The 61,150-nt window shown below is 41.2% G+C and overlaps 1 protein-coding gene and 7 pseudogenes across 1 annotated transcript; all 8 read left to right on the forward strand.

The window, feature by feature from the left end:
- Positions 1 to 9,991: 9,991 nt before the first annotated feature.
- On the forward strand, positions 9,992 to 14,935 carry LOC117450927 (zona pellucida sperm-binding protein 3-like; annotated as a pseudogene).
- Positions 14,936 to 15,951: 1,016 nt separating this feature from the next.
- LOC117451714 (zona pellucida sperm-binding protein 3-like) lies at positions 15,952 to 19,108 on the forward strand (annotated as a pseudogene).
- Positions 19,109 to 21,881: 2,773 nt separating this feature from the next.
- Positions 21,882 to 25,306, forward strand: LOC117450926 (zona pellucida sperm-binding protein 3-like; annotated as a pseudogene).
- Positions 25,307 to 26,290: 984 nt separating this feature from the next.
- Positions 26,291 to 28,978, forward strand: LOC117451715 (zona pellucida sperm-binding protein 3-like; annotated as a pseudogene).
- A 14,457-nt stretch (positions 28,979 to 43,435) lies between these two features.
- On the forward strand, positions 43,436 to 48,380 carry LOC117450505 (zona pellucida sperm-binding protein 3-like; annotated as a pseudogene).
- Positions 48,381 to 49,401: 1,021 nt separating this feature from the next.
- Positions 49,402 to 50,409, forward strand: LOC139434223 (zona pellucida sperm-binding protein 3-like; annotated as a pseudogene).
- A 4,957-nt stretch (positions 50,410 to 55,366) lies between these two features.
- Positions 55,367 to 58,741, forward strand: LOC117451716 (zona pellucida sperm-binding protein 3-like; annotated as a pseudogene).
- A 964-nt stretch (positions 58,742 to 59,705) lies between these two features.
- On the forward strand, positions 59,706 to 60,787 carry LOC117451717 (zona pellucida sperm-binding protein 3-like). The gene is made up of 4 exons (XM_034090109.2): positions 59,706 to 59,741; positions 60,023 to 60,292; positions 60,414 to 60,522; positions 60,604 to 60,787. The coding sequence occupies exons 1-4, from the start codon at positions 59,706 to 59,708 to the stop codon at positions 60,708 to 60,710; spliced, it is 522 nt and encodes a 173-aa protein (XP_033946000.2). The 3' UTR covers positions 60,711 to 60,787.
- The last annotated feature ends 363 nt before the right edge of the window (positions 60,788 to 61,150 follow it).

The following is a 61,150-nucleotide window of genomic DNA, read 5'->3' on the forward strand; positions in this document are numbered from 1 at the left end:
GGAGTAGGAGAAAGCAAATGCTTATTCATTCCCACCCCTTACTTGATCAATGATTGTCCTTTAAATCATTATGCAAGTTATTCCTACCTACATTTAAATTTATACATACATATACAATCATTTCTCATCTTCAATCACCTCTCTTCATTCTCATAGTTTTCCAAAAAAGTGTTTCTGTACATCCTTTTAAACTGAATTATGCTTGTGCTTTGTTTTAACTCCTGCTCCAAACCATTCCACAAAATCAACCCACAGAGATTGTTATACTCATACTTCTCAGAGTTGTTCTGACCTTGAGTTGTTTAAAATGTAGATTTCCTCTCAAAGTATACCCACCCTCTCTGTCTATGAACAATGTTTTTAATTTCCTATAGTATATTATGTCTTGCTCTGTAAATGATTTGTGCTCTTTTAAAATTAACCAGATCAGTGAACTTCAATATGTGTGACTTCAAAAATAATACATTAGTGTGTTCAAGATATCCAACATTATTGATAACTCTTATAGCCCTTTTTTGTAATGTGCATAATGGCTGTAGGTTGGTTTTGTACGTGTTTCCCCAAATATCCACACAGTAAATCAGATATGGCTATATTAGTGTGTTATATAGAGTATACAATGAGTTGTAGTCCAGAATGTGTCTGGCTTTTCCCAATATTGCGATAGTCTTAGCCAGTTTTGCTTTTACATGAGTGATATGAGGTTTCCAGCTGATTTTGTGGTCTAAAACCACACCAAGGAACTTCATTTCAGATACTCTTTCTATGTTTATCTAGTATTAATTGCACCTGTGGATTTGTTTTATGTTTTCCAAATAACATAATCTTTGTTTTCCTTATATTTAATGATAAATTTGATCGATTTTTAATTATTGGCGATTTTAATATTCATGTGTGCTGTGATTCCCGACCGCTGGTCAAAGATTTTATGAATCTCATTGACTCTTTTAATCTTACACAGTCGGTTAATGGCCCGACACATGAGAAGGGACACACACTGGACCTGGTGTTGTCTCATGGTTTAGATGTTTGTATCAGGGACATTTGTGACACTGGTATTTCGGACCATTTGCCTGTGTTATTTACTATGATGCTGCCTTGCTCTCAAGTTGACTCGTGCGTTCCGGAGCGACGCCTACGTGCGCTGAATCCTCTGACAGCGTCACAGTTTTCCGTTGCCTTTAATGATGCTGTGCTTTCCACTTTAAATGACTCTTGTGATGCCAGTGCTGAGGAGATTCTCAGCCTTTTTAATTCTACTTGCACGGATATTCTGGACCTGATCGCTCCATTCACGGCCAGACACCCTAAACCTGTGACTGAACCGTGGTTAACTGACTCTACCCGCGCCCTACGACGCGCATGTAGACGAGCAGAGAGGAGATGGAAGAAGGATAAACTTCACGTCTCCTTGGGGATTCTGAGAGACAGTTTAAGCGAATATCAGAGGGCTGTTAAATGTGCAAAAACTCATTTTATTTCAAATCTTGTGTCCAAAAACAGAAATAGGCCCCAGTTCCTTTTTACCACTCTTAATTCTCTTTTAAACCCCTGTAACTCTCCCTGTGTTGTGCCATCACCTACTCTATGTGAAAAGTTTCTTTCATTCTTTAATGATAAAGTCTTGGCCATCAGATCTTCACCTCCTCCTCTCACCTTAGACCCAGCAGTGTATCCTGTGTGCTCAGCTATCTTCGAGCAGTTTGACCTGGTTTCACTGTCCGAGTTATCTGAGGTGGTTAGAAAATTGAAACCTTCACAATACCCCTTTGACAGTATTCCTCCCAGACTACTGAAAGACGTTTTTAATACTATTGGGTCATATATTTTAACTTTGATAAATATCTCTCTCACCTCAGGCTGCGTTCCAACCTTTTTTAAACATGCTGTAGTGCAGCCTCTTATCAAAAACAAACCTTGATCATTCTGTTCTCTCCAACTTTAGACCTATTTCTAAGCTTCCCTTCCTGTCTAAAGTCCTAGAGAAATTGGTTTTAGCACAACTGCAGTCACACCTTGTTTTAAACTGCATATCAGAGAAGTTCCAGTCTGGTTTTAAATCACGCCACAGCACGGAAACTGCTCTTCTTTTAACTGCTGATTCTGGGAATTCTGCTGTGCTTGTGCTTTTAGATTTGTCTGCTGCTTTTGACACCATTGACCACCACATTTTATTATCACGCCTTGAACTGTGTGTCGGTATTAAAGGTAACGTCCTAAAATGGTTTAAATCCTATCTGTCAGAAAGGACCTTTTCTGTGCATCTTGGCCAGTATTCTTCAGCTGCAGCCCCACTAGCATATGGGGTCCCACAAGGCTCTGTCCTGGGCCCCATTTTGTTCAGTCTGTATTTACTACCTCTGGGGTCAATTTTTAAAAAGCACAACATTTCTTACCATTGCTTTGCAGATGATCTGCAGGTATACCTGCCTATAACAGCAAATAAGGAATCTAGGATTGCCTTGCTTAGCTGTCTGAAAGACATAAAATCATGGATGGAAATCAACGTCTTGACTCTTAATGAAAAGAAGACAGAGATTATAATATTTGGACAGTCTGAACTCCTGGATGGCTTTAATAGTGTGCTCGGCCCCTTAGCCTCCTACAGCCGTCCCTCTGTCAGAAATCTTGGAGTCATCTTTGACAACTGTTTTAAATTTGACAAACAGATAAGCTCAGTTGTCAAGACAAGCTTCTTCCAGCTGCGGCTTCTGGGGAAGGTAAAAGCCTATCTTCCTAGTAAGGAATTTGAACAGCTAATCCACTTATTTATCACGTCTCGTTTAGACTACTGTAACTCCCTCTATATTGGTGTTGACAAGTGCTTGATCCGTCGCCTGCAGCTGGTCCAAAATGCGGCTGCCCGCCTTCTTACTGGGAAGAGACGTTATGACCACATCACACCCGTTCTGGCAGACCTTCATTGGCTTCCTGTCAGTTACAGGATCCAGTTCAAGTACTTACTTGTTGTTTTTAAATCATTGCATGGACTGGCACCACATTACCTGTCTGAGTTGTTGCACCGCCATGCTCCTGCTAGAGCATTGCGCTCAGCTCAGCAGAATATGTTGGTGGTTCCTCGGAGCAGGAAAAAAACCAGAGGTGACAGGGCCTTCAGTGTTGCAGCTCCCAGACTGTGGAACAGCCTCCCAGCACATATCCGGACTGTTGAGTCTATTGAACTTTTTAAATCCCAGCTAAAAACTCACCTCTTTGCAATGGCTTTTAATACTAGTTGAGCATTACATTTTTATATTTGTATGTGTTTTTTTATTTATTTATTTATTTTTAATTTTTATATGTTTCTATTTATTGTGCTTTTTATTATGTTTTTAATTATTGTTTTTATTATCGTACTCCCATTGGGCTATTCACTATTGTAGTTACTGCCTGCCCTGTACAGCACTTTGGTCAGCCGAAGGTTGTTTTAAATGTGCTATATAAATAAATAAAGATTGAGATTGAGATAATTTGTTTGTGTCAAATCAATGTTTTACTTTAATCATTTCTGCTGTTATCACTTCCATTAGCTCTTTATAATTGTCACAAATATTATATTAGTGTAATCTGCAAATAAAATACATTTTAATATATTTTATACTCTGCAAATGTCGTTGATGTATATTATGAACAGCTTTCTTTGAACATTTCTTCAATAATGTTTTTTACTATAATCATATCAATATTATTCCAATCGGTCGAGTATTTGCTTTTACATTTTCGCACAGTATCTATGATTTTTTTTTCTTCGACTGGTGTGAGGAAGAAAGAGCTATTGTTTTCATTCCAGAGGTCCGTATCTTCCCCTTTAGTTGTTTCTACAGTTTTAATTCTTTCTGCCAGATCGGGCCCCACATTTACAAAGGATTCATTAAAACCATTAACCACATCTTCTGTATTATTAATAACATTATTTTTGTCCACAGAAAACTCAGGGTAACCTGAACTTTTTGCTCCATTTCTAATGACACTATTTAATAATTTCCTTAAACCTTTCATATTATTCTCTAATATGTTATTATACTATTCTTTTTTACATATCCTCAGAATATGGGTTAATTTATTCTTATATATTTTATATGTATCTTCTGCTTCTGAAGTTCTATACTTAATGAATTGTCTATATAGTGTATTTTTCTTTTTGCAGGCATTTTTTAGGCCATTAGTGATCCATGCACTGTGAGTTTGTTTGTCTCTCTCTCTGCATTGTTTCACAGGACGGTTTTTGTCATAAAGTGATTTAAAAATGTTTAGAAATTCATCATAGGCCTTGTCAATATCTGTCTCTCTCATATACTACCCTCCAATTCTGATGTAGGAAGTCGTTCTTAAATGCAATTATGTTATCTTCAGTTCTCAATCTTTTGTATTTGAAATGGCTGGCGACTTTAGGATTCTTAGAACTGCAGTGATAGATAATAAAAACAGGTAAATGATCACTGATGTCACTATATAATAGTCCGCCTACTGTATCCATCCATCCATCCATCTTCTCCCGCTTATCCGTGGTCGGGTCGCGGGGGTAGCAGTTCCAGCAGAGAGCCCCAAACTTTCTTTTCCCTGGCGACATCAACCAGCTCTGACTGGGGGATCCCAAGGCGCTCCCAGGCCAGCGAAGAGATATAATCCCTCCACCTGGTCCTAGGTCTACCCCTTGGTCTCTTCCCAGCTGGACGTGCCTGGAACACCTCCCTAGGGAGGCGCCCAGGTGGCATCCTAACTAGGTGCCCGAACCACCTCAACTGGCTTCTTTCGACGCGAAGGAGGAGCGGCTCAACTCCGAGTCCCTCCCTGATGACCGAACTTCTCACCTTATCTCTAAGGGAGACACCAGCCACCCGGCGGAGGAAACCCATCTCGGCCGCTTGTATCCGCGATCTCGTTCTTTCGGTCATGACCCATCCTTCATGACCATAGGTGAGGGTAGGAACGAAAACGGCCCGGTAGACAGAGAGCTTTGCCTTCCGGCTCAGCTCCCTTTTCGTCACAACGGTGCGGTAAAGCGACTGCAATACCGCTCCCGCTGCTCCGATTCTCCGGCCCATCTCACGCTCCATTGATCCCTCACTCGAGAACAAGACCCCGAGATACTTGAACTCCTTCACTTGGGGTAAGGACTCATTCCCTACTTGGAGTGGACAGTCCATCGGTTTCCTGCTGAGAACCATGGCCTCAGATTTGGAGGTGCTGATCCTCATCCCAGCCGCTTCACACTCGGTTGCGAACCGATCCAGTGAGTGCTGAAGGTCGCAGACCGATGAAGCCATCAGAACCACATCATCTGCAAAAAGCAGTGGTGCAATCCTTAGTCCACCGAACTGCAGACCCCCCCCCCCCACGACTACGCCTCGAAATCCGATCCATGTATATTACAAACAGGATTGGTGACAAAGCGCAGCCCTGGCGGAGGCCAACCCTCACCGGAAATGGGTCCGACTTACTGCCGAGGACCCGGACACAGCTCTCGCTTTGGGAGTACAGAGATTGGATAGTAGAGACCCCCTCACCCCATACTCCCGCAGCACCTCCCACAGTAACTCCCTGGGAACCCGGTCATACGCCTTCTCCAAGTCTACAAAACACATGTAGACCGGATAAGCGTACTCCCAGGCCCCCTCCAGGATCCTTGCGAGAGTAAAAAGCTGATCCGTCGTTCCACGACCAGGACGGAATCCGCATTGTTCCTCCTCAATCTGAGGTTCGACAATCGGCCTGACCCTCCTTTCGAGTACCTTGGAGTAAACTTTCCCGGGGAGGCTGAGTAGTGTGATGCCTCTGTAATTGGCACACACCCTCTGATCCCCCTTTTTGAAAAGGGGGACCACCACCCCGGTCTGCCACTCCTTCGGTACCGTTTCCGACTTCCACGCAACGTTGATGAGACGTGTCAACCATGACAGTCCCTCAACACCCAGAGCCTTCAGCATTTCCGGGCGGATCTCATCCACCCCCGGGGCTTTGCCACTGTGGAGTTGTTTGACGACCTCAGTGACCTCCCCCCGGGAGATTGGCATTGATCCCCCGTCATACTCCAGCTCTGCCTCTAACATAGAGGGCGGAGTTGTCGGGTTCAGGAGTTCCTCAAAGTGTTCCTTCCAACGTCCCAACACTCCATCAGTTGAGGTCAACAACGTCCCATCCTTACTGTACACAGCTTGGATGGTTCCCTGCTTCCCCCTCCTGAGGTGTCGGACAGTTTTCCAGAACAACTTTGGTGCCGCCCGAAAGTCCTTCTCCATGTCTTCTCCGAACTTCTCCCACACCCGCTGCTTTGCCTCGGCCACGGATGAGGCTGCTGCCCTTCGGGCCTGTCGGTACCTTGCAACTGCTTCGGGAGTCCCCCGGGATAACAAATCCCTGAAGGCCTCCTTCTTCAGTCGGACGGCTTCCCTGACCACCGGTGTCCACCAGGAGGTTCGAGGGTTACCGCCCCTTGAGGCACCTAAGACCTTGAGACCACAGCTCCCCACCGCGGCTTCGGCAATAGAGGCTTTGAACACCGACCACTCTGGTTCAATGTCCCCAACCTCCACAGGAATGCCCGAAAAGCTCCGCCGGAGGTGTGAGTTGAAGGCCTCCTGAACTTGGGCCTCCTCCAGACGTTCCCAGTTCACCCGAACTACACGTTTGGGCTTACCAGGTCTATCCAGAGGCTTCCCCCGCCACTCGACCCAACTCACCACCAGATGGTGATCAGTTGACAACTCCGCCCCTCTCTTTACCCGAGTGTCCAAAACATACGGCCTCAGGTCCGATGATACGATAACGAAATCGATCATGGACCTTCTGCCTAGGGTGCTCTGGTACCACGTACACTTATGAGCATCCTTATGTTCGAACATGGTGTTTGTTATGGCCAATCCATGACTAGCACAGAAGTCCAGTAACAAACCACCACTCCGGTTCAGATCAGGGGGGCCGTTCCTCCCAATCACGCCCCTCCAAGTGTCTCCATCATTGCCCACATGTGCGTTGAAGTCTCCCAGCAAGACTAAGGAGTCCCCTTCAGGAGCCCCATACAGGACTCTTTCCAGGGTCTCCAAGAAGGCCGAATACTCTGAACTGCTGTTGGGTGCATAAGCACACACAACAGTCAGAGTTTTCCCCCCCATAACCCGCAGGCGTAGGGAGGCGACCCTCTCGTCCACTGGAGTAAACTCCAACAACGAAGCACCTAACCGGGGACTTGTGAGTATCCCCACACCCGCCCGGCGCCTCACACCTTGAGCAACTCCGGAGAAGAATAGAGTCCAACCCCTATCCAGAAGTAAGGTTCCAGAGCCGACGCTGTGCGTAGAGGTGAGCCCAACCAGATCCAACTGGTACCGCTCCACCTCCCGCACAAGCTCCGGCTCCTTCCCCCCCAGAGAGGTGACGTTCCACGTCCCCAAAGCCAGCTTCTGCCGCCCGGGTCTGGTCCGTCGAGACCCTCCGCTTTCACTGCCACTGATACTACTGTATTGTTTTCCATAATATCACTGGATATGTCTGGTGTCTGCAAGATGAGTGTGAAAGTGCAGGTCAGGAGGAGAGTCATCAGCAGCAAAGGGGTGGATATATATTATAAGTTAGTGTCCTGTAAACATGTACGCTGATTCAGAAGCTCTGCAATCATAAATAATAATACATTGTAGTGCCGAGAGATAGGGAGTCGGAGGGAGTCTGTAATACAGTGGTCACCACAACATATATATTTTTACAGTTTAGGTTGTGTTTTGAGTGCACCAAGAAAAGCGCTCTTCACATACAAGACAATACAATGTCTCCAAATATAAAAGAGCAAAGGAATAGGAAAGAGTGAAAGAGGTTATGTCAATAACTAGTAAGCCAGTTCAATCCTGAGCTAGCCGAACATGTCTGGCATGTCCTCCCCTGTCTCCCCCTTTCAACTCTAACATCTACAATAAATCACCAAAAAATACCTGAAAAGAATGAACAGTAAAACAAAAATGAATCAATCGAGCTAAAATAACAGAACATTATCAAAGTATTTAGGCAACAGTACAGGGTGAACTTCTGAAATGGATCATTAAGACTAGCTTTCAACTCTATGGATTTATATTTTTTAAGTCAATTTAAATCTTATTTTATTTTAAGTATTTGTATGCATTTTCAATACTTTCTTTTAGTTTTAACTGCATGGATGGATTTTTGTATGACATGTCTTATGTTTTAAACAAAAGATCAAATTAGATCAAAAGTTATATATTTGTCCCTGCGGGATTTACAGTTTGTACAGATCAACAAAACATGGATGACAGATTAAAAACATAATTAAATGACACCATAGACAACCATAATAATGTGATGTGTACAAATTAAGGATCCAGGGGGATGTCAAAATTAGTGATGTTACGTATTGTGCCGAGGCTTCGGAGCGTGTGTCGAGTAATCCCCGAAGCTTTTTGTGAAGCATGTATCGAGGCTTGTATCGTTTTGGGCCAGTGACGTCATCGATGACAAACGAAGCCTCGCTGCCTGTCGATACCACGTGACTGCTTCACGAAGCGATTCAGATCGGTTGAACCGTTGAACCCATGGATGGTTGAACCACAGTGCTGATATTACCCATGCCATGGATGTATTTATAAGAACCATATTACCCCTCCTGTACCCGGGACCCGTGACACGATGGAATTAAGAGAGCTCAGACCCTCACTTATATAGAGGTCAGAACATGTCATAAGTATAAATAGATACAAGCATAAATAAATGTAGGAATAAAAACATGAATAAATATGTTGCAGTGTTTTCAGTGAGATTCAGCGTGTGTGCTGTGGCTCAGCTGGAAAGCAGTTGACTCAACGACTGAACAATACGTCTTTTTTGTTGTTTATAAAAGCTACAGCTAAATGAGATAAGGGATTTGCAGGGACGGGTGGCGCAGTGGTCTGTGCATCTGATCATCAGATCAAGGGGAGTGCTGGGGAACTCCAGTTCGAAATCCGCTCCTGCCGCCACTGCGTCAGGCCGTTGTGTCCTTGGGCAAGACACTTCACCCGGATTTGCTCCTGTGGGTATTGTCCACAGTACATGTATAATATCAATGTGTACTTGTAAAAGCGCCTCGATGACTTCGAGGCGTGAAGATGGACGGTGTGGCGCAGTGCGCTGTGCAATGATCATCAGATCAAGGGGTGAAACCCGCCGCTGCTGCGTCTGTAAAGCCGGTGTGTCCTTGGGCAAGACACTTCACCTGAACTTGCTCCTGTGGGTATTGTCCACAGTGACCATTGCATGTATAACAAATATGTGTAATGTGTGTCTGTAAAGCGCTTTGAGCACTGGAAAAGCGCTATAATAAATGTAAGGAATTATTATTATTAATGTAGTTAATAAATGTATTCTTTGATATGGTTTAGCCTTTCTCAGGCTACAACATGGTTACGTTTAAGAATATTATTAAGGAATACAAATCCCTCTTTGCAATGTTTACCAGCCTCCTTAGGCTTTTCAATCACAATCATTCAACTGGAATAAAAACAATATTGTTAACATGAAAATATGATTTTATGTTCGTTGTTTAGAGTTATTCTAAGGCTTTACTCATTGGGAACTCGGTATGAGATAGAGCACACTGTTGAGATGTCTAATCTGCCTGTTTTACACACTTTGACCAACAGGGGGGTTTGCGTTCAAATGAAGCCCATGATGAAGCCTCATGAGATGAACCCTTTTGCGAACCAATTGGCTGGAAAGCTTCAAAGCTTCATAAGGCTTCATCTCGCCATCACTAGTCAAAATGCTTCCTGCATGGTTTTCATGAACTGCAACACTAACATTTTATTTAAAATCCAAAGTAACAAGCAATGAAGCAAATATATGCACATTTTAAACATGTGAAAACGCCCTTCACCTCTCTCCCAATCAGCCTCATGTATTGAGTTCAGAGTGTGCAGCCAATTAAGCTGATGCGTGTCTGATTGGACGCAGGTGTGCTGCTCTGATGAGGATAATGATCGGCTAGAGTTTAAAAAAGCTCCACCGCTCACCCTGAACCATAGGCCTACTGTGAGACAGTCAGGAAGACAGAGAGCAGCGGACCAGTTTCACTTATGGAGGCCTTTAATTTTCAGGTTATCCTCCTTGTAGGACTCTGTGTTAGCTCCTCTTTTGCTTTCCCGTCCACACAAGATGCTTCGTTTCAGAGCCTTGCGAACACAGGCAGGTCAGAAATCGGGCAGCAGAAGTCTCCGGCTGAGGAACCGCAGCAGGTGAATACCATCAGAGTGACCTGTCATCCAGACTCATTGGAGATTGTTATCAAAGCCGATATGTTTGCGGTTGGAGCTCCTGTTGATGGTGACGAGATACGCCTTGGAGTAGAGACCAACAACCAGTACTGCAGAGCTACAGCGTCTTCAGCAGATGAGTACAGTATCAGTGTTGGACTTGTGGAGTGCGGCACCAGACGCTGGGTAACTTTAAATATATTTCATATATGATTCATTATAGCTTCTAGTTTTAAACACGTCTAATCTCCACAGGTAACTGAGGACTCTCTGATCTACACAAACCTCCTCATATACTCTCCTGAGGCTTCTCCATATGGTGTTGTTCGAATGGAGGAGGCTGTAATTCCAATTGAATGTCATTACGAAAGGTCTTTGTCTCTTTTTGTTTTTAAAGCTCACATTGTAAAAATCTTTGAATGATGTCTGTCTTTTTTTTAATGCATGATTTCTGTTTCTTAGGAAGTACAGTTTGTCCAGTTCTTCACTCATGCCTACCTGGATCCCCTTCATGTCGACCCAGGCTGCAGTGGAAATGTTGCAGTTTAACTTGAGAATCATGACAAGTGGGTTTTGATAATTATCTCATGTTATGAGTTGTCATGGCTCTATTTGCACTTAGTACTTTTTTCTGTCCGTGTGCAGGTGACTGGCAGTACAAAAGAGGCTCTAATGTGTTTCAACTCGGTGAGCCCATCAGCATCGAGGCCTCGGTCAGAATTGGGCATCACGTGGCGCTCCGAGTGTTTGTGAGCAGCTGCGTGGCTACACTGAGCCCTGACATGCACTCCAGCCCCAGGCATGCCTTCATTGAAAATGGGTAAGGCTGCAAATTGCTAAATGGCAAAAAGTAAAGTCTTTTTCTGACCCTAGAGGGAGCTGTTTAATGTGTAAGGCTCTTCAAGTGGTTTAATTCAGACACGAGCAATGCTGACTCGAGTGACAGGTTAATAAAAGATCAGTCCTTTAGTGTCGTCTTCAAGTTAGCCATTAGCTAAGGCTAGCTGCAGTTTTCTTTTAATCTTTGGTATTCTAGTTCTTCCTTTCTGTGCTGCAAAGGCACAGGTCAGATTTGTGCAGTTCTGACTCTAAAGAACTACTTCCAGAACTTGCCAATAGAGAGGCGAAGTCCCGCCATCTACTTGCGACCCATGGGACCTTATTTCGGAAAAATTGTGTATTGAAGTCAATGGAGAGAGAAAGATTATCTTTCAACCCCGTTTGAATTGTGCAATGAATTACACATATGACGTTTGTTAATCTTTAAAAATTATTTCCATGTCAAAAGTCAGTTTGTAGTAAAACTGTTGAAATATAAGACTATGAAAATACGCAACTAGAAAGACTACGGGACCCGGTCCCTCATGCTGGCTCTTAGGAATCAACTAACTCCCCTTGTGTGTATGTACAGCTCTCAACATGCCCAGACTTTGAGTGATTTCAGCTCTTTTAATACTTTTCACCTCATTCTGAAAGGAAGAAATGAAATGTGCCAAGGTGACGGCCGTCTTGGTCTGTGACGCGAGAGGTAGTTCATTGAGCGTTTCACACAAAAAAAAGTTACTTCACATTTTTACAACACACTTTTATTTTTTGACTTGCAAAATTATCTTTTAAATTGACAAACGTCATGTGTGTAATTCGTGGCACAATTCAAACGGGATCGAAAGATCATCTTTCTCTCTCCATTGACTTCAATACATACTTTTTAGAAATGAGGTCCCATGGAGGTCCCCCGGAAAGGGAGAGACTTCGCCTCTCGATATGACTAGAAATGTTAGCGGTGGAGTTGCATTGTGGGTAATGTAGACTCTGGTTATAGTAGTCAATGAGTGCTAATTTAGTGTTGCTCTTTTTGTTTTTCCTCATCATAGGTGCTTTGTTGACTCTCAGCTTCCAGGCTCAAGGTCTCAATTCTTAGCCAGGACACAGGATGACAAGCTCCACATGTCCATTGATGCCTTCAGATTTTATAATGAGGACAGAGGGGAGGTGAGGCTCTATTAAATTGCTCTGGTTGAATCGAACCCTGGTGCGTTTAGCCGCTTGGTGCGGTTCATTTGGGTCGGTGTGAATGCAGTCCGATACCTCTGAAGTGAACTAAACAACCGGACTCTGGTCCGCTAAAATAGGTGGTCTCGGAGCGCTTGCTTGCGAACTCTGGAGCGGTTCATTGCTGGTGTGAACGCAGTCCGCACCAAAACATAGGAAGCGCAGTATTTACGTGTCACAAGAACGCGGATATCTTCAAAAATCTTTAGCGAAAGAGTCTTTCAAAACATCCCCGGTTGTTTAGTTAAAGAGTAAAGCAGAATGAAGTGTTGAACAGTGATGTGTAAAGTAAAAATTCTCCGTCAGCTACATAAAAGTAAGAACACCTGTCGTCGGTGAAACTCCCCTCCTCTGCAGAACGTCTCATGGATAAACAGGAAAAGAACACCGACAGGCTGATCAGGAGCCCTACGCGAAGCGAAGGGATCTAGATCGGCATGAAGGTGTTCTTTTCCTCATAATGACCGCGCTGCTACACATTATCCCGCTTATTACATGGCCACATTCTCAACAAAGTAACGACATGACTCCCAATATTAATTGAAATGCTTTTGTGGATTTAGAAAATTATTTTATTGATTTAAAAAATAGTTGTATTTACATTTACATGCATCGGCTAAGAAAAATAGTCCGTTGTTACTGTTTGAACTAACGTAGCAATGGCAGGAACTGCTTCGATAGCGTTTTTGAGGAGCTTCATGATTACAGATTTGAAAAAATCGTTGCTTGCTTTAAAAGTAGCACAATTCATTATGTCAAACCTTGGGAAGTATCTAGATCTCCCTGCCCTAATGCCAAAGTAACTGGCAACTGAATATGTCTTGCCGTCCGACCTATGTCTGGACCGCTGCGTAAAAAGGAGGGTTTCTGCCAGTTACTTCTCCGCTGTTTTCTTGTCGCTCTTGTTTTGTCAATTAGTTTCAGCCAAACTGTATACAGTTAAATCGAACGGACTTCTTTGTGCAGATGTGAGCGTCCTTAACAACGGTCAATAAATCCTTGACAGCGGTCTGTCTGTTCTGGATTAAAAACGTGTCACGTGTTTTGAATTGACCAATCAGAATCGAGTATTCAACAAAGCCATGTAGTAATGTTTTTTAACGGACGTTGTCTGATTATATAATCATATGCGCGGGCCGCTAGTGTCTGTTGATCTCCAGACTAACAGCAGCATGAGAATAACCTGCCGAAAGTGCCGTTGCTCCATGGCGGAGGCTCCGCTAGAAATTGCCGGGATTGCGTTTGTACCCCCTTAATGTCTGACCAATGGTTGAGCAGCATTTCCGAGCACATGACTTGTGTTTAAAGTTTATAGTCCGTTCGAGTTTTGCCCGTGTGAACGCAAACCGAACCTTCTGAAAAATGAAACGATGTAACAAACTGTCGTCTGGTGCGCACCAGAGAGCGGACTATTAGGTATGAACGCACACTTAAACATGATTGTGTGCATGTTTCCCAACACCTCCTTTTCTCATAGCTCTACATCACATGTCACCTGTATGCTGTTCCAATAAATGGCACGGATGCAACAACCAAGGCGTGCACTTTTGTGAATGGAAGGTAAGTGAGATCCAGTCTAAAATATGTGAAATTACACACAAAAAATAAAGTATTGGTGCTGAATGTTTTTTATTTATCAGATGGCAGTCCGCTGATGGTAATGACTACTTATGTGGGCAATGCAAAAGACCAATTGGAGTTGAGCAAACTCCCAGCAGCCCGAGCAAGTTTAGGCCTCGAGGGTTTGTGAAGCCAGAAGAGCGTGAACCCCTCTGGAGGAGTGGACTGAAGACCAGTACAGGTGGGGAGCTTGTAGAAACTTGTATGATGAATATTGGCTGCAGAATAGATGTCGTCATAATGATCAATTGTGACATGTTTTGGCATAGGTTTTAGACGTGATGATGGCTGGGTAACTGAATTAACATACATTGTGCTGGTTTGTGTTAGTGTGGGAACATCAGGCCAGAGTGGGACCGATGATGGTCTTGCCAGCCAAGCAGAAAAGCCGACCCATACCTGCAGAGGAGCCTTCTTCCATTATTGATCAAATCAGCAGATCTACAATGTTTGGCAGCCAGTGGAGGAGTGGAATAAACAGAGTTGGTAAGTCAATGCCGGTATTTAATTATTCTTTGTTCATTTGAAGCCTTTAACAATCTCTAAATTGAGATTAAAATGGCCCATAATGAAATCTTAATGTTGAATTGTTTTTCTGTCAAAGATCAGAGGAAAGGACTGCTTCCTGATTCATCATCGACCCAAAACCAGGTGGACGTTGTGACTTTAGCTTCTGAGCAGAATAAAGACGAAGAAGACAAAAGTGGAACAGAAAAAGGTAAAATGTGAAAAGTCTTAACTCTTTTTTTTTTTTAAATGGCACTCTGCAATGCACCTTTTACATTAACACTTCTACGACTACAGATGAAGATGCTGAGGAAGTTCCTGAACTTCTAAAAAAAAACCTCTCCTGAGGCCGACCTGCAGTCGAAGGCAGCGGGGCTGAACAGTACCAACACAGCGGAGCTCGATGAAGTCCTCCCAACTGCTGCGGTTAATGTGGCTGTGCCCCCACTGTCCAACACCACTGCAACAGAATCTGACCTTTCTGAAACAATGGACTCGAAGAGATAATAAATGATTCAAACTTTCATTTGTTTGCTTTTTAATGTTGCAATACACAAGGAAAACTGATGACCTGCTCACAGCTAAAAACAATTAAATGCAAACTATTGTTTCCTAATGAGCAAAAGTATTCCATATAACGGTAAACATTTAGGAGTGGACTCAAAATTGTAATTTGTCTTCCATGTCTTTTCTTGGGCTTGTCTGCTGCTAGAAACGGTGCTACACCATGGCATTTATTTTCTGGGGTGTCATTTGCTTTAGTTGTAACAGCTGTATAAAGGTGATGTATTGGAGGTCAGCCAGTTTATATTTGAACTTCAGTTGCTGCAACAAAGCCTTTGTACATGAGTAGCCTCTTTAAAAGGGTATTTACCATGGGCTCCTGGCAATATAATGACCTGAACGTTAAGATATAAACATGGTCTCATAACTTTGTGTCCATTGGGTTTTCTGACTGGAGACTGCATTCTAATAGAGTACCCAGACCTCTACTAGGGTAGTCAATATGTTTTAGAGGTACAATTAGATGGTTTACAAAGCCTTGAGTTGTTACTTTAGCTTAGCAAATCTATTCACTCCCGTTTTTGAGGACTGATTAAAAAAAAAAAAGTGACGATATGAATTTTTAGTTAAGTATTGTTACAGATGCCATTATTTCAAGGCATCTGGGGGGGGGGGAACTGAAGCAATACTTATTGGCTCAATGCTATTCATGACATCACACATTTGTTTTTAGACTAAAAGGCCGTGTGGAAGATGTAACTTCCTGGGATGTATTTTGGTCCCTGCAACAAAGTGCCTGTTGGGACCCAAAGCCAGAAACCAGTGAAGCTGTAAATGTGTCAGTTTTTGTTTCACTTCACAGTGGACTGGAACTGAATCGTACTCATACAGTAACCACATTAAAACCTACATGCAAAAATAAACTGATTGAATAAAATAAAATGGGGCTGCATTTTAAATTGCTCTCCATTAACTGTAGTATATACTATTTCAACATTTATTGAAGCATCAGTGTAACCACTAGATGTAAACCCACATGTCAGGTGTGGGCCAATCACATGCAGGTATTTCGGTGCGACTGCAGCTTTAATTCTCATCAGTTAATGAGTAATTGCTTCCAGCTGTCCTCTCCATGTGATTAGTCTGCACTGGGAAGTATTTAACATTGAGAGTTTGAACCTTCTGCATCTTATTTAAATTCAGTATGGCTTAGATTTCCTAAATTATCACTTGTTCTACTTGTAGTGGTGTGTTTGCTTACTTTGCTTTCCTGTTCTGTTCTGATAAAAGAGCACAATGGTGACGGCAGCTCGGCCAGCCTCTGTGCCATTCGAACTTTGAGAGATGGACCAATAGAAAACTGCTGCATTAGGGTTTGACACAGAAAGTCAAATCAGTGAACCACAATTCAATGAGGGATCCACTATCAGCGTACAATGCACAGAAGTGTCCATACTCATTGCGGTAAAGGCTGACTTCTTTAAAAATGGACGCCTTTTGTCTCCATGGGATTTTTTTTGGGAGAAGTCAAGCATTCACAGAGCAGTCAGTGTCGACCTGTTGCGGCTGGTGACTGAATATTTATTTGAAGCTGGACTACAAGACTGTGGCTCCAAAGTGACTGTAAGTTGTTGAAGATTAATAGGAGATGCTGTATATATAACTGTGGTTGCTTAAGTGGTAGTTTTGATTTGTTGTGTTTTCAGAAGTGTCCCTGATTTCAGTTATTTTGTATTCTCTATAGACATCTAAGGACTCTGTGATCTACTCAAACAAGCTGATAATCTTACTAGTCGCCGGGCAACATGGCATTAAAAGAACGACCCGTGCTGTTGTTCCTGTTTCCTGTCACTATAAGAGGTGAGATGTTTTTATTGTGTTGTGCAGAGAATCTTTTTTGTGACTTCTTCTTCTCGGCTGACTTTGTTACCTTTCCGGGGCAGGACAAAGTTTGATGGCAGTCACTCTCAGCAGCCGCCCCTCTCTCTTCCTGCTGTGTATTCAACAGGTGCTTTCTCTCTAAAGCTGATGACCGGTATGTGAGACCTATTCAGTGTTTCATTGAAGGTCTTTTTTAAGTGTGCATGTAGTATGGTGGATGAAGTAGTCACACACTTTACCTCAAGGACCAGTGTGTAGGATATAGTGGCATCTAGCAGTGAAGTTACAGATTTGAACGGAAAACCCCTCACCTCTCAATTTCCAGGCATGTTGGAGAACTGGAGTTTTTTTTAAATATATAATTTATGTACCTTTTTAAAGGAATATCACCCACTAAAGACAATGTGTACATTCATTCTCAAATAATACATAAGCAGTGTAGTATTTCGCAGGGCAATTTTTTCTTTATTTTTTTAGTACACTACTGGAAAAATGGGTCTTTGATTTTCCTGCTCACGTTTTTTAAGACATTGTCAATGGATGTTTTGCTTTTCTTAAATGCGACCACCATTTTAATTAGAAAAAAACCACCGTTCATTGTTTAATACAAAACATTTATATGTGAAGTATTCCTTATTTATAAGGTAGAGCATTTTTTCAACCAATAAAGAAACCATCAATCACAGTTTCAAAACTCATTACAGAATCACCTAATTCAAAGTTACATGGTTAAATATAATTGATTATACATTTAAATCTACCTAACTTTATGAGTTAAGTCAGGCAATTTTTGGGGGGAAACAATATATAACTGAGTACAAGCAGAAATGTGTTCACTTCAATTACGGTGAGACGCTTTTTCGTCATGTGCTTCAATGATGCCAAAGAGGACGGATCAAATGCACTTTTCAATCCCAGAACAAGATCTTCTTCTCTTCAGCTGCAGCTCGATGCCTTCCTGTTCCCCCAGGACACAAGGAACTCAGTGAGCCACTTCTATAACCTGAAGGACTTTGTCATGTTTGGAAATGCTTCGAAGTTGTATAATGACATTTCTTTGGTCTATCTTATATTAGGTTTTTATCACTTGCCAGCTGAAAGCGACCTCTGAAACGCAGAAGAGCAGCCCCGTCAACAAGGCCTGCAATTATATAAATTCAAGGTGCTTTTATTACTTATTTTGTGAATTGTTGCTCCTTACTGTAATATTGCAAAAGGTTTCAGTGTATCATTTACAAAGGCTCATCAGGTTAACAATTATTTATAAGCTAAAACTGGTTCAATTGTTTGCTCTTAATATTTCTTGCTGCTTAAGTAATCAAGTTACTTAATTAAGGAAACATATATTGTAATGAGGTCCAACGTTTACTGTAAATATAAGGATAAATACTTTTTCTAAAATGAATTTTCCATGCTGTCTCTGTACAGCCAGATCAATGTAACAGTGATGCTTACCTCAGCAACAGTATACATGTGTGAGGAATGTGCTAACTGTAAGCTTTAAGAATATTTTAGAATGTTGACGCTGCCCATGGAGTATATGTAAATAAATGGCTATTATTTCAACATTGGATTGGGGTGTAAATGCCCTCAACTCAAAGCTAAAGGAAAACAATTATTAATTCTGTATACTAATCATCAGATGGATAAATGTCGATGGCAGTGATGAGGTGTGTCGATGTTGCGACGATACATGCTCCAGCAACTCTCCCACCGATCAAACAAACATCGGAAGTCTGATCCCTGAAGGTAAACTGTAAATTCTACAGTTGGATAACCGTATTGTTGAAATACAGTATTTATCCACATTCATGATAATATTTATATATTCAACAAAAATGTCTTCATATTAATAATTAAAAAATCATATGTGTCCGAAATGGAGTAGGAGAAAGCAAATGCTTATTAATTCCCACCCCTTACTTGATCAATGATTGTCCTTTAAATCATTATGCAAGTTATTCCTACCTACATTTACATTTATACATAAATATACAATCATTTCTCATCTTCAATCACCTCTCTTCATTCTCATAGTTTTCCAAAAAAGTGTTTCTGTACATCCTTTTAAACTGAATTATGCTTGTGCTTTGTTTTAACTCCTGCTCCAAAACATTCCATAAAATCACCCCAGAGATTGTTATACTCATACTTCTCAGAGTTGTTCTGACCTTGAGTTGTTTAAAATGTAGATTTCCTCTCAAAGTATACCCACCCTCTCTATCTATGAACAATGTTTTTAATTTCCTATAGTAGATTATGTCTTGCTCTGTAAATGATTTGTGCTCTTTTAAAATTAACCAGATCAGTGAACTTCAATATGTGTGACTTCAAAAATAATACATTAGTGTGTTCAAGATATCCAACATTATTGATAACACTTATAGCCCTTTTTTTAATGTGCATAATGGCTGTAGGTTGGTTTTGTACGTGTTTCCCCAAATATCCACACAGTAAATCAGATATGTCTATATTAGTGTGTTCTATAGAGTATACAATGAGTTGTAGTCCAGAATGTGTCTGGCTTTTCCCAATATTGCGATAGTCTTAGCAAGTTTTGCTTTTACATGAGTGATATGAGGTTTCCAGCTGATTTTGTGGTCTAAAAACACACCAAGGAACTTAATTTCAGATACTCTTTCTATGTTTATCTAGTATTAATTGCCCCTTTGGATTTGTTTTATGTTTTCCAAATAACATAATCTTTGTTTTCCTTATATTTAATGATAATTTGTTTGTGTCAAATCAATGTTTTACTTTAATCATTTCTGCTGTTATCACTTCCATTAGCTCTTTATAATTGTCACAAATATTATATTAGTGTAATCTGCAAATAAAATACATTTGAATATATTTTATACTCTGAAAATGTCGTTGATGTATATTATGAACAGCTTTGGACCCAACACAGACCCCTGAGGTACTCCACAAGTTATGTTCATGTATTCTGATTTATGTTCACCAATTTCAACAAATTGTTGTCTGTTGCTTAAATAATCTCTCACCCAGTCTATTCCCACCCCTCTGACGCCATACCGTTCCAGTTTTTTCAGTAAAATGTTGTGATCTATGGTGTCAAATGCTTTTTGTAAGTCTATAAATATTCCCACTGCTTGTTCTTTATTGTCCATGCAGTTTGCTATGTCCTCACTTAATTCCATTAGTGCCATAGATGTTGATCTATCTTTCCTGAATCCATATTGACTGTCGTCCAAAAGCTGATTTGTTTCCATGAAAGTGTCAAGTCTTTTTGTAAAAAGCTTTTCAAGGATCTTGGAAAACAGAGAGAGCAATGAAACTGTAATTTGTGTAATGCTGTTTATCCCCAGTTTTATATAATGGTGTAACTTTTGCTATTTTCATTTTATTTGGGAATTTACCAGATTGAAAAGACAAGTTAAAGAGATGTGTCAATGGTTCTGCAATTTCTTCAATAATGTTTTTTACTATAATCATATCAATATTATTCCAATCGGTCGAGTATTTGCTTTTACATTTTTGCACAGTATCTATGATTTATTTTTCTTCGACTGGTGTGAGGAAGAAAGAGCTATTTTCATTCCAGAGGTCCGGATCTTCCCCTTTAGTTGTTTCTATGGTTGTAATTCTTTCTGCCACATCTGGCCCCACATTTACAAAGAATTCATTAAAACCATTAACTACATCTTCTGTATTATTAATAACATTACTTTTGTCCACAGAAAACTCAGGGTAACCTATCCTCCAATTCTGATTCAGGAAGTCGTTCTTAAATGCAATTATGTTATCTTCAGTTCTCAATCTTTTGTATTTGAAATGGCTGGCGACTTTAGGATTCTTAGAACTGCAGTGAGAGACAATAAAAACAGGTAAATTATCACTGATGTCACTATATAATAGTCTGCCTACTGTATTGTTTTCCATAATATCACTGGATATGTCTGGAGTCTGCAAGATGAGTGTGAAAGTGCAGGTCAGGAGGAGAGTCATCAGCAGCAAAGGGGTGGATATATATATAAGTTAGTGTCCTGTAAACATGTACGCCGATTCAGAAGCTCTGCAATCATAAATAATAATACATTGTAGTGCCGAGAGATAGGGAGTCGGAGGGAGTCTGTAATACAGTGGTCACCACAACATATATATTTTTACAGCTTAGGTTGTGTTTTGAGCGCACCAAAAAAAGCGCTCTTCACATACAAGACAATACAATGTCTCCAAATATAAAAGAGCAAAGGAATAGGAAAGAGTGAAAGAGGTTATGTCAATAACTAGTAAGCCAGTTCGAATCCTGAGCTGGCCGAACATGTCTGGCATGTCCTCCCCTGTCTCCCCCTTTCAACTCTAACATCTACAATAAATCACCAAAAAATACCTGAAAAGAATGAACAGAAAAACAAAAATGAATCAATCAAGCTAAAATAACAGAACATTATCAAAGTATTTAGGCAACAGTACAGGGTGAACTTCTGAAATGGATCATTAAGACTAGCTTTCAACTCTATGGATTTATATTTTTTAAGTCAATTTAAATTAGTTGAGATCTTATTTTATTTTAAGTATTTGTATGCATTTTCAATACTTTCTTTTAGTTTTAACTGCATGGATGGATTTTTGTATGACATGTCTTATGTTTTAAACAAAAGATCAAATTAGATCGAATGTTATTTATGTAGCCCAAAATCAAAAGTTATACATTTGTCCCTGCGGGATTTACAGTTTGAACAGATCAACAAAACGTGGATGACAGATTAAAAACATAATTAAATGACACCATAGACAACCATAATAATGTGATGTGTACAAATTAAGGATCTAGGAGGATGTCAAAATGCTTCCTGCATGGTTTTCATGAACTGCAACACTAACATTTTATTTAAAATCCAAAGTAACAAGCAATGAAGCAAATATATGCACATTTTAAACATGTGAAAACGCCCTTCACCTCTCTCCCAATCAGCCTCATGTATTGAGTTCAGAGTGTGCAGCCAATTAAGCTGATGCGTGTCTGATTGGACGCAGGTGTGCTGCTCTGATGAGGATAATGATCGGCTAGAGTTTAAAAAAGCTCCACCGCTCACCCTGAACCATAGGCCTACTGTGAGACAGTCAGGAAGACAGAGAGCAGCGCACCAGTTTCACTTATGGAGGCCTTTCATTTTCAGGTTATCCTCCTTGTAGGACTCTGTGTTAGCTCCTCTTTTGCTCTCCCGTCCACACGTTACACACAAGATGCTTCGTTTCAGAGCCTTGCGAACACAGGCAGGTCAGAAATCGGGCAGCAGAAGTCTCCGGCTGAGGAACCGCAGCAGGTGAATACCATCAGAGTGACCTGTCATCCAGACTCATTGGAGATTGTTATCAAAGCCGATATGTTTGCGGTTGGAGCTCCTGTTGATGGTGACGAGATACGCCTTGGAGTAGAGACCAACAACCAGTACTGCAGAGCTACAGCGGCTTCAGCAGATGAGTACAGTATCAGTGTTGGACTTGTGGAGTGCGGCACCAGACGCTGGGTAACTTTAAATATATTTCATTTAAAATATGATTCATTATAGCTTCTAGTTTTAAACACGTCTACTCTCCACAGGTAACCGAGGACTCTCTGATCTACACAAACCTCCTCATATACTCTCCTGAGGCCTCTCCATATGGTGTTGTTTGAATGGAGGAGGCCGTAATTCCAATTGAATGTCATTACGAAAGGTCTTTGTCTCTTTTTGTTTTTAAAGCTCACATTGTAAAAATCTTTGAATGATGTCTGTCTTTTTTTAAATGCATGTTTTCTGTTTCTTAGGAAGTACAGTTTGTCCAGTTCTTCACTCATGCCTACCTGGATCCCCTTCATGTCGACCCAGGCTGCAGTGGAAATGTTGCAGTTTAACTTGAGAATCATGACAAGTGGGTTTTGATAATTATCATGTTATGAGTTGTCATGTCTCTATTTGCACTTAGTACTTTTTTCTGTCCGTGTGCAGGTGACTGGCAGTACAAAAGAGGCTCTAATGTGTTTCATCTCGGTGAGCCCATCAGCATCGAGGCCTCTGTCAGAATTGGGCATCACGTGGCGCTCCGAGTGTTTGTGAGCAGCTGCGTGGCTACACTGAGCCCTGACATGCACTCCAGCCCCAGGCATGCCTTCATTGAAAATGGGTAAGGCTGCAAATTGCTAAATGGCAAAAAGTAAAGTATTTTTCTGACCCTAGAGGGAGCTGTTTAATGTGTAAGGCTCTTCAAGTGGTTTAATTCAGACACGAGCAATGCTGACTCGAGTGACAGGTTAATAAAAGATCAGTCCTTTAGTGTCGTCTTCAAGTTAGCCATTAGCTAAGGCTAGCTGCAGTTTGCTTTTAATCTTTGGTATTCTAGTTCTTCCTTTCTGTGCCACAATTGGCAAAGGCACAGGTCAGATTTGTGCAGTTCTGACTCTAAAGAACTACTTCCAGAACTTGCCAATAGAGAGGCGAAGTCCCGGCCATCTACTTTCGACCCATGGGACCTTATTTCGGGAAAAATTGCGTATTGAAGTCAATGGAGAGAGAAAGATTATCTTTCAACCCCGTTTGAATTGTGCAATGAATTACACATATGACGTTTGTTAATCTTAAAAAATAATTTCCATGTCAAAAAAGTCAGTTTGTAGTAAAACTGTTGAAATATAAGACTATGAAATATACGCAACTAGAAAGACTAGGAGTCCCGGTCACGCATGCTGGCTCTTAGGAATCAACTAACTCCCCTTGTGTGTAGCTCTCAACATGCCCAGACTTTGATTGATTTCCAGCTCTTTTAATACTTTTCGCCTCATTCTGAAAGGAAGAAATCAAATGTGCCAACGTGACGGCCGTCTTGGTCTGTGACGCGAGAGGTAGTTCATTGAGCGGTTTCACAACAAAAAAAATGTTACTTCACATTTTTACGACACACTTTTATTTTTTGACTTGCAAAATTATCTTTTAAATTGACAAACGTCTATGTGTAATCCATTGACTTCAATACATACTTTTTTAGAAATAAGGTCCCATGGAGGTCCCCCGGAAAGGGAGAGACCTCGCCTCTCGATATGACTAGAAATGTTAGAGGTGGAGTTGCATTGTGGGTAATGTAGACTCTTGTTATAGTAGTCAATGAGTGCTAATTTAGTGTTGCACTTTTTGTTTTTCCTCATCATAGGTGCTTTGTTGACTCTCAGCTTCCAGGCTCAAGGTCTCAATTCTTAGCCAGGACACAGGATGACAAGCTCCACATGTCCATTGATGCCTTCAGATTTTATAATGAGGACAGAGGGGAGGTGAGGCTCTATTAAATTGCCTTAAACATGATTGTGTGTGCATGTTTCCCAACACCTCCTTTTCTCATAGCTCTACATCACATGTCACCTGTATGCTGTTCCAATAAATAGCACAGATGCAACAACCAAGGCGTGCACCTTTGTGAATGGAAGGTAAGTGAGATCCAGTCTAAAATATGTGAAATTACACAAAAAAACAAAGTATTGGTGCTGAATGTTTTTTATTTATCAGATGGCAGTCCGCTGATGGTAATGACTACTTTGTGGGCAATGCAAAAGACCAATTGGAGTTGAGCAAACTCCCAGCAGCCCGAGCAAGTTTAGGCCTCGAGGGTTTGTGAAGCCAGAAGAGCGTGAACCCCTCTGGAGGAGTGGACTGAAGACCAGTACAGGTGGGGAGCTTGTAGAAACTTGTATGATGAATATTGGCTGCAGAATAGATGTCGTCATAATGATCAATTGTGACACATGTTTTGGCATAGGTTTTAGACGTGATGATGGCTGGGTAACTGAATTAACATGCATTGTGCTGGTTTGTGTTAGTGTGGGAACATCAGGCCAGAGTGGGACCGATGATGGTCTTGCCAGCCAAGCAGAAAAGCCGACCCATACCTGCAGAGGAGCCTTCTTCCATTCTTGATCAAATCAGCAGATCTACAATGGTTGGCAGCCAGTGGAGGAGTGGAATAAACACAATTGGTAAGTCAATGCCGGTATTGAATTATTCTTTGTTCATTTGAAGCCTTGAACAATCTCTAAATTGAGATTAAAATGGCCCATAATGAAATCTTAATGTTGAATTGTTTTTCTGTCAAAGATCAGAGGAAAGGACTGCTTCCTGATTCATCATCGACCCAAAACCAGGTGGACGTTGTGACTTTAGCTTCTGAGCAGAATAAAGACGAAGAAGACAAAAGTGGAACAGAAAAAGGTAAAATGTGAAATGTCTTAACTCTTTTTTTTTAAATGGCACTCTGCAATGCACCTTTTACATTAACACTTCTACGACTACAGATGAAGATGCTGAGGAAGTTCCTGAACTTCTAGAAAAAACCTCTCCTGAGGCCCACCTGCAGCCGAAGGCAGCGGTGCTGAACAGTACCAACACAGCGGCGCTCGATGAAGTCCTCCCAACTGCTGCGGTTAATGTGGCTGTGCCCCCACTGTCCAACACCACTGCAACAGAATCTGACCTTTCTGAAACAATGGACCGAAAGAGATAATAAATGATTCAAACTTTCATTTGTTTGCTTTTTAATGTTGCAATACACAAGGAAAACTGATGACCTGCTCACAGCTAAAAACAATTAAATGCAAACAATTGTTTCCTAATGAGCAAAAGTATTCCATATAACGGTAAACATTTAGGAGTGGACTCAAAATTGTAATTTGTCTTCCATGTCTTTTCTTGGGCTTGTCTGCTGCTAGAAACGGTACTACACCATGGCATTTATTTTCTGGGGTGTCATTTGCTTTAGTTGTAACAGCTGTATAAAGGTGATGTATTGGAGGTCAGCCAGTTTATATTTGAACTTCAGTTGCTGCAACAAAGCCTTTGTACATGAGTAGCCTCTTTAAAAAAGTATTTACCATGGGCTCCTGGCAATATAATGACCTTCACAAGATATAAACATGGTCTCATAACTTTGTGTCCATTGGGTTTTCTGACTGGAGACTGCATTTTAATAGAGTACCCAGAACTCTACTAGGGTAGTCAATATGTTTTAGAGGTACAATCAGATGGTTTACAAAGCCTTGAGTTGTTACTTTAGCTTAGCAAATCTATTCACTCCTGTTTTGTGACAATATGAATTTTTAGATAAGTATAGTTACAGATGCCATTATTTCAAGGCATCTGGGGGAAACACTGAAGCAAGACTTATTGGCTCAATGCTATTCATGACATCACACATTTGTTTTTAGACTAAAAGGCCGTGTGGAAGATGTAACTTCCTGGGATGTATTTTGGTCCCTGCAACAAAGTGCCTGTTGGGACTCAAAGCCAGAAACCAGTGAAGCTGTAAATGTGTCAGGTTTTGTTTCACTTTACAGTGGACTGGAACTGAATCGTACTCATACAGTAAACCACATTAAAACCTACATGCAAAAAATAAACTGAATAAAATAAAATGGGGCTGCATTTTAAATTGCTCTCCATTAACTGTAGTATATACTATTTCAACATTTATTGAAGCATCAGTGTAACCACTAGATGTAAACCCACATGTCAGGTGTGGGCCAATCACATGCAGGTATTTCGGTGCGACTGCAGCTTTAATTCTCATCAGTTAATGAGTAATTGCTTCCAGCTGTCCTCTCCATGTGATTAGTCTGCACTGGGAAGTATTTAACATTGAGAGTTTGAACCTTCTGCATCTTATTTAAATTCAGTATGGCTTAGATTTCCTAAATTATCACTTGTTCTACTTGTAGTGGTGTGTTTGCTTACTTTGCTTTCCTGTTCTGTTCTGATAAAAGAGCACAATGGTGACGGCAGCTCGGCCAGCCTCTGTGCCATTCGAACTTTGAGAGATGGACCAATAGAAAACTGCTGCATTAGGGTTTGACACAGAAAGTCAAATCAGTGAACCACAATTCAATGAGGGATCCACTATCAGCGTACAATGCACAGAAGTGTCCATACTCATTGCGGTAAAGGCTGACTTCTTTAAAAATGGACGCCTTTTGTCTCCATGGGATTTTTTTTGGGAGAAGTCAAGCATTCACAGAGCAGTCAGTGTCGACCTGTTGCTGCTGGTGACTCTGAATATTTATTTGAAGCTGGACTACAAGACTGTGGCTCCAAAGTGACTGTAAGTTGTTGAAGATTAATAGGAGATGCTGTATATATAACTGTGGTTGCTTAAGTGGTAGTTTTGATTTGTTGTGTTTTCAGAAGTGTCCCTGATTTCAGTTATTTTGTATTCTCTATAGACATCTAAGGACTCTGTGATCTACTCAAACAAGCTGATAATCTTACTAGTCGCCGGGCAACATGGCATTAAAAGAACGACCCGTGCTGTTGTTCCTGTTTCCTGTCACTATAAGAGGTGAGATGTTTTTATTGTGTTGTGCAGAGAATCTTTTTTGTGACTTCTTCTTCTCGGCTGACTTTGTTACCTTTCCGGGGCAGGACAAAGTTTGATGGCAGTCACTCTCAGCAGCCGCCCCTCTCTCTTCCTGCTGTGTATTCAACAGGTGCTTTCTCTCTAAAGCTGATGACCGGTATGTGAGACCTATTCAGTGTTTCATTGAAGGTATTTTTTAAGTGTGCATGTAGTATGGTGGATGAAGTAGTCACACACTTTACCTCAAGGACCAGTGTGTAGGATATAGTGGCATCTAGCAGTGAAGTTACAGATTTGAACGGAAAACCCCTCACCTCTCAATTTCCAGGCATGTTGGAGAACTGGAGTTTTTTTTAAATATATAATTTATATACCTTTTTTAAAGGAATATCACCCACTAAAGACAATGTGTACATTCATTCTCAAATAATACATAAGCAGTGTAGTATTTCGCAGGGCAATTTTTTCTTTATTTTATTTAGTACACTACTGGAAAAATGGGTCTTTGATTTTCCTGCTCACGTTTTTTTAAGACATTGTCAATGGACGTTTTGCTTTTCTTAAATGCGACCACCATTTTAATTAGAAAAAAAACACCGTTCATTGTTTAATACAAAATGAACATTTATATGTGAAGTATTCCTTATTTATAAGGTAGAGCATTTGTTCAACCAATAAAGAAACCATCAATCACAGTTTCAAAACTCATTACAGAATCACCTAATTCAAAGTTACATGGTTAAATATAATTGATTATACATTTAAATCTACCTAACTTTATGAGTTAAGTCAGGCAATTTTTGGGGGGAAACAATATATAACTGAGTACAAGCAGAAATGTGTTGACTTCAATTACGGTGAGAGACGCTTGTATTTAATTGTAGAGGACTGGACAGGAGAGACGCTCACCAGTGTCTTCTACACCGGAGACCTCCTGCACCTCGAGGCCTCTTACAGCGGTCCTGATGCGGGACACAGACGCCTGTTTATCGACGGCTGTGTCGCCGCTCTGTCTCCTGACCCGAGATCAGCCCCCAGATCCTACTTTATCGAAAACCATGGGTAAGAGAAGCTCAGAATACAGTATGATCCTGATAATTGGTTCTTAAATTGCATTCTAATTGTTTTCGTCAGGTGCTTCAATGATGCCAAAGAGGACGGATCAAATGCACTTTTCAATCCCAGAACAAGATCTTCTTCTCTTCAGCTGCAGCTCGATGCCTTCCTGTTCCCACACGACACAAGGAACTCAGTGAGCCACTTCTATAACCTGAAGGACTTTGTCATGTTTGGAAATGCTTCGAAGTTGTATAATGACATTTCTTTGGTCTCTCTTATATTAGGTTTGTATCACTTGCCAGCTGAAAGCGACCTCTGAAATGCAGAAGAGCAGCCCCGTCAACAAGGCCTGCAATTATATAAATTCAAGGTGCTTTTATTACTTTATGAATTGTTGCTCCTTACTGTAATATTGCAAAAGGTTTGTCAGTGTATCATTTACAAAGGCTCATCAGGTAAAACAATTATTTATAAGCTAAAACTGGTTCAATTGTTTGCTCTTAATATTTCTTGCTGCTTAAGTAATCAAGTTACTTAATTAAGGAAACATATATTTGTAATGAGGTCCAACGTTTACTGTAAATATAAGGATAAATACCTATTCTAAAATGAATTTTCCATGCTGTCTCTGTACAGCCGGATCAATGTAACAGTGACGCTTACCTCAGCATTTTGACTGTAACAGTATACATGTGTGAGGAATGTGCTAAATGTAAGCTTTAAGAATATTTTAGAATGTTGATGCTGCCCATGGAGTATATGTAAATAAATGGCTATTATTTCAACATTGGATTTGGGTGTAAATGCCCTCAACTCAAAGCTAAAGGCCCTGTCACACTGTCCCGAAATTGACACCCGATGGACACACGAATATGGAATTGTGAATTTCGCACGAAGATGGCCCCGAACCACACACGAAGGCAACATTTACATTACATTTAAGACATACAACTGCAATGAAAGTACCAAAAACAATTATGTTACAGTACTATGATACTGTACTGATATCTTCAGACTTTGTTCTTTACTTTCTCCGTCTTTATATGTAGAAAATATTACGTTTTCTCCGTAATGTTGTTTCCATAACAACAACAATTTCCTGTCAACTGTCCTTCAAAATAATATATTATATCCTTTTTAGTTTCACAGAACACAAATTGGGTTATTTACATAATATATTTACATGATTTTGTTGTGCAATAAAACAACCCGATGGACACACGATAAAGGAAATGTTCAAATTCGGCTGTGATCGTAGCAACATCGGGCCATTCGTGAGGGCATCTTAAGCCATCGTATGACCGCTGGCGGAGTTTCTCAGGCTCCGGCAGCAACTTCGTGAGCGGAGGCAAAATCTTTGGCATGCCAAAAAATTGCCGAAGGACCTTGCGAAGGTTCATTTTCGTGTTGAATTCGTGTGTCAATTTTGCCCTTCGTAAGGCCATCGTGAGGGCATCTTGTTATCATCGGTGCCATCGGGCATTCGCCCCGATCAGAGTGAGTGTGAATGCACTGATAACACGAAGATGACACGATTTGACAAGATGCCCTCACGAGTGCCTTACGAAGTTGCCGCTCACGAAGTTGCTGCCGGAGCCTGACCCCCTAAACGCACCAGGAGCGTCTGCGCCGCGTTACGTTGCGGCTGCGCCGCGCTGCGACCTCCTCCTGCGACCTCCTCCTGCGACCTGACACACCAGGCGCGTTTCAAAACGTTGAGGAAGCGGAGCGTCGTGTGTGCAGCCTGCAGTTCTTCTTCTTCTCTTTAATGGCGATTCGCTTCCACTTGGAGCATATATCGCCACCTACTGTTGAGTTATTAAATGTTCATATTAAATCCTTGTCCTCAAACCAGTGCTTTTGAGGAATTTGAAGATCAGCTTGTTTGCTTCATTTCTTGATTTACTTTACATATATTGACTTGAAATCCATGTCCTTGATGTTGAGTTGTTCCAGTGCAGTTTTCAGAATGAGTCTTTGCCTTGTATATTCCGGGCAGCTAACAAATACATGATGTATTGTCTCTGGTTGTTGGCAACCATCACAATTGCCATTTGGATGTTTTCCAATCAGATGCAGTGATGAGTTTAATCCAGAGTGACCCAATGTTATCCTGCTGTTAATGTTAATGAATCAAAGATGTGTTGCTGTATTTTAGTGGTAAAAAAATATGCATTCATCATAATTATTATATATATATATATATATATATATATATATATATATATATATATATATATATATATATAATGTACAGTGCCTGTAAACCGGAGGAGAACGCTGGCATGTATTCTCATACTTGAAAGACTACGGGGGATGGGGGGAGGAGGGGGAGCCGGTTTTGGGTGCACCCCCTCAACCAGCAAAGGAGACAACAAGGTGATTTTCATCACCTCCTGGCTGAGCTGAGGCTGGACAGCCAACGACATCACCAATATTTTCGGATGAGTGCAGAGCAGATGGATGAACTGCTGTCCCTCCTGGGCCCTGAACTGACCAGACAATCCACACATTACAGAGCTGCCATTGAACCCAAGCAGAGACTGGCTGTTCCACTTAGGTCAAATGCCCATTTCACAGACAATACATCACTGACCACAAATTTAATAAATGTTTTATTTTTTAACAATTTCACCCCAAACAACACTTTAAACAGAAACATCAAATATAAACAATCAACACAAAAAAAGTAACTATTTACAGTAAAAAAAACAATGAACTCAATCGCTCAACTATTGTTCGTAAAAAGACTCCTGCCATGCAGAGCTACTGCTGGAGGACAGCATGTCTGATGGCCTTGTAGGTGTTGATTGGGCGCGTGGGGGTTGGGGTACACTTGGCCGAAAGGCTACTGGCCTGGAGGTGTGAATGGAATGTTGAGTGGCGGGGGGATGGTCAATGGGCTGCCAATGTTGCTGGTGTTGGGTGTCTCTTTCCAAGTTGTGGAAGGTGTTTAAAATACAGACTTTTGCCTGATGTTTTCTGTCTTTGTCCAGTCTTTGCAACATGGGCACAAGACTGAGAGCAAAGTAGTATGACTCCTCTAATTCTGAGTCTGGCATGTGTGGTGCAGTTGGAGGTTCCTGCAGTAGAGATATCAGCTGCTCTCCAAGGTCTGTGCTCTGTGGCCTCCTCCTTGTGTCCCGTGTGGAACGCTGGGCCGCTGCTGGTGTGGAAATGGGATCCCTGGGGCTACGGGACCTAGAGGGCCTTTGCCTCTCTGCAGAGGTTGTGGGTACCAGAGGTGGTGGGGCTGTAGGTGGTGGGGCTGGAGATCCACATGCTGTCCTGGCATGTTCCTCTGTTTCCAATGACAGGGGTGTAGATGCTCTCTCCATGTCTTCTACAGGGGAAGGATTGCTCAAGCTGCTTTTTGAACTATATGAAAAGAAACAACATGAAAACAATTAAAACCTTTTTTCTGGGGATTAATTTATGCAATAGGAACATATTTATGTAATTTAAAATAAAGTATTTCATACCCTTTGCAATACATCATCACAAATTACAAAATTATATAAATTAAAATATGTGCATACATACCTCCTTTGCTGTACATAGGGCAAAAGGAAGGACATTATGTCTGTATACTTCCAGCCCTTTTGCGTGCCGCCTGCAGATCCACTTGGGAGAGATTTCTTCCTGTTTTTAACAAAAGCATCCCGGAGTGACTTCCATCGTGCCTTGCAAATGTCGACTGAAACAAAGAATAGATTCAGATTAATAACATGATTTCACATATTTTTCTTTGCTTTTGTTTACCCTTCAGATACTTGGCTTCCAGGGACTCATTGGTCAGCCTAGCATTCAGCTACTGTATAGCCTAGGATGCGCTACTGTGTATGTAATACAATTTATAATAAATGGTTTTGTCTGACAAATGACTGCCAAATTATTCTTGTCTGTCCTCACAATTTATCTGACTATAAATGCAAGATTTTACACCACAGCATACTGTATTTAAACATTATTGAGAATATTTTGGGTAGTTGTTATAACACATGAATAAAAACAAACTATAATACAAAAATATAATATCATTATAAAGAGTTAAACACAACTGTATTGATCCCTGGGCGAAATTCACAAGATAAAGTATAGTTAAAAAACCAATATTTATAAAAATATAAATACAAAATAATAATAATATAATAATATTATAATCTTGATATAGGAAATAAGATCTTACTTTATTGTGAAATGCAAGTTTACTGAACAGTTTTTTAACGACTTTCACAAGATGTGAAACTACTGAATGGCTCTGTACTGTACCTACAAGTATTAATTAACTTTAAAACATTAATATGTAGTTGTTACCTTCCACTCCACAAACTGCAGTGACTAAAAACCAGGCCTTGTCCTTTCTGATGTTGTCCTTGTAAAAAGCATTGGTTACATCGTATAAAATGGTGTGTTTCTCCACTTCCATTATGAACACCTCGTCGTCCATTGTTCGTATCGTAGTGGAGGTGTTGTGGTGAAGGAGGGGGGTCTGCTAAATTAGTATATATGCGGGATGGGCCTGGCCCGGATGCTCACCTTTCCACTTCCTGCGAGGGGGGGGGCTTCCTGCGAGGGGGGGGCTTACGGCTGCGCCGCGGCAAAAATAGGATTCATCCTAATTTTAGAGAAGCGCTGCGCCGAGCCGCTTCTGGGACGCTTCTGAGCCGTAACGCGGCGCGTGTGGTGGAACAGCACCCATTGACTAGAGTGGCCGCGATCCTTACGACCGGCGCGGCCGTAACGCGGCGCGGCCGTAACGCGGCGCGGCCGTAACGCGGCGCAGGCGCTCCTGGTGCGTTTAGGGGGTGAGAAACTCCACCGGCGGTCATACGATGGCTTAGATGCCCTCACGAATGGCCCGATGTTGCTACGATCACAGCCGAATTTGAACATTTCCTTTATGGTGTGTCCATCGGGTGTCAATTTCGGGACAGTGTGTCAGGGCCTTTAAGGAAAACAATTATTAATTCTGTATACTAATCATCAGATGGATAAATGTCGACTGCAGTGATGATGTGTGTCGATGTTGCGACGATACATGCTCCAGCAACTCTCCCACCGGTCAAACAAACCTCGGAAGGCTGATCCCTGAAGGTAAACTGTAAATCCTACAGTTTTATAACCGTATTGTTGAAATACAGTATTTATCCACATTCATGATAATATTTATATATTCAACAAAAATGTCTTCATATTAATAATTAAAAAATCATATGTGTCCGAAAGGGAGTAGGAGAAAGCAAATGCTTATTCATTCCCACCCCTTACTTGATCAATGATTGTCCTTTAAATCATTATGCAAGTTATTCCTACCTACATTTAAATTTATACATACATATACAATCATTTCTCATCTTCAATCACCTCTCTTCATTCTCATAGTTTTCCAAAAAAGTGTTTCTGTACATCCTTTTAAACTGAATTATGCTTGTGCTTTGTTTTAACTCCTGCTCCAAACCATTCCACAAAATCAACCCACAGAGATTGTTATACTCATACTTCTCAGAGTTGTTCTGACCTTGAGTTGTTTAAAATGTAGATTTCCTCTCAAAGTATACCCACCCTCTCTGTCTATGAACAATGTTTTTAATTTCCTATAGTATATTATGTCTTGCTCTGTAAATGATTTGTGCTCTTTTAAAATTAACCAGATCAGTGAACTTCAATATGTGTGACTTCAAAAATAATACATTAGTGTGTTCAAGATATCCAACATTATTGATAACTCTTATAGCCCTTTTTTGTAATGTGCATAATGGCTGTAGGTTGGTTTTGTACGTGTTTCCCCAAATATCCACACAGTAAATCAGATATGGCTATATTAGTGTGTTATATAGAGTATACAATGAGTTGTAGTCCAGAATGTGTCTGGCTTTTCCCAATATTGCGATAGTCTTAGCCAGTTTTGCTTTTACATGAGTGATATGAGGTTTCCAGCTGATTTTGTGGTCTAAAACCACACCAAGGAACTTCATTTCAGATACTCTTTCTATGTTTATCTAGTATTAATTGCACCTGTGGATTTGTTTTATGTTTTCCAAATAACATAATCTTTGTTTTCCTTATATTTAATGATAAATTTGATCGATTTTTAATTATTGGCGATTTTAATATTCATGTGTGCTGTGATTCCCGACCGCTCGTCAAAGATTTTATGAATCTCATTGACTCTTTTAATCTTACACAGTCGGTTAATGGCCCGACACATGAGAAGGGACACACACTGGACCTGGTGTTGTCTCATGGTTTAGATGTTTGTATCAGGGACATTTGTGACACTGGTATTTCGGACCATTTGCCTGTGTTATTTACTATGATGCTGCCTTGCTCTCAAGTTGACTCGTGCGTTCCGGAGCGACGCCTACGTGCGCTGAATCCTCTGACAGCGTCACAGTTTTCCGTTGCCTTTAATGATGCTGTGCTTTCCACTTTAAATGACTCTTGTGATGCCAGTGCTGAGGAGATTCTCAGCCTTTTTAATTCTACTTGCACGGATATTCTGGACCTGATCGCTCCATTCACGGCCAGACACCCTAAACCTGTGACTGAACCGTGGTTAACTGACTCTACCCGCGCCCTACGACGCGCATGTAGACGAGCAGAGAGGAGATGGAAGAAGGATAAACTTCACGTCTCCTTGGGGATTCTGAGAGACAGTTTAAGCGAATATCAGAGGGCTGTTAAATGTGCAAAAACTCATTTTATTTCAAATCTTGTGTCCAAAAACAGAAATAGGCCCCAGTTCCTTTTTACCACTCTTAATTCTCTTTTAAACCCCTGTAACTCTCCCTGTGTTGTGCCATCACCTACTCTATGTGAAAAGTTTCTTTCATTCTTTAATGATAAAGTCTTGGCCATCAGATCTTCACCTCCTCCTCTCACCTTAGACCCAGCAGTGTATCCTGTGTGCTCAGCTATCTTCGAGCAGTTTGACCTGGTTTCACTGTCCGAGTTATCTGAGGTGGTTAGAAAATTGAAACCTTCACAATACCCCTTTGACAGTATTCCTCCCAGACTACTGAAAGACGTTTTTAATACTATTGGGTCATATATTTTAACTTTGATAAATATCTCTCTCACCTCAGGCTGCGTTCCAACCTTTTTTAAACATGCTGTAGTGCAGCCTCTTATCAAAAACAAAACCTTGATCATTCTGTTCTCTCCAACTTTAGACCTATTTCTAAGCTTCCCTTCCTGTCTAAAGTCCTAGAGAAATTGGTTTTAGCACAACTGCAGTCACACCTTGTTTTAAACTGCATATCAGAGAAGTTCCAGTCTGGTTTTAAATCACGCCACAGCACGGAAACTGCTCTTCTTTTAACTGCTGATTCTGGGAATTCTGCTGTGCTTGTGCTTTTAGATTTGTCTGCTGCTTTTGACACCATTGACCACCACATTTTATTATCACGCCTTGAACTGTGTGTCGGTATTAAAGGTAACGTCCTAAAATGGTTTAAATCCTATCTGTCAGAAAGGACCTTTTCTGTGCATCTTGGCCAGTATTCTTCAGCTGCAGCCCCACTAGCATATGGGGTCCCACAAGGCTCTGTCCTGGGCCCCATTTTGTTCAGTCTGTATTTACTACCTCTGGGGTCAATTTTTAAAAAGCACAACATTTCTTACCATTGCTTTGCAGATGATCTGCAGGTATACCTGCCTATAACAGCAAATAAGGAATCTAGGATTGCCTTGCTTAGCTGTCTGAAAGACATAAAATCATGGATGGAAATCAACTTCTTGACTCTTAATGAAAAGAAGACAGAGATTATAATATTTGGACAGTCTGAACTCCTGGATGGCTTTAATAGTGTGCTCGGCCCCTTAGCCTCCTACAGCCGTCCCTCTGTCAGAAATCTTGGAGTCATCTTTGACAACTGTTTTAAATTTGACAAACAGATAAGCTCAGTTGTCAAGACAAGCTTCTTCCAGCTGCGGCTTCTGGGGAAGGTAAAAGCCTATCTTCCTAGTAAGGAATTTGAACAGCTAATCCACTTATTTATCACGTCTCGTTTAGACTACTGTAACTCCCTCTATATTGGTGTTGACAAGTGCTTGATCCGTCGCCTGCAGCTGGTCCAAAATGCGGCTGCCCGCCTTCTTACTGGGAAGAGACGTTATGACCACATCACACCCGTTCTGGCAGACCTTCATTGGCTTCCTGTCAGTTACAGGATCCAGTTCAAGTACTTACTTGTTGTTTTTAAATCATTGCATGGACTGGCACCACATTACCTGTCTGAGTTGTTGCACCGCCATGCTCCTGCTAGAGCATTGCGCTCAGCTCAGCAGAATATGTTGGTGGTTCCTCGGAGCAGGAAAAAAACCAGAGGTGACAGGGCCTTCAGTGTTGCAGCTCCCAGACTGTGGAACAGCCTCCCAGCACATATCCGGACTGTTGAGTCTATTGAACTTTTTAAATCCCAGCTAAAAACTCACCTCTTTGCAATGGCTTTTAATACTAGTTGAGCATTACATTTTTATATTTGTATGTGTTTTTTATTTATTTATTTATTTTTAATTTTTATATGTTTCTATTTATTGTGCTTTTTATTATGTTTTTAATTATTGTTTTTATTATCGTACTCCCATTGGGCTATTCACTATTGTAGTTACTGCCTGCCCTGTACAGCACTTTGGTCAGCCGAAGGTTGTTTTAAATGTGCTATATAAATAAATAAAGATTGAGATTGAGATAATTTGTTTGTGTCAAATCAATGTTTTACTTTAATCATTTCTGCTGTTATCACTTCCATTAGCTCTTTATAATTGTCACAAATATTATATTAGTGTAATCTGCAAATAAAATACATTTTAATATATTTTATACTCTGCAAATGTCGTTGATGTATATTATGAACAGCTTTCTTTGAACATTTCTTCAATAATGTTTTTTACTATAATCATATCAATATTATTCCAATCGGTCGAGTATTTGCTTTTACATTTTCGCACAGTATCTATGATTTTTTTTTCTTCGACTGGTGTGAGGAAGAAAGAGCTATTGTTTTCATTCCAGAGGTCCGTATCTTCCCCTTTAGTTGTTTCTACAGTTTTAATTCTTTCTGCCAGATCGGGCCCCACATTTACAAAGGATTCATTAAAACCATTAACCACATCTTCTGTATTATTAATAACATTATTTTTGTCCACAGAAAACTCAGGGTAACCTGAACTTTTTGCTCCATTTCTAATGACACTATTTAATAATTTCCTTAAACCTTTCATATTATTCTCTAATATGTTATTATACTATTCTTTTTTACATATCCTCAGAATATGGGTTAATTTATTCTTATATATTTTATATGTATCTTCTGCTTCTGAAGTTCTATACTTAATGAATTGTCTATATAGTGTATTTTTCTTTTTGCAGGCATTTTTTAGGCCATTAGTGATCCATGCACTGTGAGTTTGTTTGTCTCTCTCTCTGCATTGTTTCACAGGACGGTTTTTGTCATAAAGTGATTTAAAAATGTTTAGAAATTCATCATAGGCCTTGTCAATATCTGTCTCTCTCATATACTACCCTCCAATTCTGATGTAGGAAGTCGTTCTTAAATGCAATTATGTTATCTTCAGTTCTCAATCTTTTGTATTTGAAATGGCTGGCGACTTTAGGATTCTTAGAACTGCAGTGATAGATAATAAAAACAGGTAAATGATCACTGATGTCACTATATAATAGTCCGCCTACTGTATCCATCCATCCATCCATCTTCTCCCGCTTATCCGTGGTCGGGTCGCGGGGGTAGCAGTTCCAGCAGAGAGCCCCAAACTTTCTTTTCCCTGGCGACATCAACCAGCTCTGACTGGGGGATCCCAAGGCGCTCCCAGGCCAGCGAAGAGATATAATCCCTCCACCTGGTCCTAGGTCTACCCCTTGGTCTCTTCCCAGCTGGACGTGCCTGGAACACCTCCCTAGGGAGGCGCCCAGGTGGCATCCTAACTAGGTGCCCGAACCACCTCAACTGGCTTCTTTCGACGCGAAGGAGGAGCGGCTCAACTCCGAGTCCCTCCCTGATGACCGAACTTCTCACCTTATCTCTAAGGGAGACACCAGCCACCCGGCGGAGGAAACCCATCTCGGCCGCTTGTATCCGCGATCTCGTTCTTTCGGTCATGACCCATCCTTCATGACCATAGGTGAGGGTAGGAACGAAAACGGCCCGGTAGACAGAGAGCTTTGCCTTCCGGCTCAGCTCCCTTTTCGTCACAACGGTGCGGTAAAGCGACTGCAATACCGCTCCCGCTGCTCCGATTCTCCGGCCCATCTCACGCTCCATTGATCCCTCACTCGAGAACAAGACCCCGAGATACTTGAACTCCTTCACTTGGGGTAAGGACTCATTCCCTACTTGGAGTGGACAGTCCATCGGTTTCCTGCTGAGAACCATGGCCTCAGATTTGGAGGTGCTGATCCTCATCCCAGCCGCTTCACACTCGGTTGCGAACCGATCCAGTGAGTGCTGAAGGTCGCAGACCGATGAAGCCATCAGAACCACATCATCTGCAAAAAGCAGTGGTGCAATCCTTAGTCCACCGAACTGCAGACCCCCCCCCCCCACGACTACGCCTCGAAATCCGATCCATGTATATTACAAACAGGATTGGTGACAAAGCGCAGCCCTGGCGGAGGCCAACCCTCACCGGAAATGGGTCCGACTTACTGCCGAGGACCCGGACACAGCTCTCGCTTTGGGAGTACAGAGATTGGATAGTAGAGACCCCCTCACCCCATACTCCCGCAGCACCTCCCACAGTAACTCCCTGGGAACCCGGTCATACGCCTTCTCCAAGTCTACAAAACACATGTAGACCGGATAAGCGTACTCCCAGGCCCCCTCCAGGATCCTTGCGAGAGTAAAAAGCTGATCCGTCGTTCCACGACCAGGACGGAATCCGCATTGTTCCTCCTCAATCTGAGGTTCGACAATCGGCCTGACCCTCCTTTCGAGTACCTTGGAGTAAACTTTCCCGGGGAGGGAAAATATGTGTAATGTGTGTCCTGAGTAGTGTGATGCCTCTGTAATTGGCACACACCCTCTGATCCCCCTTTTTGAAAAGGGGGACCACCACCCCGGTCTGCCACTCCTTCGGTACCGTTTCCGACTTCCACGCAACGTTGATGAGACGTGTCAACCATGACAGTCCCTCAACACCCAGAGCCTTCAGCATTTCCGGGCGGATCTCATCCACCCCCGGGGCTTTGCCACTGTGGAGTTGTTTGACGACCTCAGTGACCTCCCCCCGGGAGATTGGCATTGATCCCCCGTCATACTCCAGCTCTGCCTCTAACATAGAGGGCGGAGTTGTCGGGTTCAGGAGTTCCTCAAAGTGTTCCTTCCAACGTCCCAACACTCCATCAGTTGAGGTCAACAACGTCCCATCCTTACTGTACACAGCTTGGATGGTTCCCTGCTTCCCCCTCCTGAGGTGTCGGACAGTTTTCCAGAACAACTTTGGTGCCGCCCGAAAGTCCTTCTCCATGTCTTCTCCGAACTTCTCCCACACCCGCTGCTTTGCCTCGGCCACGGATGAGGCTGCTGCCCTTCGGGCCTGTCGGTACCTTGCAACTGCTTCGGGAGTCCCCCGGGATAACAAATCCCTGAAGGCCTCCTTCTTCAGTCGGACGGCTTCCCTGACCACCGGTGTCCACCAGGAGGTTCGAGGGTTACCGCCCCTTGAGGCACCTAAGACCTTGAGACCACAGCTCCCCACCGCGGCTTCGGCAATAGAGGCTTTGAACACCGACCACTCTGGTTCAATGTCCCCAACCTCCACAGGAATGCCCGAAAAGCTCCGCCGGAGGTGTGAGTTGAAGGCCTCCTGAACTTGGGCCTCCTCCAGACGTTCCCAGTTCACCCGAACTACACGTTTGGGCTTACCAGGTCTATCCAGAGGCTTCCCCCGCCACTCGACCCAACTCACCACCAGATGGTGATCAGTTGACAACTCCGCCCCTCTCTTTACCCGAGTGTCCAAAACATACGGCCTCAGGTCCGATGATACGATAACGAAATCGATCATGGACCTTCTGCCTAGGGTGCTCTGGTACCACGTACACTTATGAGCATCCTTATGTTCGAACATGGTGTTTGTTATGGCCAATCCATGACTAGCACAGAAGTCCAGTAACAAACCACCACTCCGGTTCAGATCAGGGGGGCCGTTCCTCCCAATCACGCCCCTCCAAGTGTCTCCATCATTGCCCACATGTGCGTTGAAGTCTCCCAGCAAGACTAAGGAGTCCCCTTCAGGAGCCCCATACAGGACTCTTTCCAGGGTCTCCAAGAAGGCCGAATACTCTGAACTGCTGTTGGGTGCATAAGCACACACAACAGTCAGAGTTTTCCCCCCCATAACCCGCAGGCGTAGGGAGGCGACCCTCTCGTCCACTGGGTAAACTCCAACAACGAAGCACCTAACCGGGGACTTGTGAGTATCCCCACACCCGCCCGGCGCCTCACACCTTGAGCAACTCCGGAGAAGAATAGAGTCCAACCCCTATCCAGAAGTAAGGTTCCAGAGCCGACGCTGTGCGTAGAGGTGAGCCCAACCAGATCCAACTGGTACCGCTCCACCTCCCGCACAAGCTCCGGCTCCTTCCCCCCCAGAGAGGTGACGTTCCACGTCCCCAAAGCCAGCTTCTGCCGCCCGGGTCTGGTCCGTCGAGACCCTCCGCTTTCACTGCCACTGATACTACTGTATTGTTTTCCATAATATCACTGGATATGTCTGGTGTCTGCAAGATGAGTGTGAAAGTGCAGGTCAGGAGGAGAGTCATCAGCAGCAAAGGGGTGGATATATATTATAAGTTAGTGTCCTGTAAACATGTACGCTGATTCAGAAGCTCTGCAATCATAAATAATAATACATTGTAGTGCCGAGAGATAGGGAGTCGGAGGGAGTCTGTAATACAGTGGTCACCACAACATATATATTTTTACAGTTTAGGTTGTGTTTTGAGTGCACCAAGAAAAGCGCTCTTCACATACAAGACAATACAATGTCTCCAAATATAAAAGAGCAAAGGAATAGGAAAGAGTGAAAGAGGTTATGTCAATAACTAGTAAGCCAGTTCAAATCCTGAGCTAGCCGAACATGTCTGGCATGTCCTCCCCTGTCTCCCCCTTTCAACTCTAACATCTACAATAAATCACCAAAAAATACCTGAAAAGAATGAACAGTAAAACAAAAATGAATCAATCGAGCTAAAATAACAGAACATTATCAAAGTATTTAGGCAACAGTACAGGGTGAACTTCTGAAATGGATCATTAAGACTAGCTTTCAACTCTATGGATTTATATTTTTTAAGTCAATTTAAATCTTATTTTATTTTAAGTATTTGTATGCATTTTCAATACTTTCTTTTAGTTTTAACTGCATGGATGGATTTTTGTATGACATGTCTTATGTTTTAAACAAAAGATCAAATTAGATCAAAAGTTATATATTTGTCCCTGCGGGATTTACAGTTTGTACAGATCAACAAAACATGGATGACAGATTAAAAACATAATTAAATGACACCATAGACAACCATAATAATGTGATGTGTACAAATTAAGGATCCAGGGGGATGTCAAAATTAGTGATGTTACGTATTGTGCCGAGGCTTCGGAGCGTGTGTCGAGTAATCCCCGAAGCTTTTTGTGAAGCATGTATCGAGGCTTGTATCGTTTTGGGCCAGTGACGTCATCGATGACAAACGAAGCCTCGCTGCCTGTCGATACCACGTGACTGCTTCACGAAGCGATTCAGATCGGTTGAACCGTTGAACCCATGGATGGTTGAACCACAGTGCTGATATTACCCATGCCATGGATGTATTTATAAGAACCATATTACCCCTCCTGTACCCGGGACCCGTGACACGATGGAATTAAGAGAGCTCAGACCCTCACTTATATAGAGGTCAGAACATGTCATAAGTATAAATAGATACAAGCATAAATAAATGTAGGAATAAAAACATGAATAAATATGTTGCAGTGTTTTCAGTGAGATTCAGCGTGTGTGCTGTGGCTCAGCTGGAAAGCAGTTGACTCAACGACTGAACAATACGTCTTTTTTGTTGTTTATAAAAGCTACAGCTAAATGAGATAAGGGATTTGCAGGGACGGGTGGCGCAGTGGTCTGTGCATCTGATCATCAGATCAAGGGGAGTGCTGGGGAACTCCAGTTCGAAATCCGCTCCTGCCGCCACTGCGTCAGGCCGTTGTGTCCTTGGGCAAGACACTTCACCCGGATTTGCTCCTGTGGGTATTGTCCACAGTACATGTATAATATCAATGTGTACTTGTAAAAGCGCCTCGATGACTTCGAGGCGTGAAGATGGACGGTGTGGCGCAGTGTGCTGTGCAATGATCATCAGATCAAGGGGTGAAACCCGCCGCTGCTGCGTCTGTAAAGCCGGTGTGTCCTTGGGCAAGACACTTCACCTGAACTTGCTCCTGTGGGTATTGTCCACAGTGACCATTGCATGTATAACAAATATGTGTAATGTGTGTCTGTAAAGCGCTTTGAGCACTGGAAAAGCGCTATAATAAATGTAAGGAATTATTATTATTAATGTAGTTAATAAATGTATTCTTTGATATGGTTTAGCCTTTCTCAGGCTACAACATGGTTACGTTTAAGAATATTATTAAGGAATACAAATCCCTCTTTGCAATGTTTACCAGCCTCCTTAGGCTTTTCAATCACAATCATTCAACTGGAATAAAAACAATATTGTTAACATGAAAATATGATTTTATGTTCGTTGTTTAGAGTTATTCTAAGGCTTTACTCATTGGGAACTCGGTATGAGATAGAGCACACTGTTGAGATGTCTAATCTGCCTGTTTTACACACTTTGACCAACAGGGGGGTTTGCGTTCAAATGAAGCCCATGATGAAGCCTCATGAGATGAACCCTTTTGCGAACCAATTGGCTGGAAAGCTTCAAAGCTTCATAAGGCTTCATCTCGCCATCACTAGTCAAAATGCTTCCTGCATGGTTTTCATGAACTGCAACACTAACATTTTATTTAAAATCCAAAGTAACAAGCAATGAAGCAAATATATGCACATTTTAAACATGTGAAAACGCCCTTCACCTCTCTCCCAATCAGCCTCATGTATTGAGTTCAGAGTGTGCAGCCAATTAAGCTGATGCGTGTCTGATTGGACGCAGGTGTGCTGCTCTGATGAGGATAATGATCGGCTAGAGTTTAAAAAAGCTCCACCGCTCACCCTGAACCATAGGCCTACTGTGAGACAGTCAGGAAGACAGAGAGCAGCGGACCAGTTTCACTTATGGAGGCCTTTAATTTTCAGGTTATCCTCCTTGTAGGACTCTGTGTTAGCTCCTCTTTTGCTTTCCCGTCCACACAAGATGCTTCGTTTCAGAGCCTTGCGAACACAGGCAGGTCAGAAATCGGGCAGCAGAAGTCTCCGGCTGAGGAACCGCAGCAGGTGAATACCATCAGAGTGACCTGTCATCCAGACTCATTGGAGATTGTTATCAAAGCCGATATGTTTGCGGTTGGAGCTCCTGTTGACGGTGACGAGATACGCCTTGGAGTAGAGACCAACAACCAGTACTGCAGAGCTACAGCGTCTTCAGCAGATGAGTACAGTATCAGTGTTGGACTTGTGGAGTGCGGCACCAGACGCTGGGTAACTTTAAATATATTTCATATATGATTCATTATAGCTTCTAGTTTTAAACACGTCTAATCTCCACAGGTAACTGAGGACTCTCTGATCTACACAAACCTCCTCATATACTCTCCTGAGGCTTCTCCATATGGTGTTGTTCGAATGGAGGAGGCTGTAATTCCAATTGAATGTCATTACGAAAGGTCTTTGTCTCTTTTTGTTTTTAAAGCTCACATTGTAAAAATCTTTGAATGATGTCTGTCTTTTTTTTAATGCATGATTTCTGTTTCTTAGGAAGTACAGTTTGTCCAGTTCTTCACTCATGCCTACCTGGATCCCCTTCATGTCGACCCAGGCTGCAGTGGAAATGTTGCAGTTTAACTTGAGAATAATGACAAGTGGGTTTTGATAATTATCTCATGTTATGAGTTGTCATGGCTCTATTTGCACTTAGTACTTTTTTCTGTCCGTGTGCAGGTGACTGGCAGTACAAAAGAGGCTCTAATGTGTTTCAACTCGGTGAGCCCTTCAGCATCGAGGCCTCGGTCAGAATTGGGCATCACGTGGCGCTCCGAGTGTTTGTGAGCAGCTGCGTGGCTACACTGAGCCCTGACATGCACTCCAGCCCCAGGCATGCCTTCATTGAAAATGGGTACGGCTGCAAATTGCTAAATGGCAAAAAGTAAAGTCTTTTTCTGACCCTAGAGGGAGCTGTTTAATGTGTAAGGCTCTTCAAGTGGTTTAATTCAGACACGAGCAATGCTGACTCGAGTGACAGGTTAATAAAAGATCAGTCCTTTAGTGTCGTCTTCAAGTTAGCCATTAGCTAAGGCTAGCTGCAGTTTTCTTTTAATCTTTGGTATTCTAGTTCTTCCTTTCTGTGCTGCAAAGGCACAGGTCAGATTTGTGCAGTTCTGACTCTAAAGAACTACTTCCAGAACTTGCCAATAGAGAGGCGAAGTCCCGCCCATCTACTTGCGACCCATGGGACCTTATTTCGGAAAAATTGTGTATTGAAGTCAATGGAGAGAGAAAGATTATCTTTCAACCCCGTTTGAATTGTGCAATGAATTACACATATGACGTTTGTTAATCTTTAAAAATTATTTCCATGTCAAAAGTCAGTTTGTAGTAAAACTGTTGAAATATAAGACTATGAAAAATACGCAACTAGAAAGACTACGGGACCCGGTCCCTCATGCTGGCTCTTAGGAATCAACTAACTCCCCTTGTGTGTATGTACAGCTCTCAACATGCCCAGACTTTGAGTGATGTTCAGCTCTTTTAATACTTTTCACCTCATTCTGAAAGGAAGAAATGAAATGTGCCAAGGTGACGGCCGTCTTGGTCTGTGACGCGAGAGGTAGTTCATTGAGCGTTTCACACAAAAAAAAGTTACTTCACATTTTTACAACACACTTTTATTTTTTGACTTGCAAAATTATCTTTTAAATTGACAAACGTCATATGTGTAATTCGTGGCACAATTCAAACGGGATCAGAAAGATCATCTTTCTCTCTCCATTGACTTCAATACATACTTTTTTAGAAATAAGGTCCCATGGAGGTCCCCCGGAAAGGGAGAGACTTCGCCTCTCGATATGACTAGAAATGTTAGCGGTGGAGTTGCATTGTGGGTAATGTAGACTCTGGTTATAGTAGTCAATGAGTGCTAATTTAGTGTTGCTCTTTTTGTTTTTCCTCATCATAGGTGCTTTGTTGACTCTCAGCTTCCAGGCTCAAGGTCTCAATTCTTAGCCAGGACACAGGATGACAAGCTCCACATGTCCATTGATGCCTTCAGATTTTATAATGAGGACAGAGGGGAGGTGAGGCTCTATGAAATTGCTCCGGTTGAATCGAACCCTGGTGCGTTTAGCCGCTTGGTGCAGTTCATTTGGGTCGGTGTGAATGCAGTCCGAGACCTCTGAAGTGAACTAAACAACCGGACTCTGGTCCGCTAAAATAGGTGGTCTCGGAGCGCTTGCTTGCGAACTCTGGAGCGGTTCATTGCTGGTGTGAACGCAGTCCGCACCAAAACATAGGAAGCGCAGTATTTACGTGTCACAAGAACGCGGATATCTTCAAAAATCTTTAGCGAAAGAGTCTTTCAAAACATCCCCGGTTGTTTAGTTAAAGAGTAAAGCAGAATGAAGTGTTGAACAGTGATGTGTAAAGTAAAAATTCTCCGTCAGCTACATAAAAGTAAGAACACCTGTCGTCGGTGAAACTCCCCTCCTCTGCAGAACGTCTCATGGATAAACAGGAAAAGAACACCGACAGGCTGATCAGGAGCCCTACGCGAAGCGAAGGGATCTAGATCGGCATGAAGGTGTTCTTTTCCTCATAATGACCGCGCTGCTACACATTATCCCGCTTATTACATGGCCACATTCTCAACAAAGTAACGACATGACTCCCAATATTAATTGAAATGCTTTTGTGGATTTAGAAAATTATTTTATTGATTTAAAAAATAGTTACATTTACATGCATCGGCTAAGAAAAATAGTCCGTTGTTACTGTTTGAACTAACGTAGCAATGGCAGGAACTGCTTCGATAGCGTTTTTGAGGAGCTTCATGATTACAGATTTGAAAAAATCGTTGCTTGCTTTAAAAGTAGCACAATTCATTATGTCAAACCTTGGGAAGTATCTAGATCTCCCTGCCCTAATGCCAAAGTAACTGGCAACTGAATATGTCTTGCCGTCCGACCTATGTCTGGACCGCTGCGTAAAAAGGAGGGTTTCTGCCAGTTACTTCTCCGCTGTTTTCTTGTCGCTCTTGTTTTGTCAATTAGTTTCAGCCAAACTGTATACAGTTAAATCGAACGGACTTCTTTGTGCAGATGTGAGCGTCCTTAACAACGGTCAATAAATCCTTGACAGCGGTCTGTCTGTTCTGGATTAAAAACGTGTCACGTGTTTTGAATTGACCAATCAGAATCGAGTATTCAACAAAGCCATGTAGTAATGTTTTTTAACGGACGTTGTCTGATTATATAATCATATGCGCGGGCCGCTAGTGTCTGTTGATCTCCAGACTAACAGCAGCATGAGAATAACCTGCCGAAAGTGCCGTTGCTCCATGGCGGAGGCTCCGCTAGAAATTGCCGGGATTGCGTTTGTACCCCCTTAATGTCTGACCAATGGTTGAGCAGCATTTCCGAGCACATGACTTGTGTTTAAAGTTTATAGTCCGTTCGAGTTTTGCCCGTGTGAACGCAAACCGAACCTTCTGAAAAATGAAACGATGTAACAAACTGTCGTCTGGTGCGCACCAGAGAGCGGACTATTAGGTATGAACGCACCCTTAAACATGATATTGTGTGCATGTTTCCCAACACCTCCTTTTCTCATAGCTCTACATCACATGTCACCTGTATGCTGTTCCAATAAATGGCACGGATGCAACAACCAAGGCGTGCACTTTTGTGAATGGAAGGTAAGTGAGATCCAGTCTAAAATATGTGAAATTACACACAAAAAATAAAGTATTGGTGCTGAATGTTTTTTATTTATCAGATGGCAGTCCGCTGATGGTAATGACTACTTATGTGGGCAATGCAAAAGACCAATTGGAGTTGAGCAAACTCCCAGCAGCCCGAGCAAGTTTAGGCCTCGAGGGTTTGTGAAGCCAGAAGAGCGTGAACCCCTCTGGAGGAGTGGACTGAAGACCAGTACAGGTGGGGAGCTTGTAGAAACTTGTATGATGAATATTGGCTGCAGAATAGATGTCGTCATAATGATCAATTGTGACATGTTTTGGCATAGGTTTTAGACGTGATGATGGCTGGGTAACTGAATTAACATACATTGTGCTGGTTTGTGTTAGTGTGGGAACATCAGGCCAGAGTGGGACCGATGATGGTCTTGCCAGCCAAGCAGAAAAGCCGACCCATACCTGCAGAGGAGCCTTCTTCCATTATTGATCAAATCAGCAGATCTACAATGTTTGGCAGCCAGTGGAGGAGTGGAATAAACAGAGTTGGTAAGTCAATGCCGGTATTTAATTATTCTTTGTTCATTTGAAGCCTTTAACAATCTCTAAATTGAGATTAAAATGGCCCATAATGAAATCTTAATGTTGAATTGTTTTTCTGTCAAAGATCAGAGGAAAGGACTGCTTCCTGATTCATCATCGACCCAAAACCAGGTGGACGTTGTGACTTTAGCTTCTGAGCAGAATAAAGACGAAGAAGACAAAAGTGGAACAGAAAAAGGTAAAATGTGAAAAGTCTTAACTCTTTTTTTTTTTTAAATGGCACTCTGCAATGCACCTTTTACATTAACACTTCTACGACTACAGATGAAGATGCTGAGGAAGTTCCTGAACTTCTAAAAAAAAACCTCTCCTGAGGCCGACCTGCAGTCGAAGGCAGCGGGGCTGAACAGTACCAACACAGCGGAGCTCGATGAAGTCCTCCCAACTGCTGCGGTTAATGTGGCTGTGCCCCCACTGTCCAACACCACTGCAACAGAATCTGACCTTTCTGAAACAATGGACTCAAAGAGATAATAAATTATTCAAACTTTCATTTGTTTGCTTTTTAATGTTGCAATACACAAGGAAAACTGATGACCTGCTCACAGCTAAAAACAATTAAATGCAAACTATTGTTTCCTAATGAGCAAAAGTATTCCATATAACGGTAAACATTTAGGAGTGGACTCAAAATTGTAATTTGTCTTCCATGTCTTTTCTTGGGCTTGTCTGCTGCTAGAAACGGTGCTACACCATGGCATTTATTTTCTGGGGTGTCATTTGCTTTAGTTGTAACAGCTGTATAAAGGTGATGTATTGGAGGTCAGCCAGTTTATATTTGAACTTCAGTTGCTGCAACAAAGCCTTTGTACATGAGTAGCCTCTTTAAAAGGGTATTTACCATGGGCTCCTGGCAATATAATGACCTGAACGTTAAGATATAAACATGGTCTCATAACTTTGTGTCCATTGGGTTTTCTGACTGGAGACTGCATTCTAATAGAGTACCCAGACCTCTACTAGGGTAGTCAATATGTTTTAGAGGTACAATTAGATGGTTTACAAAGCCTTGAGTTGTTACTTTAGCTTAGCAAATCTATTCACTCCCGTTTTTGAGGACTGATTAAAAAAAAAAAAGTGACGATATGAATTTTTAGTTAAGTATTGTTACAGATGCCATTATTTCAAGGCATCTGGGGGGGGGGGGAACTGAAGCAATACTTATTGGCTCAATGCTATTCATGACATCACACATTTGTTTTTAGACTAAAAGGCCGTGTGGAAGATGTAACTTCCTGGGATGTATTTTGGTCCCTGCAACAAAGTGCCTGTTGGGACCCAAAGCCAGAAACCAGTGAAGCTGTAAATGTGTCAGTTTTTGTTTCACTTCACAGTGGACTGGAACTGAATCGTACTCATACAGTAAACCACATTAAAACCTACATGCAAAAAATAAACTGATGTTGAATAAAATAAAATGGGGCTGCATTTTAAATTGCTCTCCATTAACTGTAGTATATACTATTTCAACATTTATTGAAGCATCAGTGTAACCACTAGATGTAAACCCACATGTCAGGTGTGGGCCAATCACATGCAGGTATTTCGGTGCGACTGCAGCTTTAATTCTCATCAGTTAATGAGTAATTGCTTCCAGCTGTCCTCTCCATGTGATTAGTCTGCACTGGGAAGTATTTAACATTGAGAGTTTGAACCTTCTGCATCTTATTTAAATTCAGTATGGCTTAGATTTCCTAAATTATCACTTGTTCTACTTGTAGTGGTGTGTTTGCTTACTTTGCTTTCCTGTTCTGTTCTGATAAAAGAGCACAATGGTGACGGCAGCTCGGCCAGCCTCTGTGCCATTCGAACTTTGAGAGATGGACCAATAGAAAACTGCTGCATTAGGGTTTGACACAGAAAGTCAAATCAGTGAACCACAATTCAATGAGGGATCCACTATCAGCGTACAATGCACAGAAGTGTCCATACTCATTGCGGTAAAGGCTGACTTCTTTAAAAATGGATGCCTTTTGTCTCCATGGGATTTTTTGTTGGGAGAAGTCAAGCATTCACAGAGCAGTCAGTGTCGACCTGTTGCGGCTGGTGACTGAATATTTATTTGAAGCTGGACTACAAGACTGTGGCTCCAAAGTGACTGTAAGTTGTTGAAGATTAATAGGAGATGCTGTATATATAACTGTGGTTGCTTAAGTGGTAGTTTTGATTTGTTGTGTTTTCAGAAGTGTCCCTGATTTCAGTTATTTTGTATTCTCTATAGACATCTAAGGACTCTGTGATCTACTCAAACAAGCTGATAATCTTACTAGTCGCCGGGCAACATGGCATTAAAAGAACGACCCGTGCTGTTGTTCCTGTTTCCTGTCACTATAAGAGGTGAGATGTTTTTATTGTGTTGTGCAGAGAATCTTTTTTGTGACTTCTTCTTCTCGGCTGACTTTGTTACCTTTCCGGGGCAGGACAAAGTTTGATGGCAGTCACTCTCAGCAGCCGCCCCTCTCTCTTCCTGCTGTGTATTCAACAGGTGCTTTCTCTCTAAAGCTGATGACCGGTATGTGAGACCTATTCAGTGTTTCATTGAAGGTCTTTTTTTAAGTGTGCATGTAGTATGGTGGATGAAGTAGTCACACACTTTACCTCAAGGACCAGTGTGTAGGATATAGTGGCATCTAGCAGTGAAGTTACAGATTTGAACGGAAAACCCCTCACCTCTCAATTTCCAGGCATGTTGGAGAACTGGAGTTTTTTTTAAATATATAATTTATGTACCTTTTTAAAGGAATATCACCCACTAAAGACAATGTGTACATTCATTCTCAAATAATACATAAGCAGTGTAGTATTTCGCAGGGCAATTTTTTCTTTATTTTTTTAGTACACTACTGGAAAAATGGGTCTTTGATTTTCCTGCTCACGTTTTTTTAAGACATTGTCAATGGATGTTTTGCTTTTCTTAAATGCGACCACCATTTTAATTAGAAAAAAACCACCGTTCATTGTTTAATACAAAACATTTATATGTGAAGTATTCCTTATTTATAAGGTAGAGCATTTTTTCAACCAATAAAGAAACCATCAATCACAGTTTCAAAACTCATTACAGAATCACCTAATTCAAAGTTACATGGTTAAATATAATTGATTATACATTTAAATCTACCTAACTTTATGAGTTAAGTCAGGCAATTTTTGGGGGGAAACAATATATAACTGAGTACAAGCAGAAATGTGTTCACTTCAATTACGGTGAGACGCTTTTTCGTCATGTGCTTCAATGATGCCAAAGAGGACGGATCAAATGCACTTTTCAATCCCAGAACAAGATCTTCTTCTCTTCAGCTGCAGCTCGATGCCTTCCTGTTCCCCCAGGACACAAGGAAATCTCAGTGAGCCACTTCTATAACCTGAAGGACTTTGTCATGTTTGGAAATGCTTCGAAGTTGTATAATGACATTTCTTTGGTCTATCTTATATTAGGTTTTTATCACTTGCCAGCTGAAAGCGACCTCTGAAACGCAGAAGAGCAGCAGCCCGTCAACAAGGCCTGCAATTATATAAATTCAAGGTGCTTTTATTACTTATTTTGTGAATTGTTGCTCCTTACTGTAATATTGCAAAAGGTTTCAGTGTATCATTTACAAAGGCTCATCAGGTTAACAATTATTTATAAGCTAAAACTGGTTCAATTGTTTGCTCTTAATATTTCTTGCTGCTTAAGTAATCAAGTTACTTAATTAAGGAAACATATATTTGTAATGAGGTCCAACGTTTACTGTAAATATAAGGATAAATACTTTTTCTAAAATGAATTTTCCATGCTGTCTCTGTACAGCCAGATCAATGTAACAGTGATGCTTACCTCAGCAACAGTATACATGTGTGAGGAATGTGCTAACTGTAAGCTTTAAGAATATTTTAGAATGTTGACGCTGCCCATGGAGTATATGTAAATAAATGGCTATTATTTCAACATTGGATTGGGGTGTAAATGCCCTCAACTCAAAGCTAAAGGAAAACAATTATTAATTCTGTATACTAATCATCAGATGGATAAATGTCGATGGCAGTGATGAGGTGTGTCGATGTTGCGACGATACATGCTCCAGCAACTCTCCCACCGATCAAACAAACATCGGAAGTCTGATCCCTGAAGGTAAACTGTAAATTCTACAGTTGGATAACCGTATTGTTGAAATACAGTATTTATCCACATTCATGATAATATTTATATATTCAACAAAAATGTCTTCATATTAATAATAACAATAAATCATATGTGTCCGAAAGGGAGCAGGAGGAAGCAAATGCTTATTAATTCCCACCCCTTACTTGATCAATGATTGTCCTTTAAATCATTATGCAAGTTATTCCTACATACATTTACATTAATACATATACAATCATTTCTCATCTTCAATCACCTCTCTTCATTCTCATAGTTTTCCAAAAAAGTGTTTCTGTACATCCTTTTAAACTGAATTATGCTCGTGCTTTGTTTTAACTCCTGCTCCAAAGCATTCCATAAAATCACCCCACAGATTGCTACACTCATACTTCTCAGAGTTGTTCTGACCTTGAGTTGTTTAAAATGTAGATTTCCTCTCAAAGTATACCCACCCTCTCTATCTATGAACAATGTTTTTAATTTCCTATAGTAGATTATGTCTTGCTCTGTAAATGATTTGTGCTCTTTTAAAATTAACCAGATCAGTGAACTTCAATATGTGTGACTTCAAAAATAATACATTAGTGTGTTCAAGATATCCAACATTATTGATAACACTTATAGCCCTTTTTTTAATGTGCATAATGGCTGTAGGTTGGTTTTGTACGTGTTTCCCCAAATATCCACACAGTAAATCAGATATGTCTATATTAGTGTGTTCTATAGAGTATACAATGAGTTGTAGTCCAGAATGTGTCTGGCTTTTCCCAATATTGCGATAGTCTTAGCAAGTTTTGCTTTTACATGAGTGATATGAGGTTTCCAGCTGATTTTGTGGTCTAAAAACACACCAAGGAACTTAATTTCAGATACTCTTTCTATGTTTATCTAGTATTAATTGCCCCTTTGGATTTGTTTTATGTTTTCCAAATAACATAATCTTTGTTTTCCTATATTTAATGATAATTTGTTTGTGTCAAATCAATGTTTTACTTTAATCATTTCTGCTGTTATCACTTCCATTAGCTCTTTATAATTGTCACAAATATTATATTAGTGTAATCTGCAAATAAAATACATTTGAATATATTTTATACTCTGAAAATGTCGTTGATGTATATTATGAACAGCTTTGGACCCAACACAGACCCCTGAGGTACTCCACAAGTTATGTTCATGTATTCTGATTTATGTTCACCAATTTCAACAAATTGTTGTCTGTTGCTTAAATAATCTCTCACCCAGTCTATTCCCACCCCTCTGACGCCATACCGTTCCAGTTTTTTCAGTAAAATGTTGTGATCTATGGTGTCAAATGCTTTTTGTAAGTCTATAAATATTCCCACTGCTTGTTCTTTATTGTCCATGCAGTTTGCTATGTCCTCACTTAATTCCATTAGTGCCATAGATGTTGATCTATCTTTCCTGAATCCATATTGACTGTCGTCCAAAAGCTGATTTGTTTCCATGAAAGTGTCAAGTCTTTTTGTAAAAAGCTTTTCAAGGATCTTGGAAAACAGAGAGAGCAATGAAACTGTAATTTGTGTAATGCTGTTTATCCCCAGTTTTATATAATGGTGTAACTTTTGCTATTTTCATTTTATTTGGGAATTTACCAGATTGAAAAGACAAGTTAAAGAGATGTGTCAATGGTTCTGCAATTTCTTCAATAATGTTTTTTACTATAATCATATCAATATTATTCCAATCGGTCGAGTATTTGCTTTTACATTTTTGCACAGTATCTATGATTTATTTTTCTTCGACTGGTGTGAGGAAGAAAGAGCTATTTTCATTCCAGAGGTCCGGATCTTCCCCTTTAGTTGTTTCTATGGTTGTAATTCTTTCTGCCACATCTGGCCCCACATTTACAAAGAATTCATTAAAACCATTAACTACATCTTCTGTATTATTAATAACATTACTTTTGTCCACAGAAAACTCAGGGTAACCTATCCTCCAATTCTGATTCAGGAAGTCGTTCTTAAATGCAATTATGTTATCTTCAGTTCTCAATCTTTTGTATTTGAAATGGCTGGCGACTTTAGGATTCTTAGAACTGCAGTGAGAGACAATAAAAACAGGTAAATTATCACTGATGTCACTATATAATAGTCTGCCTACTGTATTGTTTTCCATAATATCACTGGATATGTCTGGAGTCTGCAAGATGAGTGTGAAAGTGCAGGTCAGGAGGAGAGTCATCAGCAGCAAAGGGGTGGATATATATTATAAGTTAGTGTCCTGTAAACATGTACGCCGATTCAGAAGCTCTGCAATCATAAATAATAATACATTGTAGTGCCGAGAGATAGGGAGTCGGAGGGAGTCTGTAATACAGTGGTCACCACAACATATATATTTTTACAGCTTAGGTTGTGTTTTGAGCGCACCAAAAAAAGCGCTCTTCACATACAAGACAATACAATGTCTCCAAATATAAAAGAGCAAAGGAATAGGAAAGAGTGAAAGAGGTTATGTCAATAACTAGTAAGCCAGTTCGAATCCTGAGCTGGCCGAACATGTCTGGCATGTCCTCCCCTGTCTCCCCCTTTCAACTCTAACATCTACAATAAATCACCAAAAAATACCTGAAAAGAATGAACAGAAAAACAAAAATGAATCAATCAAGCTAAAATAACAGAACATTATCAAAGTATTTAGGCAACAGTACAGGGTGAACTTCTGAAATGGATCATTAAGACTAGCTTTCAACTCTATGGATTTATATTTTTAAGTCAATTTAAATTAGTTGAGATCTTATTTTATTTTAAGTATTTGTATGCATTTTCAATACTTTCTTTTAGTTTTAACTGCATGGATGGATTTTTGTATGACATGTCTTATGTTTTAAACAAAAGATCAAATTAGATCGAATGTTATTTATGTAGCCCAAAATCAAAAGTTATACATTTGTCCCTGCGGGATTTACAGTTTGAACAGATCAACAAAACGTGGATGACAGATTAAAAACATAATTAAATGACACCATAGACAACCATAATAATGTGATGTGTACAAATTAAGGATCTAGGAGGATGTCAAAATGCTTCCTGCATGGTTTTCATGAACTGCAACACTAACATTTTATTTAAAATCCAAAGTAACAAGCAATGAAGCAAATATATGCACATTTTAAACATGTGAAAACGCCCTTCACCTCTCTCCCAATCAGCCTCATGTATTGAGTTCAGAGTGTGCAGCCAATTAAGCTGATGCGTGTCTGATTGGACGCAGGTGTGCTGCTCTGATGAGGATAATGATCGGCTAGAGTTTAAAAAAGCTCCACCGCTCACCCTGAACCATAGGCCTACTGTGAGTCAGTCAGGAAGACAGAGGGCAGCGATCAGTTTCACTTATGGAGGCCTTTCATTGTCAGGTTATCCTCCTTGTAGGACTCTGTGTTAGCTCCTCTTTTGCTTTCCCGTCCACACAAGATGCTTCGTTTCAGAGCCTTGCGAACACAGGCAGGTCAGAAATCGGGCAGCTGAAGTCTCCGGCTGAGGAACCGCAGCAGGTGAATACCATCAGAGTGACCTGTCATCCAGACTCATTGGAGATTGTTATCAAAGCCGATATGTTTGCGGTTGGAGCTCCTGTTGATGGTGACGAGATACGCCTTGGAGTAGAGACCAACAACCAGTACTGCAGAGCTACAGCGTCTTCAGCAGATGAGTACAGTATCAGTGTTGGACTTGTGGAGTGCGGCACCAGACACTGGGTAACTTTAAATATATTTCATTTCAAATCTGATTCATTAAAGCTTCTAGTTTTAAACACGTCTACTCTCCACAGGTAACTGAGGACTCTCTGATCTACACAAACCTCCTCATATACTCTCCTGAGGCTTCTCCATATGGTGTTGTTCGAATGGAGGAGGCTATAATTCCATTGAATGTCATTACGAAAGGTCTTTGTCTCTTTTTGTTTTTAAAGCTCACATTGTAAACATCTTTGAATGATGTCTGTCTTTTTTTAAATGCATTTTTCTGTTTCTTAGGAAGTACAGTTTGTCCAGTTCTTCACTCATGCCTACCTGGATCCCCTTCATGTCGACCCAGGCTGCAGTGGAAATGTTGCAGTTTAACTTGAGAATCATGACAAGTGGGTTTTGATAATTATCATGTTATGAGTTGTCATGTCTCTATTTGCACTTAGTACTTTTTTCTGTCCGTGTGCAGGTGACTGGCAGTACAAAAGAGGCTCTAATGTGTTTCATCTCGGTGAGCCCATCAGCATCGAGGCCTCTGTCAGAATTGGGCATCACGTGGCGCTCCGAGTGTTTGTGAGCAGCTGCGTGGCTACACTGAGCCCTGACATGCACTCCAGCCCCAGGCATGCCTTCATTGAAAATGGGTAAGGCTGCAAATTGCTAAATGGCAAAAAGTAAATTTTTTTCTGACCCTAGAGGGAGCTGTTTAATGTGTAAGGCTCTTCAAGTGGTTTAATTCAGACACGAGCAATGCTGACTCGAGTGACAGGTTAATAAAAGATCAGTCCTTTAGTGTCGTCTTCAAGTTAGCCATTAGCTAAGGCTAGCTGCAGTTTGCTTTTAATCTTTGGTATTCTAGTTCTTCCTTTCTGTGCCACAATTGGCAAAGGCACAGGTCAGATTTGTGCAGTTCTGACTCTAAAGAACTACTTCCAGAACTTGCCAATAGAGAGGCGAAGTCCCGGCCATCTACTTTCGACCCATGGGACCTTATTTCGGGAAAAATTGCGTATTGAAGTCAATGGAGAGAGAAAGATTATCTTTCAACCCCGTTTGAATTGTGCAATGAATTACACATATGACGTTTGTTAATCTTAAAAAATAATTTCCATGTCAAAAAAGTCAGTTTGTAGTAAAACTGTTGAAATATAAGACTATGAAATATACGCAACTAGAAAGACTACGAGTCCTGGTCACGCATGCTGGCTCTTAGGAATCAACTAACTCCCCTTGTGTGTACAGCTCTCAACGCGCCCAGACTTTGAGTGATTTCAGCTCTTTTAATACTTTTCTCATTCTGAAAGGAAGAAATTAAATGTGCCAACGTGACGCCCGTCTTGGTCTGTGACGCGAGAGGTAGTTCATTGAGCGGTTTCACACAAAAAAAATGTTACTTCACATTTTTACGACACACTTTTATTTTTTGACTTGCAAAATTATCTTTTAAATTGACAAACGTCTATGTGTAATCCATTGACTTCAATACATACTTTTTTAGAAATAAGGTCCCATGGGGTCCCCCGGAAAGGGAGAGACTTCGCCTCTCGATATGACTAGAAATGTTAGCGGTGGAGTTGCATTGTGGGTAATGTAGACTCTTGTTATAGTAGTCAATGAGTGCTAATTTAGTGTTGCACTTTTTGTTTTTCCTCATCATAGGTGCTTTGTTGACTCTCAGCTTCCAGGCTCAAGGTCTCAATTCTTAGCCAGGACACAGGATGACAAGCTCCACATGTCCATTGATGCCTTCAGATTTTATAATGAGGACAGAGGGGAGGTGAGGCTCTATTAAATTGCCTTAAACATGATTGTGTGTGCATGTTTCCCAACACCTCCTTTTCTCATAGCTCTACATCACATGTCACCTGTATGCTGTTCCAATAAATAGCACAGATGCAACAACCAAGGCGTGCACCTTTGTGAATGGAAGGTAAGTGAGATCCAGTCTAAAATATGTGAAATTACACAAAAAAACAAAGTATTGGTGCTGAATGTTTTTTATTTATCAGATGGCAGTCCGCTGATGGTAATGACTACTTTTGTGGGCAATGCAAAAGACCAATTGGAGTTGAGCAAACTCCCAGCAGCCCGAGCAAGTTTAGGCCTCGAGGGTTTGTGAAGCCAGAAGAGCGTGAACCCCTCTGGAGGAGTGGACTGAAGACCAGTACAGGTGGGGAGCTTGTAGAAACTTGTATGATGAATATTGGCTTCAGAATAGATGTCGTCATAATGATCAATTGTGACACATGTTTTGGCATAGGTTTTAGACGTGATGATGGCTGGGTAACTGAATTAACATGCATTGTGCTGGTTTGTGTTAGTGTGGGAACATCAGGCCAGAGTGGGACCGATGATGGTCTTGCCAGCCAAGCAGAAAAGCCGACCCATACCTGCAGAGGAGCCTTCTTCCATTCGTGATCAAATCAGCAGATCTACAATGTATGGCAGCCAGTGGAGGAGTGGAATAAACAGAGTTGGTAAGTCAATGCCGGTATTGAATTATTCTTTGTTCATTTGAAGCCTTTAACAATCTCTAAATTAAGATTAAAATGGCCCATAATGAAATCTTAATGTTGAATTGTTTTTCTGTCAAAGATCAGAGGAAAGGACTGCTTCCTGATTCATCATCGACCCAAAACCAGGTGGACGTTGTGACTTTAGCTTCTGAGCAGAATAAAGACGAAGAAGACAAAAGTGGAACAGAAAAAGGTAAAATGTGAAAGTCTTAACTCTTTTTTAAATGGCACTCTGCAATGCACCTTTTACATTAACACTTCTACGACTACAGATGAAGATGCTGAGGAAGTTCCTGAACTTCTAGAAAAAACCTCTCCTGAGGCCCACCTGCAGCCGAAGGCAGCGGTGCTGAACAGTACCAACACAGCGGCGCTCGATGAAGTCCTCCCAACTGCTGCTGTTAATGTGGCTGTGCCCCCACTGTCCAACACCACTGCAACAGAATCTGACCTTTCTGAAACAATGGACCGAAAGAGATAATAAATGATTCAAACTTTCATTTGTTTGCTTTTTAATGTTGCAATACACAAGGAAAACTGATGACCTGCTCACAGCTAAAAACAATTAAATGCAAACAATTGTTTCTTGAGCAAAAGTATTCCACATAACGGTAAACATTTAGGAGTGGACTCAAAATTGTAATTTGTCTTTTTCTTGGGCTTGTCTGCTAGAAACGGTACTACACCATGGCATTTATTTTCTGGGGTGTCATTTGCTTTAGTTGTAACGGCTGTATAAAGGTGATGTATTGGAGGTCAGCCAGTTTATATTTGAACTTCAGTTGCTGCAACAAAGCCTTTGTACATGAGTAGCCTCTTTAAAAAAGTATTTACCATGGGCTCCTGGCAATATAATGACCTTCACAAGATATAAACATGGTCTCATAACTTTGTGTCCATTGGGTTTTCTGACTGGAGACTGCATTTTAATAGAGTACCCAGAACTCTACTAGGGTAGTCAATATGTTTTAGAGGTACAATTAGTTTACAAAGCCTTGAGTTGTTACTTTAGCTTAGCAAATGTATTCACTCCTGTTTTTGTGACAATATGAATTTTTAGATAAGTATAGTTACAGATGCCATTATTTCAAGGCATCTGGGGGAAAAAACTGAAGCAAGACTTATTGACTCAATGCTATTCATGACATCACACATTTGTTTTTAGACTAAAATGCCTTGTGGAAGATGTAACTTCCTGGGATGTATTTTGGTCCCTGCAACAAAGTGCCTGTTGGGACTCAAAGCCAGAAACCAGTGAAGCTGTAAATGTGTCCGTTTTTGTTTCACTTTACAGTGGACTGGAACTGAATCGTACTCATATACCACATTAAAACCTACATGCTAAAAATAAACTTGAATAAAATAAAATGGGGCTGCATTTTAAATTGCTCTCCATTAACTGTAGTATATACTATTTCAACATTTATTGAAGCATCAGTGTAACCACTAGATGTAAACCCACATGTCAGGTGTGGGCCAATCACATGCAGGTATTTCGGTGTGACTGCAGCTTTAATTCTCATCAGTTAATGAGTAATTGCTTCCAGCTGTCCTCTCCATGTGATTAGTCTGCACTGGGAAGTATTTGACATTGAGAGTTTGAACCTTCCGCATCTTATTTAAATTCAGTATGGCTTAGATTTCCTAAATTATCACTTGTTCTACTTGTAGTGGTGTGTTTGCTTACTTGCTTCTGTTCTGTTCTGATAAAAGAGCACAATGGTGACGGCAGCTCGGCCAGCCTCTGTGCCATTCGAACTTTGAGAGATGGACCAATAGAAAACTGCTGCATTAGGGTTTGACACAGAAAGTCAAATCAGTGAACCACAATTCAATGAGGGATCCACTATCAGCGTACAATGCACAGAAGTGTCCATAATCATTGCGGTAAAGGCTGACTTCTTTAAAAATGGACGCCTTTTGTCTCCATGGGATTTTTCTTTGGGAGAAGTCAAGCATTCACAGAGCAGTCAGTGTCGACCTGTTGCTGCTGGTGACTCTGAATATTTATTTGAAGCTGGACTACAAGACTGTGGCTCCAAAGTCACTGTAAGTTGTTGATGATTAATAGGAGATGCTGTATATATAACTGTGGTTGCTTAAGTGGTAGTTTTGATTTGTTGTGTTTTCAGAAGTGTCCCTGATTTCAGTTATTTTGTATTCTCTATAGACATCTAAGGACTCTGTGATCTACTCAAACAAGCTGATAATCTTACTAGTCGTCGGGCAACATGGCATTAAAAGAACGACCCGTGCTGTTGTTCCTGTTTCCTGTCACTAAGAGGTGAGATGTTTTTATCGTGTTGTGCAGAGAATCTTTTTTGTGACTTCTTCTTCTCGGCTGACTTTGTTACCTTTCCGGGACAGGACAAAGTTTGATGGCAGTCACTCTCAGCAGCCGCCCCTCTCTCTTCCTGCTGTGTATTCAACAGGTGCTTTCTCTCTAAAGCTGATGACCGGTATGTGAGACCTATTCAGTGTTTCATTGAAGGTATTTTTTAAGTGTGCATGTAGTATGGTGGATGAAGTAGTCACACACTTTACCTCAAGGACCAGTGTGTAGGATATAGTGGCATCTAGCAGTGAAGTTACAGATTTGAACGGAAAACCCCTCACCTCTCAATTTCCAGGCATGTTGGAGAACTGGAGTTTTTTTTAAATATATAATTTATATACCTTTTTTAAAGGAATATCACCCACTAAAGACAATGTGTACATTCATTCTCAAATAATACATAAGCAGTGTAGTATTTCGCAGGGCAATTTTTTCTTTATTTTATTTAGTACAATACTGGGAAAAATGGGTCTTTGATTTTCCTGCTCACGTTTTTTTAGACATTGTCAATGGGTGCTTTTCTTTTCAAATGCGACCACCATTTTAATTAGAAAAAAAACACCGTTCATTGT

The sequence above is a fragment of the Pseudochaenichthys georgianus genome, chromosome 8 (genome assembly GCF_902827115.2).
Source record: "Pseudochaenichthys georgianus chromosome 8, fPseGeo1.2, whole genome shotgun sequence".
Lineage (NCBI taxonomy): Eukaryota > Metazoa > Chordata > Actinopteri > Perciformes > Channichthyidae > Pseudochaenichthys > Pseudochaenichthys georgianus.

Coding starts and splice junctions, on each gene's coding strand:
- LOC117451717 (XM_034090109.2), top strand. CDS start 59,706: ATGTCAGGTGTGGGCCAATCACATGCAGGTATTTCG. Junction 59,742..60,022: donor AATCACATGCAGGTATTTCG/GTGTGACTGCAG, acceptor ATGGACCAATAG/AAAACTGCTGCATTAGGGTT. Junction 60,293..60,413: donor ACTGTGGCTCCAAAGTCACT/GTAAGTTGTTGA, acceptor TATTCTCTATAG/ACATCTAAGGACTCTGTGAT.